Source organism: Petromyzon marinus, unplaced genomic scaffold (assembly GCF_048934315.1).
Source record: "Petromyzon marinus isolate PM22_M1 ecotype Great Lakes invasive population unplaced genomic scaffold, UKy_Petmar_22M1.pri1.0 PM_G_Scaffold_20, whole genome shotgun sequence".
NCBI lineage: Eukaryota > Metazoa > Chordata > Hyperoartia > Petromyzontiformes > Petromyzontidae > Petromyzon > Petromyzon marinus.
In genome coordinates, this window is record NW_027422762.1 from 1,596,238 (window position 1) to 1,668,326 (window position 72,089).

Consider the following 72,089-nt stretch of genomic DNA (forward strand, 5'->3'; position numbering starts at 1 on the left):
CTGACAGCTACCGGCTTAGTGCGGCCTGGAAGCGTATTATTAAATAATACACATTACATTTTGATTTAAAGAATTACTAATCTACAACTCATTACTAATCATAACCAATGACTGATTACTAATCGATTATATAATTACAATACCCCCTCCGCCTCTAATCACTGCACCTGATATGAGTTAAGTGATGACGTCACCCTGCTGCTCTATATAAAACCGGGAGCAAGCGAGGGCTTTACCATTCTGGCGAATTGCCCGATGATGCTGGATCTATTTACCAGCGAAACGTCATACTCAAACTGTAAATGTGGATTCACTTTTCAACACACCGGTGGGCTAAAGTAGTGAATTATTTGTTTTTGTCAACGTGACACTTTTTTTTTGCTGATTGGCCGTGTCGGGTGGTGGAGGGTTACGACACATTTATAAATAAACGCGATCTAACCAAAAAAACGTTATTATGGTTAACAATGTATGCTTTGTATGGAGCTTTGTTCGTGATTGTTAATATATAGCTTGTGCCACATTTGTTAACGAAGTGTTGATTGTATGGGATTTTTCTCGAGATCGCGATGTGTGGACTGTATGTACTGCATAGACTGTCTCTCTGCACTGATACGGGTTGTGACGTACATTGTTGTGATCCTTGGTACGGATCGTTAAATTGTGATGGTGACATATGGTGCCAGTGATTTGGATTGTGCTGCTGGCTGTGGCTAATTTGGGCCAAAGATCCTGACCAGAATGCCCCTGTCATTGTTGCGTGTTGACACGAGTGTGGTCCCGTCATGCTGTGGCTGACGGCTTGACCTGGCGGCCCGGAGATCGAGACACTCCGAGGCGCGTCTGAGACAGTGAGCCAGAGGCTCAGGGAGCTTGTGGTGAGTTGCTCTCTCAGCTTGGTTGGTACAGCTAAATGCTGCAATGCGAGGCTTGGAGAGAGGGGTTGGTGTGTCCTCTCAACCCGGTTGGGACAGCTGATTGCTGCAATGCGAGTCCTGGAGAGAGGTGTTCTTGTGTCTTCTCAGCTCGGTCGCAACAGCTATATGCTGCGATGCGAGTCTTGGAGAGAGACTGGGTTATAATTCCCCCGATACGGCCGACACGTGCGCGTCGGAAAGGCGGGGGGTGCTACCGAGTGGCATGAGATGTCTGGGTTGGCCTTCAAGGGAGGGCTTCTGAGTTGTGCGAGCGCGGAAAACGCGCGTGGGGCCGCCATTTTGTGTGAGCGCGGGAAACCGCAGGGGATGCGGATCGTGCATGCGGCCGCCATTTTGTACGTGCATGGGTATTTGTGTGAACCATTTCTGGGCAAGAGCAGGCATTTTTTTGTCACGTCGATTTAACAATTTTTTACAAAAAATGTAGATACTGAGGCAACGCTGAAGTGCGACTTCTTTGCCCAGTACATGGGTCAACCTGGAAGCATGACTTCCTTGACCCGGGATGTTGTACAACATCCAACGGTTGTACCTTTGGTTGCAGCATACAGGCTCGACCTTGAAGAGTGACTTCCTTGAGCCAGTACATGGGTCGACCCTGAAGTGTGACTTCTTGACCTGGGACTTAGGGAGACGTCCGGAATGTTAAGTGGTGTTTGTAGGTGGGTGTTAGACTTTCGGTCTTCGCCCTATTGCCACCTGTGGGGTGGAACGGTAACAGGGCGGTGTGAGACCCTGCCATCTATGGGGTGGTTGTGTGGTTTTGGTTTGATTTACCGGTGTTGGTTGTGCATCCAACGCGTCGGAATCTATGTATTTTTGTTTTTATTTCTTCCGCCGGGCGGAATACGATCATCTCCACTTCCCTGGGCCGGGTGGCTGTCGTGTCCGATGAGCTGAGGCGTGGGCTTGTGGTGCTGTGCCTCAGGAGGTGGTTTCTTCTTGTCACAGGATTCCTGCACCTGCCGCCCTTGGAGTCGCCGGTTGTGCTGACCGGATGTGGACTTGAAGGGGAGAGTGGAGCGCCCGTAAGTCACTCCTGCTCATCCAGTTGCCCAACTCCTGGGGAGGGGCCGTGCCCTTTTTGGGCCTTTTTCAAGTTCCCCCAGGACCTCCAGGGAGAGCGTGCTCGCCTCCCCTGGAGGCTCGGCCACGCGAATTCGTTTGAAGACTGGCCGCTGTCCATGACTCTCACACCTTGTTGATTGCCTACACCGTTGTCAAGCAGCCACATTCATATGTCGGTGCATGCGTACAAATTCACACGGATGGGCTGTGCTGAGGGATAAGTGGGTTGACCAGTTCTTTTGGTGTACATGTGGTTGTTGTTGGTACCCCTCATTCCATACATTCTTCCCTTCCCCCCCTCTCGGTGTGTGTACATGTTTCTCGGGGTGATTATTGTCGGTCGCCGGTTGTTTGTTGACGTTGTTGTTGGAGGCACACTGTTTTTTCTGTATTGTCACAGCCGAGACAGCTGTTTTTTTTACATGGGGGAGGGTGATGTAGTGATGGTAGCATCACTACTGTGTACACACGCACAAGCGTGACGTCACTATGCGGGGGAGCGTCATGACCTCGCGGGTCTGCACACATGCATGACGTCATCCCGGCTGGAGGCGGGAATGACGTCAGGGCCGGTTCTGGGCTCGGGAGGCCACGAGGGTGGTGTGAGGCTGTGGCACTCTCTGTGACCCCGGCTGGACACGTGACTGGACCCCAGTGAGGGCCGGGGGCCTAGGGGGCACCTCGGAGGGCACGTGGACAACAGGGGGGCTTCGAGAGGGTTCTCGAAGGGAGGCGTGGCTGGGGCGGGGCCCGGGCACGCCGAGGCCCATATAAGCAGCCTCCTCACGAGGTTCGAGGCTGCCCTAATCAAGAACGAAGATGCATCGTGAAGACGCCAAGAAGAGTCAAGCCTCCAGTCAGCGGACCTGGCAGTAGCCCACCTGGCTGGGTCACGCTAGAGTATTTGAGAAGTGTGTGTTAGCTAGAGTAGGTCGGTGGTCACCACCTTATGTGCAGTGTTATATTACTTACCGTTCTAATAAATCAGCATTGCCTCCCAAGGAGTCGTGTGTGCACCTAATTCGAACCCACTACAAATGCAATACTACTGTAGAATTCAGTGGTAAATGCAATACTACTGTAGAATTCAGTGGTAAATGCAATAATACTGTAGAATTCAGTGGTAAATGCAATAATACTGTAGAATTCAGTGGCAAATGCAATACTAATGTAGAATTCAGTGGTAAATGCAATACTACTGTAGAATTCAGTGGTAAATGCAATACTACTGTAGAATTCAGTGGTAAATGCAATACAACTGTAGAATTCAGTGGTAAATGCAATACTACTGTAGAATTCAGTGGTAAATGCAATACAACTGTAGAATTCAGTGGTAAATGCAATACTACTATAGAATTCAGTGGTAAATGCAATACAACTAGAATTCAGTGGTAAATGCAATAATGCTGTAGAATTCAGTGGTAAATGCAATACTACTGTAGAATTCAGCGGTAAATATAATACTACTGTAGAATTCAGTGGTAAATGCAATACTACTGTAGACTTCAGTGTTAAATGCAATACTACTGTATAATTCAGTGGTAAATGCAATACTACTGTAGACTTCAGTGGTAAATGCAATACTACTTTAGAATTCAGTGGTAAATACAATACTACTGTAGAATTCAGCGGTAAATGCAATAAAACCGTAGAATTCAGTGGTAAATGCAATACTACTGTAGAATTCAGTGGTAAATGCAATAAAACTGTAGAATTCAGTGGTAAATATAATACTACTGTAGAATTCAGTGGTAAATGCAATAAAACTGTAGAATTCAGTGGTAAATACAATACTACTGTAGAATTCAGTGGTAAATGCAATAAAACTGTAGAATTCAGTGCTAAATATAATACTACTGTAGAATTCAGTGGTAAATGCAATAAAACTGTAGAATTCAGTGGTAAATACAATACTACTGTAGAATTCAGTGGTAAATGCAATAATACTGTAGAATTCAGTGGTAAATGCAATAAAACTGTAGAATTCAGTGGTAAATGTAATACTACTGTAGAATTCAGTGGTAAATGCAACACTACTGTAGAATTCAGTGGTAAATGTAATACTACTGTAGAATTCAGTGGTAAATGTAATACTACTGTAGAATTCAGTGGTAAATGCAATAATACTGTATAATTCAGTGGTAAATGCAATACTACTGTAGAATTCAGTGGTAAATGCAATACTACTGTAGAATTCAGTGGTAAATGCAATACAACTGTAGAATTCAGTGGTAAATGCAATACTACTGTAGAATTCAGTGGTAAATGCAATACAACTGTAGAATTCAGTGGTAAATGCAATACTACTATAGAATTCAGTGGTAAATGCAATACAACTAGAATTCAGTGGTAAATGCAATAATGCTGTAGAATTCAGTGGTAAATGCAATACTACTGTAGAATTCAGCGGTAAATATAATACTACTGTAGAATTCAGTGGTAAATGCAATACTACTGTAGACTTCAGTGTTAAATGCAATACTACTGTATAATTCAGTGGTAAATGCAATACTACTGTAGACTTCAGTGGTAAATGCAATACTACTTTAGAATTCAGTGGTAAATACAATACTACTGTAGAATTCAGCGGTAAATGCAATAAAACCGTAGAATTCAGTGGTAAATGCAATACTACTGTAGAATTCAGTGGTAAATGCAATAAAACTGTAGAATTCAGTGGTAAATATAATACTACTGTAGAATTCAGTGGTAAATGCAATAAAACTGTAGAATTCAGTGGTAAATACAATACTACTGTAGAATTCAGTGGTAAATGCAATAAAACTGTAGAATTCAGTGGTAAATATAATACTACTGTAGAATTCAGTGGTAAATGCAATAAAACTGTAGAATTCAGTGGTAAATACAATACTACTGTAGAATTCAGTGGTAAATGCAATAATACTGTAGAATTCAGTGGTAAATGCAATAAAACTGTAGAATTCAGTGGTAAATGTAATACTACTGTAGAATTCAGTGGTAAATGCAACACTACTGTAGAATTCAGTGGTAAATGTAATACTACTGTAGAATTCAGTGGTAAATGTAATACTACTGTAGAATTCAGTGGTAAATGCAATAATACTGTATAATTCAGTGGTAAATGCAATAAAACTGTAGAATTCAGTGGTAAATGCAATACTATTGTAGAATTCAGTGCTAAATGTAATACTACTGTAGAATTCAGTGGTAAATGCAATACTACTGTAGAATTCAGTGGTAAATTCAATACAACTAGAATTCAGTGGTAAATGCAATAATGCTGTAGAATTCAGTGGTAAATGCAATACTACTGTAGAATTCAGTGGTAAATGCAATACTACTGTAGAATTCAGTGGTAAATGCAATACTATTGTAGAATTCAGTGGTAAATGCAATAAAACTGTAGAATTCAGTGGTAAATATAATACTGTAGAATTCAGTGGTAAATGCAATAAAACTGTAGAATTCAGTGGTAAATACAATACTACTGTAGAATTCAGTGGTAAATGCAATACTACTGTATAATTCAGTGGAAAATGCAATACAACTAGAATTCAGTGGTAAATGCAATACTATTGTAGAATTCAGTGGTAAATACAATACTACTGTAGAATTCAGTGGTAAATGCAATAAAACTGTAGAATTCAGTGGTAAATATAATACTACTGTAGAATTCAGTGGTAAATGCAATAAAACTGTAGAATTCAGTGGTAAATACAATACTACTGTAGAATTCAGTGGTAAATGCAATAATACTGTAGAATTCAGTGGTAAATGCAATACTGCTGTAGAATTCAGTGGTAAATGTAATACTACTGTAGAATTCAGTGGTAAATGCAACACTACTGTAGAATTCAGTGGTAAATGCAATACTACTGTAGAATTCAGTGGTAAATGCAATACTGTATAATTCAGTGGTAAATGCAATAAAACCGTAGAATTCAGTGGTAAATGCAATACTACTGTAGAATTCAGTGGTAAATGCAATACTACTGTAGAATTCAGTGGTAAATGCAACACTACTGTAGAATTCAGTGGTAAATGTAATACTACTGTAGAATTCAGTGGTAAATGCAACACTACTGTAGAATTCAGTGGTAAATGCAATACTAATATAGAATTGAGTGGTAAATGCAATACTACTGTAGAATTCAGTGGTAAATGCAATACTGTATAATTCAGTGGTAAATGCAATAAAACCGTAGAATTCAGTGGTAAATGCAATACTACTGTAGAATTCAGTGGTAAATGCAATACTACTGTAGAATTCAGTGGTAAATGCAACACTACTGTAGAATTCAGTGGTAAATGTAATACTACTGTAGAATTCAGTGGTAAATGCAACACTACTGTAGAATTCAGTGGTAAATGCAATACTAATATAGAATTGAGTGGTAAATGCAATACAACTGTAGAATTCAGTGGTAAATACAATACTGTAGAATTCAGTGGTAAATGCAACACTACTGTAGAATTCAGTGGTAAATGCAATACTAATGTAGAATTCAGTGGTAAATGCAATACAACCGTAGAATTCAGTGGTAAATGCAATACTACTGTAGAATTCAGTGGTAAATACAATAAACCTGTAGAACTGCTCACGCTCTTGTGTGCCGGTTACCTAACATTTACAAACGGATGCACAGAAAAATAAACATCCCATAATATCTGCATTACCGTATATGTTCAACAGTATGAACATGCAACTCTTTGTCGCTTAATGCAGATACTCTGCAATGGGTATACAGCACAGCGCTCATACGTGCTGGTTTCTGTATGTATGCACCGACACACAGGGCATAAAACGAAACAGGCTGCATCAAGTGTGTATTCGTATATCAACACGAAACGCATCGTTAAACCTCCAAAATGTAAAAAGGGACAAACGCTCCTAACATTTTCTATTGAACACATGAGTACAGTATAACGTAATGGACACGTCTTCCATTTTCTTTGGTTCTTTCGGTAAAGTCACCACCACGTAGAATGAGAATAATAAAATAATAAAATAACACGATAAAATTCTCACGACGTTTCGGCCACAACGCAAGCGGCCGTCTTCAGGTGAAAGGAACAGACCCGTCGGGACTACAGAGCTTCAATGAACGTTGTTAAAATTCGTAGCGACTTTTTAGCTGGTTGGGAGAAGTGAGGCACCTTGACAAAGGGGTTTACATATCAAACAGGAGAATTTAGCATTGATATGTAAACCCCTTTGTCAAGGTGCCTCTCTTCTCTAAACCAGCTTAAAAGACGCCTCGAATCTTAACAACGTTCGTTGAAGCTCTGTCGTCCCGACAGGTCTGTTCCTTTCACCTGAAGAAGGCCACTTGTGTTGTGGCCGAAACGTCGTGAGAATTTCATTGTTATTTTATTTTGTTAATTTATTATTTTATTCTCATTCTACGTGGTGGTGACTTTACCGAAAGAACCAAAGAAGATGAATCCTTGCAGTCACGAAAGCTTTAAATAGAAACATCTTCCATTCTTTCTTAGCTTTCTTTTATATACGCGAGGGATTTGCCTCTCGAACGGTGGGGTTCACGTCGAAAAATATTTGACGCCTGGCACGCCCTAAGCCCCGCGGTGGAAATAGGCTATTCCTTTTTCACGTCCGTCACAATAAACTTTGGTTTTTGCACCACAGGTTTTGACTTCAGCATCGGTCCAAACGGACCGCTGTCTTCACCTGATGGTTTCCTCTGCTCGTGAATGAGACTGGGACTTCCCGGTGCAGTTCCAGTGGTATTTGAAACTGTGGGAGGCTGATGGAAAGGACTTGCGCCCGCGGATTTTGGAGAACTGAGAACGGACTGAATTTGAGACGAGTTAGACGCTGATTTTACATTAAAAGGGTTTCCACTACTTGGTTTAGGACTCACCGGAGGTGGTGACTTGACAGGAAAAACGGCGTTCTTAGTCTCTGAATGACTCGACGCCACACTCACGCTAGATGGCTCGTCATCTTTGAACAAGACGCTTGGGAAACTGACTGGTCTGAATGGTTTCGGCTTCCACTGGTGAACTCGTGGTGGCTCAGTTACAATCACCTTCTTAGGCATGCCAGCACAACTGCCGGATCGGATGGCATCAAGCATGGCCAGACGTGCATCCTCGGGCCTACGCTCTGTACCTGTGGCCCTGTTACCCACAAGGATGACAGGAGGTGGTGGGGCTATGGGGACTGGAGGAGAATGCACAGGTGCAAGCCGTGGCCGCACTGTGGCTGAGTCGCCCGAGTCGGCTTCTCTCAACTGCTGAGACACCAGTTCTTCGTCTTCTGCTGCTGTCGCTGCTGCTGCAGATGGGGTCTATGGAAACCAGAAGACAGTAGAACACAGCAGTCAACGAGACACCAAGACTTGTGCTACCTGGGGTAACAACACTTCAAGTTCAGACAAATCACGCCATTGTTCGATGCCATGCAAACGTACATCCTCAAGCTCAAAGAAAATTATGTTGAAGGACGTTTTTGTTAATGTATTAATGGGAGCAAGACAAATAGGCCCTAATATGCGTGATTCGTGTAATTTGCAACAGCTGTCAGGTTCACAAAAGTTCCATTATCCACGGCCCTATTCTTCCTATTATCCTCGATTATCCCAGACTTTTTCATTAGTCATTGCGGAATGGCTTCCTATAATCTGAGATTTTTTAAGGTAAGTGTCCCACGCGGGCACATACATCCCTATCTTACAGAAACTTTTAATTAAAATCACTTTGGCCAAAGCAAATGAACGGATGGCACTTGCTTTGTTTATACACTGCATGGGAAATAAAAGACACAAAGACGAGACACACACACACGAGACACAAATATCCCCACCCTCCCCCACCCTGTACAGCTGTCACTGACTCTTGGAGCAAGTGATGTTAGCACGTGCTAATGTTTACACACCGCACCGGGTACTCATTTGAGGCCGAGTCACGTAGAAGGGAAACAATAAAATAATAAAAAATAAAACAATAAAATTCTCACGACGTGAAAACCACACCTGATGATGATTGCTTGTGTTGCAGTCGAAACGTCGTGAGAATTTTATTGTTATTATTCATTATTGTTTCCCTTCTACGTGGTGGTGACTTTACCGAAAGAACCACGAATGTGAATCCCTGCAGTCACGAAAGCTTTAAATCAAAATTAAATACACAGCTGTCACTTGCATTCCCACTTACTTTTCTCAGTCGTTTCCCTCCTGCGCCTGATGGAACAGCGGGAGAAATGCGAGCATCTCTCTCTGCCTCACTGTCAACAGCTGCCAGCATTGTCTGCAGATGTTCACCCGAAACCTAGAATATAACGGAACAGCGACCAGAACATTTACGGAAATGTACAACGTTTCACGTTAGCAAGGTAAATGTTTAAGGTAATATTGTTAGCTCTTTCGGTAAAGTCACGTTGAAGGGAAACAATAGAATAATAAAAAAAATATATAAAACAATAAAAATTCTCACGACGTTTCGACCATAACACGACCGTTTGTGTTATGGTCGAAACGTCGTGAGAATTTTATTGTTTCACATATATTTTATTATTTTATTGTTTCCCTTCAACGTGACTTTACCGAAAGAGCTAAGAATATGAATTACTGCAGTCACGAAAGCTTTAAATCAAAATGTTTAAGATAACTTTAATTATACATGTGCAATCATGGTTAACAATGCAGGTTCTACAAATACTTTTTTTTAAATAAACGAATCACATTTAATTTAGGCTAAACACAACATTTTCCATATTTATTACAATATTTTAAATGTGACGATGTAGACAAAGCAGGCTGACCTTTCTCAATGTGCCCACGTTGTCTGTAGACTGAAGCGCTTCCATTAGGGAACCATGTGCATTGTTATCCTTCACAATTGGTGTTTGCACCACAGGTTTTAACTTCAGCATCGGTCCAAACAGACCGCTGTCTTCACCTGATGGCTTTCTCTGCTCGTGAATAAGACTGGGACTTTCCAGTGCAGTTCCAGTGGTATTTGAAACTGTGGGAGGCTGATGGAAAGGACTTGCGTCCGTGGATTTTGGAGAACTGAGAACGGACTGAATTTGAGATGAGTTAGATGCTGATTTTACATTAAAAGGGTTTCCACTACTTGGTTTAGGACTCACCGGAGGTGGTGACTTGACAGGAAAAACGGCGTTCTTAGACTCTGAATGACTCGACGCTACACTCACGCTAGATGGTTTGTCATCTTTGAACATGACGCTTTGGAAACTGACCCGTCTGAATAGTTTTGGCTTCCATTGATGAACTCGTGGTGCCTCGGTTATAATAATCACCTTCCCCGGGTCACCTGGAGCATTTGGAATGTTGGCATTTTCTTCCGTAGAAAACTGTGGTGGTGGTGGAATCGTGAGCTCATCCTGTTCACAATTTACCTGAATTGGTGGCAAAGCATGTACAGGTGTTGTATTTGTTGTGGTTGTGCCACTGTAAGTTTCATTCGGAGCATCAATGGCCTTGTAGGCTGTTCTCTTGGCAATGGCAGATGCCACGTAGATGCTGGAGGCCCTCCTGCCGGGACGGAAAAATGCATCTTGCTTTGAGCTCGATGGTGGTGGTGGTAGTGGTGGTGATGTGGCAGTGCTGGCAAGTGGCTCGGTGGCAGAGTGTTGCTGAGATATTGCCTCCGTAGTACACTGGAGGGAATGGGACCTCTGGAATGGGCGAGCCACAATTGAGAGCCCTGATAAATGAGGAATCATTGGTGGAGGAATCACTGGTGGGGGAATTAATGGTGGAGGAATCACTGGTGGAGGACTTAATTGTGGAGGAATCACTGGTGGGGGAATCAATGGTGGAGGAATCACTGGTGGGGGAATTAATGGTGGAGGAATCACTGGTGGGGGAATTAATGGTGGAGGAATCACTGGTGGGGGAATCAATGGTGGAGGAATCACTGGTGGGGGAATTAATGGTAGAGGAATCACCGGTGACTGATGTGCTGTATGCTGTTGTGGATTGGCTGTAATGTCACCGATCTTCGCTGTTGAGTCGTATTTCAACGTTTCTTTGATTTCTTTTGTAGCATTGGTTGCAGTAGCATTTTCAGTCTTGCCGGGTTCTGTTTTATAAGGTGGTAGAAGGAATGGGACATCAGCTGTTCCAGGTTTTGGTCTTATGACTGGCTTGGAAGGAACAATTCTGTAAGTGGTCAATCCCACTTTAGGAAGGTAATCTCTGGTGATTTCATTTGTGGACCTCCACCGATCTGAAGGCTGCTTACAGACAGGAAAAACTGGAGAAGATGTTTCAGCAGAATTCTTTTGACATTCAACTTCAGGTGCACGTCGCTCTTTTGAAATTGATCGAGTCTTGTGAAAAATTCTGTTTTGCATCGAAGCCCCAGGCTCATTTGACTGGTCCATTACTGGCTGTGAAGTTTCATTTATTTCGGATACTTTTTCACTTTTCGTTAGCCTTGCTTCTGCAATAACCTTGCAAACTTTGTCTGGCTCAACTATTTCTTCTCTAGCGCCGGCAATTTCTTGACGGATTTCCACTGGCTGGATCAATACAGACTCTTCCACGTGCATCTTGTGTTGGCGTGTTACCAGTTGTTCCGTATGCTGTTCGGATGATGCATCCTGTCGCTCCACAGGTATACTCTTTACTTGCTTGTCCACAGATTTGGCATGCACTACGGGGATTTTCTCCACGTGCGCATTTAGAAAGGTTTCGTTTTTAACGGGCATTTTATCCAGGCACTTTAGACTTCCTCCACCACGCCTTCCTGCCCTGCTTAACTCACTATTAGGTTTGGTGGACGTGTCAGGGAAAGCCACGGGTAACCCTTTACGTCCGGGGTCTTGTTCACCCACGACACAACCAGACGCTTCTGCGGTGGCCCCAGTAAAAGACCCACAAAGGGCATGTTTGGATTTACGGTCAAGTTGCTGGGCCAAGGCAGATTCCCGAACCTTGGCAAGGAAGTCGACTTTCGCTTCATTACCATTCTTTGTCTGAGTAACGGGTGGCTCGGCAGAAACCTGCGGCGCGTTTCCAGCCTCGTTTCTATCGGCTGCTTCCCTTCTTTGCACATCATCGCGAGCTTTGAGAAACTGCAAAGGTTTTTCTGAAGGTCCTCTGTTGACATCTGTTGCCACATTGGCATTTGTCTCATCGTTCATGTCGACTTTATCAGTTTTATCGGAGCTGCTGTCCGCAGTGGCTTTCATCACTGTTGAATCTGGAAGGGCTGGCTCTGGCTTTTTAACCGGCTCTACAGTAGAATCAACGTCAGCCTCTGTTTTATTTATTTTTACAGTTTCCACGTTGTGGGGACCACTCTTAGACCTCGAGTCATCATCTGCAAACAAGCCAAAAGCATAATTTTTACATAATGTTTAAATCACAAATGCCACACCCCAATTATTCCACGTACATTTTTTTTTAAATGGTGATATTATCACTCATTTGCTTTTCGCTCATTGCACGCTTTATGAAACAACACTGAATTTTGTCACACGTTAAGTAGTCTTCTTTGGCTCTTTCGGTAAAGTCACCATGTAGAATGAGAATAAAATAATAAAATAAAATGACACAAAAAATTCTCACGACGTTTCGGCCACAACACAAGTGGCCTTCTTCAGGTGAAAGGAACAGGTTTGTTCCTTTCACCTGAACAGGTCTGTTCCTTTCACCTGAAGAAGGCTACTTGTGTTGTGGCCCAAACGTCGTGAGATATTTTATTGTGTTATTTTATTTTATCATTTTATTATTTTATTCTCATTCTACGTGGTGACTTTACCGAAAGACCCAAAGAATATGAATCCTTGCAGTCACGAAAGCTTTAAATCGAAATTGTTAAGTATTGTGCTACGTTATTCTTATTTCCGCGACTAACCGTTTTGTGTGTGAAAGCGCTCACCCGTCGTCAGCCCCATTTCAAGTTCAGCAATTAACTCGTCCAATTCAACCGTTGCTGCGGCACCGGCGTTAGCCTGCGCCAGGTCTGACGGGCCTCCTTGCACAGCGTTATCAGCTACGGCCCTGCGCCGACATTAACAGACAGCACAGACTGACGTGGGGAACGTGTTCTTTTAGCGTGACAGGACACGTGACGTGGCAGCGTTTTCAACGCATCTAAATTAAAATGAAAGCAGTGTGTTGCGTGTAAAAAAAGAGCAAATCTGCCCGAAGAGGAATGGGTTGCGACGCCTTACCCAGCTTGTTGAGATGTGACGCAGAAAGTCTTCTGCGTCTCAGACTTGGCGGTGGGTCCTTGTTCAAGCGTACGGGGCGACGACGCTTCGGGCTGTTGCCTTGTGACATCAGGATCGCCGCCCATTCCAGCACCCTCGTTCAAAGATGTTTCTGCGGCGGTAATCAACGTCCAACGACGTAGATGAACGAGGTCCGTTAAACATTGCGGATATGAACACCGTGATGTACTTCAGAACGTTGAGCAATGTTTTTTATATTCTTGGTTCTTTCGGTAAAGTCACGTTGAAGGGAAACAATAAAATAATAAAGTATATATAAAACAATAAAAAATGTTTATAAATACACTGTTTAAAAATAAATAAATTAATGCGGACCGACACACCTGATGATGACCGTTTGTGTTGTGGTCGAAACGTCGTGAGAATTGTTTTTATTGTTTTATATATATTTTATTATTTTATTGTTTCACTTCAACGTGGTGACTTTACCGAAAGATCTAAGAATATGAATTACTGCAGTCACGAAAGCTTTAAATCAAAATTTAATGTTTTTTTTATTTTTTTCAACGAGTGACGTGAATCCATTTTCTCGGACAAAATCGTTAAAGTTCGCGCAAACTATCACGCTGTGTAAGAGCACTTGGGGGGTGGAAAAAAAATCGGGTTCTTTTCATTTATGTCTTCAACACCACAAAGATGTCTTATTAAAATCCACAAAACGCGAAGTGTAGAGTAATTTTTGAACGCGGACGAATGGCACTCTTTCGCCGTGCTGTTCGGCATCTCCACGAGCAAGCAATTTGCAAACCAATGGATTTTCTCTGACGTGAACGTGTCATCAGTGCGCGGGTTGCTTCGAATAAAGGCAAACAGCGAGGCAGCATTTACATTATGAGACCTCCTTTGCCAGGAACAAGATATAGCAATAGGTTTTACCCTTTTAACTGGCACAAAAAACTGACACCTTTATTCAACGCATCGTGTCTGCAATAACCACAACACAAGCAGTCAAAATGCAAACAAAAAAGACAACTCTGAAAATAATATTGGCACTGTCCTTGAAGTTGATTGGTCCACACCCGAGACGGCTTTCTTTAGAGCCTAGTCTCCACTGGTGTTGTACGCCTTTTGGCGTCTTCTGGTCCAACACCAGTGGAGACTAGGCTCTAAGAAAAGCCGTCTCAGGTGTGGACCAATCAAATTCAAGGACAGTGCCAATATTATTATCAGAGTTGTCTTTTTGTTTGCATTTTGACTGCTTGTGTTGTGGTTATTGTAAACATGATGCCTTGAATAAAGGTGTCAGTTTTTTGTGCCCGTTAAAAGGGTAAAACCTATTTCTATAGCGAGGCAGTATTTATACTGCGAGGCCGTGGGGCTCCATGAATGAGGAGGCATAAAAGGCGTTCCCATCGTGATCTCAGGGCATCTGCTCTGGGGGTTTCGTGTGAAGTTTTTGTTCAACAAAAAGAGCTTTTGGCCAAGTGTGCTGTACAACAACCAGAATAAACACCGTGGCCAATGATGACATCTGGTCACCGTTACATTGCATTTATGGCTTTTATTTTGGTGATTTCGAAAAGTTTTTTTTGGTTTTGGCCATGTTTTTGTTTATTGTAGTACGGAGTTAGACTGATGGCTGTTGTCTTGTGGTTGTTGTTGTTGTTTGACTTGCATCCCACTGGGATTTTTGCACACAGCGTTGGTGGTGTACGGTGCTATTTCAGTAATATTTTGATGTTTTTTTCCTGGATTTTCTGTTTGCAAAGTCACACACAAAGTCACTTTAAGATGTTTTCTTGTTCATGTTTTTGTTTGTTGCGGTTGCACCCGATTCAAGAGCCGGATGGCTCACAGGGCTATACCACATAAATGAAACTATGGAACTAAATGAACTATGGAGAACAGACTTGCTGAAATGTACAAATTGTGCATGAAAAGAGTCAACTTACACGAACGGTAAGCAAAAGTACGAGTCCAACATTGGCAGAAGAAATTGCTTGTGAGTTTTTTTGACGTAATAAACATCAACTTGTATGCGCATTTGAAATTTAAATTTGTGCAAGCTTTCAGAATTTACGTGTATTTTAAATCAATAATGCTTCCATCAAAAGCGCAATTGATTAGCACCTCACATTATCACGTCTGGCTACGTACGGTGCGAAATAATTGCAACATACATACATTAAATATTGTTTGGATTCAAACAGAACGTCACGTTAATGTCAATCACGTATGGCAACGTACGGTGTGAAATAATTTCAACATACATACATTAAATATTGTTTGGATTCAAACAGAACGTCACGTTAATGTCAATCACGTCTGGCTACGTACGGTGTGAAATAATTGCAACATACATACATTAAATATTGTTTGGATTCAAACAGAACATCACGTTAATGTCAATCACGTCTGGCTACGTACGGTGTGAAATAATTTCTACATACATACGTTAAATATTGTTTGGATTCAAACAGAACGTCACGTTAATGTCAAACATACAATGCTTGACCTGTTTGTCCATTGGAAATCCAAATTCCAGTTTTACAAAACATCATCAACAACCAAACAATAAGGTAATGGTGTCGTTTAGAACATAGGTAGCCAATGAAATAAAAAATAGAGCACTTGGTGGAGTATCCAAGAGCTTTCATTTCGAAATCTATAACGTACACTTACACTACCACTTTAAACGAGTTGAATATGTTACGTTACAAGCACCACAACTGCCCTTTAAACAAAGATTCACAGCTCAAACACAGGTTGAAAACATAACATACGTACGTGTTCAACATATGTATGAGCAGTTGTGTAAGATGATATATCTTATGAGATTCCACAAGAGATGTTTGACAGCCAGTTATATGTGCCAGCCAAATAAAAGATTTTAAAAAAATCCAATTGGTTGTCCTTGTTAAAGAGCCGCTGAGCTCAATTGGCTTTGCCAGCTGGAATAAAGTTAGTCTGAAATTGCATGGAACATATGTAAATTAATAATAATATGTAAATCACTAATTCGAATGTTTTTTTTTGTTGGTATTTTGGCAGGCTGTTTGCTCCACAGCCTGTCAACATTTTCGTGGAAAAATGAGGACCGGGAAGGTTAAAGGACTTTCAAAAGATCCTTCAATTAATCCACACACTTTCAAAGGAAATGGTGCCCCTGCTGCAAGGTTATGCAGTTGTTTTACCTTGTAAGCATTGTTCTGCAGTATGAAAGTCAATTTTATATCTGAATTAACATGCCCTAAAAAAACTCTTAATAAATAACATATTTTATCAAAGTAGCGTAATAATTAGCCAATTGTCGGAACACGATTACAATTTTGATCACAAAATATCTAAATGAACAACTATTTAAAGAAACAGTTTATTGGATTAAAATTACTTCTGGCCTCCATACTGCTTATACAGAGCCATCTATTCCAATGAAGCCGTGCATTTTACAATATTTACCTTCTTCATTTTCATCCTTTAACGGTAAGCGCCCAGAACTTTGAGCGGAGGCTGAGAAACACAAAACAACATTTCCATACATGTGAATGCCATTCATTAGCATCAGCACATTTGACTTACCCATAACCGGTCAAGTGAATTCTTTAAGGTTCAAACAGCAGCTGGCTGTTAATATAAAACATGTTCGTCACATACATGCACGCACACACACATACACATAAGTACTCACATACACTCACAATCACATATATACATATACACACTATGTACATGCTCACTGGACCAACTTGCTCACTGATTGGATGACTGTTGGATTGTGATGCCATCTGACTAACAAGAACACAACTGACAGCATGCAACTCCCATCACAACACATTGCACGGTACGATGCCATAGTGCGGCACATTTCTGTGTAATCTATCACAACAAGACAAGATTTCATCCATATAGTAATAGGTTTTACCCTTTTAACTGGCACAAAAAACTGACACCTTTATTCAAGGCATCATGTTTGCAATAACCACAACACAAGCAGTCAAAATGCAAACAAAAAGACAACTCTGATAATAATATCAGAGTTGTATTTTTGTTTGTTGTGGTTATTGCAAACACGATGCCTTGAATAAAGGTTTCAGTTTTTTGTGCCAGTTAAAAGGGTAAAACCTATTACTATATCTTGTTACTGGCAAAGGAGGTCTCATAATGTAAAATATTTCATCCCTTTTACTGGCCATCTGTGAAAATGAGCTTCAGAGTTCATCAGATTTCTCCAGTCTAAATAAAGATTCTGATGGCACCCCAAAATTGCAAAATGTCTCTCTTCACAATAATAAAAAAAATAATTTCGTTTGGTCGATGAACAATTCATCCCGGCCAAATCTCTTAAACATAATTCACTATTGCTTCGCGAGGACATTAAACCCCGGAAACATTACTGGGTTAGGCACTTTAACATTCCACGACTTCAACCCTTCATTAAGCGTAACAATGATGATGCATTCTGTGTTGATGTCCTCAAAAATAAGTCGCCAATTAAATATTTCACCTTGTCATCATATTACAAACGGTGCTTTGACTGACGACAGACATCGTGGGGCTCATACTCTTTGTGTTTCTTCGGTAAAGTCACGACGTAGGTAAAATAAAATAAATAAAACAACTACATTAAATCACGACGTTTCGGGGGCAACACCAAGCTTCCGTCTTCATGGGGAAACCGTCACGGCAAAATTGCTGCATCAACTCGATACATAAATTCAGGTGGAAACCATCACGGCAACATTTCCGCATCAACTTGATACAGAAATTCAGGTGGAAACTATCACGGTAATATTGCTGCATCAACTTGATACAGAAATTCAGGTGGAAACTGTCACGGCAAAATTGCTGCATCAACTCGATACAGAAATTCAGGTGGAAATCGTCACGGCAACATTGCTGCATCAACTCGATACAGAAATTTAGGTGGAAACCGTCACGGTAAAATTGCTGCATCAACTTGATACAGAAATTCAGGTGGAAACCATCACGGTAAAATTTCTGCCTCAACTTCATACAGAAATTCAGGTGGAAATCGTCACGGTAAAATTGCTTGATACAGCTGTGACGGTTTCCACCTGAAGAAGGGAGCTTGGTGTTGCCTCCGAAACGTCGTGATTTAATTTAGTTGTTTTATCATTTATTTGTTTTTTAACTACGTCGTGACTTTGCTGAAAAAAAACACAGAGTGTGGTGAATCCTTGCAGTCACGAAAGCTTCAAATCTGGAAATAGTGGGGCTCACAAGGAAAATGTGTAGCAGCAGAGGTCTTGTTGAAAGAAGACAGTTGAAGCCAAACAAAACCGCATGCACGATTGGAACGTGTTCGCTTACCGTCTCCCCTGTGTAAACATGATGTTGACAAATCGGCTAGGTGATGATACTGTGTAGGAACCTCCTGGTTACTACACCACCAGCCCACAGGAGATTATTATTGTGTCAGTCTGTCGTGCATCCAAACATGGGAGGGGTGGGGCTGGGTGGGGAGGGGAGGGTGGGGAGGGGCTGGTGGGGAGGGGCTGGGTGGGGAGGGTGGGGAGGGGCTGGGTGGGGAGGGGCTGCGTGGGGGGTGGGGCTGGCTGGGGAGGGGCTGGTCACCCCGTGGTGCCCTTATAAAACTCAACGTTTAACCTACTCATGCCGGCTTGTGCCTGCCCTCAAAGTCGGGCATATTTACGGAACACACCACGTGGTGGTGCCGCCGTTGACCCTGGCCATTGACCGAGCAACCCAACAACGTTCCTACCAGCTCCTCCCTCCGCAGGAGAATGTGTTTAAGTTTAGGTATTGTGCCTAAGCAGTTCACTGCACTAAAAGCAATGGAATTTCACTTTTTGCTCCCCGAGATGCTTGCAGGTTGTTACCAAGACGAAACGAACAGAAGCTTTTTTTAGACATACTTTTTCGCTTAAATCAAAACGTTTGCCCGATGGCACAGCTTAAATTCCCGCATTTTGAACAGGGCCAAAAAGCGCCGCTCCGTCGTAAAAAAAAAAAAATCGGCCTTGAATCGATAGAACTATAAAGGGCACTTGATAAAAATAAAAAAAATGGAAAATGTGAGCACGTGAGAGCCCTCTCTCTCTCTCACGTGCGGAGCTGCTCCGCCTTCGACGCTCGTTCTCCACGCCGGGCTGCACAGGAGGAGTGGATCCAGGCTGCGACAACAACAACAACGCCGCCGGCCGCGCCTGTTCTGGGGCAGATCTCGGAGGCGGAGGCGGCGGCGGCTCGGGGCCGGCAGCCTGCGTACCCCGGGCGGTGGTGGATGGGGGGGGAGGAGGAGGAGGAGGTGCATGGGGCTTGGTGCGACGCCGCAGCGTGCCGAGCGGCGACGTGGCTCCAGCGGCCCGGGTCGAAGGCGAGGCCAACGGTGCGGGAGGGGGTGACCGGCTTCTTCCGGTCTTCTGTGCGAGGCGCGGCTGGCCTGGAGGGCTCTGAGCAGGAGACACAAAGTTTACATCGTTAGACCTCCTTTGCCAGTAGCCAAAATGTAATAATAGGGGGTTTTTCAACCTTTTTTCTGGCAACAAAACTGAAACCTTTTACATTATGAGACCTCCTTTGCCAGAAACAAGATATAGGAATAGGTTTTACCCTTTTAGTACGCCTTTTGGCGTCTTCTGGTCCAACACCAGTGGAGACTAGGCTCTAAGAAAAGCCGTCTCGGGTGTGGACCAATCAAATTCAAGGACAGTGCCAATATTATTATTATTTTCAGAGTTGTCTTTTTTGTTTGCATTTTGACTGCTTGTGTTGTGGTTATTGCAAACATGATGCCTTGAATAAAGGTGTCAGTTTTTGTGCCAGTCAAAAGGGTAAAACCTATTACTATATCTTGTTACAAACATGTCTCCGTGTATCTACACATGACACTCCTCTCGACAAGAGAATAACACACCGTTTAATGAAGTCACAAGAGAACACCACGGCAAGAAAAACCACTGCTCAATTTCAAATACGCAGGGGTGCAAGTGTGTCACGTACTGACCTTCTTTATCTTTGGCCGCAAAAAGCTCCAAAGCCCTTTGTGTTTTTTCTCCGGGAGGTCTGCGTTGTCGTTCAGGTCATGGCCCAGCTCTGTAACGCAAAGAGAGCCACTCAATACATCCACAGGGTACTCTTTGGTTCTATTCGCTAAAGTCACGTAACAAGCAAAAAAATTAAAAATTCTCACAACGTTTCGGCCACAACGCAAGCGGCCTTCATCAGGTGAAGGGACCGTGCTGTCACGAGGACAGCGTTGGAGTGAAAACAGCCAAGCCCAGGTCGCGTACTTTAAGCTGTGTGGGAGGCTGTTTTCACTCCAATGCTGTCCTCATGACAGCACGGTCCCTTCACCTGATGAAGGCCACTTGTGTTGTGGCCGAAACGTCGTGAGAATTTTTCAATTTTTATTTTGTTGTTGTTTGTGACGTGACTTTACCGAATAGAACCAAAGAGTATGGATCATTGCAGTCGTGAAAGCTTCAAATCTACAACATCCACAGGTGAAGGTTTCCATTACCTGAGCGTTAATGTGCATATAGCAACAGGGATGACACGCAGCGAATTCGCTTCACAGTGAACGGTCCGTAGTTTTTGCAGATGCAACACAAAGTTAAATTATCATTAGACCTCCTTTGCCAGTTCCAAAATGTAATAATAATAGGGTTTTTCCCATTTTTGATGGCAACAAAACTGAAACCTTTTTACAAGGATTCATGTCTACTGCATTAACCACAATACCTGTGCACCAATCAGTTTCAAGCACAATGCACCATATATTATCATAGTATGTTTTTTGTTTGCATTTTGACTGCAGGTATTGTGGTTAATGCAGTAGGCATGAATCCTTGTTAAAAAGGTTTCAGTTTTGTTGCCAGAAAAAAGGGGAAAACCCAACTATTATTAAAGTTAAATTAATTAAGCCTTTCAATACGTGGTCTATTTTTTTATTAATTGTACGACGCTTGAAACCCAAGAAACTTCAAATTGCAAAAGGTGTACTATTTTCACGCACGTACCAAAATTATCAAGGTGTTTATTAAATGTTGATAAAAAACATGCATATTACACCATACTTGTGTATATATATTTTTTTAGGTACACCTCTACGGAGCGTTCACATTGTTCATTGTAACAATACTTCTCCACTAGATGGCAGGATTGTAAAAAAATTAAAATATTTTACACTTAAATTTCGATTTAAAGCTTTCGTGACTGCAGTGATTCATATTCTTGGCTCTTTCGGTAAAGTCACGTTGAAGGGAAACAATAAAATAATAAAAAATATATATCAAACAATAAAAATTCTCACGTTTTCACAACTGATGATGACCGTTTGTGTTATGGTCGAAACGTTGTGAGAATTTTTATTGTTTTATATATTTTATTATTTTATTGTTTCCCTTCAACGTGACTTTACCGAAAGAGCTAAGCTTATATATTTTACACTTCTTCAATTTCCCACCGGGTGGCGCTGGTGGCACACAAAATGCAGCAAAGCACGCAGCAGAGAACGGCGCTGGTTGTGCCAAGGGGTTGAAACTTGCAGCCCGTCACGGTAACCATGGAGCTGTCCAAGCACGGACATTCTAAGCCTCCCAAGCCATTATTAATGCGGCCAAGAAGTCAGTTCACCCACATGGTGGCCGCACACGGGACGTGTGAACATTCCGTGCTCGATTCCAGCAGCCAGCAAGCCCAAACATGCAGCTCATAAACTCGCACGCACGCACAAACAAATAACACGAACAATCCTCTGCATTAGTAATAGGTTTTACCCTTTTGACTGGCACAAAAACTGACACCTTTATTCAAGGCATCGTGTTTGCAATAACCACAACACAAGCAGTCAAAATGCAAACAAAAAAGACAACTCTGATAATAATATTGGCACTGTCCTTGAATTTGATTGGTCCACACCCGAGACGGCTTTTCTTAGAGCCTAATCTCCACTGGCGTTGGACCAGAAGACGCCAAAAGGCGTGCAACTCAAAAACAGCGCACCATCAGAGTATTGAGGGCTCGGGGTGAGCATTTACATTATGAGACCTCCTTTGCTATGCATGGGTAGCCAAAGGAACGACAGAGAAATCCAATCACGGCGGCTTTAGGTTCGAAGCCAATTCATGCGCTTTGCCTACTGACACAAATTAGCACGAGGCAGAGGCGACTAAATTTCGATTTGAAGCCTTCGTGACTGCAAGGATTCATCTTCTTTGGTTCTTTCGGTAAAGTCACCATCAATAAAATTCTCACGACGTTTCGGCCATTCTACGTGGTGGTGGTGACTTTACCGAAGGAACCAAAGAAGATTAATCCTTGCAGTCACGAAAGCTTTAAATCGAAATTTAACCTCTACGGGGAGGGATTTCACACAACCTTAAGCACCTGAAGACGGCCTCTTGCGTTGTGGCCGAAACGTCGTGAGAATTTTATCGTGTTATTTTATTATCTTATTATTCTCATTCTACATGGTGGTGACTTTACCGAAAGAACCAGAGGCGACTAGACCGAGAGTGAGCAGACTGAGAGAGTTTGCCGGGCGGACTGATTTCAAGCAATGCTCACATCAGCATCTAACTAGAGATATTTGAGCAGGTGCCACGTGCACTATTTACTTTTAAAATGCTAGCAGTTATGAACACTGTCACAAAAGTAGGCACAGCAACTAGAATATACTTGTAAGAGACCTCTACGTGGATAGCAAGGCTATTTATTATAGTGGAGGGGGGGGGGTATCAAAACTGAAAGTCAGATGACCAGGGCATATCTCCAGGACGCTGACAAGTAAAATACCTTGAAACCCAAAAGATATACCGATGTCTGAAAACTTTAGAGGTGAAAAAATGAGTAGAATATCAAAAAATTAAAACTTCAGAAGGTGCACACGGTTTGAACCATCACCACATGGGGGTCCGCGATTCCAAATGAACTGTAATAATGATAAAAGTACGTGAAAGGAAGACAAGTGTCATTGCATTTGGAATCTCAGAAAAAAACCATAAACAGACCATAGACTATTCTTAGCTCTTTCGGTAAAGTCACGTTGAAGGGAAACAATAAGATAATAAAATATATTTTGTTTAAAATATATTTTATTGTTTCCCTTCAACGTGACTTTACCGAAAGAGCTAAGAATATGAATTACTGCAGTCACGAAAGCTTTAAATCAAAATTTAGACAATAGACTGTACATCAGAACGATTGAAATGAGAACAGAATTATTTCCAGGTATATCAGGGTAGTGTGGAAGGCATCAAAATGAAATGTAAAAAAAAATGTATTGCATGATGATATAAGAAACATTTTTACGCGTTATATATAGGCCTGTAATGTACAAAATATAGTCGCACATGAACACATACACACATATATACAGACGTCTAAAACAAATTGTTATCTTAAAAGTCATACCGATAAAATAAACAATTCTAGGTCAAATTTCGATTTAAAGCTTTCGTGACTGCATTCTACGTGGCGGTGACTTTACCAAAAGAACCAAAGAAGGATGAATCCTTGCAGTCACGAAAGCTTCAAATCGAAACTAATTTTTTGTTCTTTTCCATCAGCTCAAAAGTAACGTTAAAACAAAACCTCTGCTCCTGTCGACGGCGTACACCTCCTTGACGCCGAGCTCGGACAGCGAGCACGACGTATCGAGCAGCTCCGTCTCGCTGGCGTCCCCGAACAGCGCCGTGTGGTGGACGTCAAGCTCGCACTCGTTGCAGATGTCGGGCAGCAGCGCTTGCAGGGCCACGCGCGGGCTCGCCAGAACTACGGTCTTCTTACGCGCTCGCGAGTAGTTCACCGTCAGCCGCACCGTTTGCTGAAAAACAAATTAAGTGATGTAATACTCTTTGCTTCTATTCGGTAAAGTCACGTAGGTAAAAAAAATCACGACGTTTCGGCCACAACAACACAAGTGGCCTTCATCAGGTGAAGGGACCGTGCTGTCACGAGGACAGCGTTGGAGTGAAAACAGCCAAGCCCAGGTCGCGTCCTTTAAGCTGTGTGGGAGGAAGCAAAACGCTTTGACAAAGGAATTAGTATAAACATGAGCACGATGTACGTAGGAGGTGCATGGGCCATGACCTGAGCTTGGCTGTTTTCACTCCAACGCTGTCCTCATGACAGCACGGTCCCTTCACCTGATGAAGGCCGCTTGTGTTGTGGCCGAAACGTCGTGATTTTTGTTATTTTATTTTTTACCTACGTGACTTTACCCAATAGAACCAAAGAGTATGGATCCTTGCAGTCACGAAAGCTTCAAATCTAGAATTAAGAGATTTAAGTAGAGGATCGACGAATTGAACGCTGTCGTTAACAAATCCTGTCTTCGTTTACCCTCTTAGGATCCAGCTGTCAACGTTCATCAAATTTCTCCATTTAAAAATGAAATACTGGGCTAGGCTGTGGATTAAGGGGGACTAAAACTGGGTTACACTTGGTCTGAATTACAGTATAAAACCTCATGATGTGCTGTAGTGGAGGTTCAATGGGACAGGAAGCCCACCTCTTCACACAAATAACAATGTTATTGTATTTGTCTCTCAGCCAATGGGGCCTCTGCCTTTGCAGGAAAACTCTGCACCAGTTTCGACCTTGTGGATTGCCCTTTTAAACAAATGCTGTTTCCAGCTGTTGAGAACAGCAGCACCATTAAAGCTATGGTGGATTTAGCAGCAGAAAACAGAAAAACTATACACAAACTCAAGTTTGTGGTGGAGGATCATGGGTAATGAATACATAATACACAGACTGTAAAATTATGTTTTGTCTTTCTGTTCCCCCCCTTGTACTGTGACTCTGTACTGGGCTCATGCTCAGTCCCAACAAAAACCTTTTTGTAATGATGTTTCATCCATTCTGCCTATGGACCTTCCAGACCAATATTTTCCAGCAGTGCAGACAAAGCATGATTTCAGAAAGTAAGCTGGTTTCCAATTTCTGGATCACATCACCAGTATATAACCTGCTTAACAAATGATGCTGTGTAATATTCCATATATCCTGGATGACAGGATGCATGCATTTGTACCCCTGGGGAGAGCCTCTAACTAAGCAAATTCATCGTGTAACTTGTATGATTCACGATAAAGGTTTTTGGGTGAGATCGCGTTATTTATAAATGTGTCGTAAAACCCTCCACCACCCGACATGGCCAAAGCAGTAAACATGTGTCACGTTCACAAAAGACAAAATATTCTAGATTTGAAGCTTTCGTGACTGCAAGGATCCATACTCTTTGGTTCTATTCGGTAAAGTCACGTAGTAGGTAAAAAAATAAAACAACAAAAATCACGACGTTTCGGCCACAACACAAGCAGCCTTCATCAGGTGAAGGGACCAGCCTGTCTAGAGGACAGCGCTGGAGTGAAGTAGTTTCCCCTATAAGGAATTGTAGTTGCAATATATTTAATTTAACAATAAGGGTTACGACACGTTTATAAATAACGCGATCCAACCCAAAAGCCTTTATTATGAATGATATTGGTCGCGAAAGCCTACGTGTTAAACTTGTAAGATGAAAATAAATGCACCAAAGGTTATCGGTCTGTATCCAGCTATATGCCTCTGTGTCTAGTATACAATAAACAACCATCACAAGATAAAATCTAAGACGTTTTGTCATTTGGTAGAATATCAACTAATGTACCATGGCCTCTGGTACAATTGGGCTTTCACAACATTTACATACTCGCTAAACATTCTAAACTAGCCCCTGATCCTGGTGTACAATGCAAAGCCACCACAGGAGAGAAGATCAAGGCCTTGTTCACTGATCCCCAGGATTAAAGCACCTGCAGTTGCTAAGCATGCTTAAATTACATTTCAGACTAAACAATGCAGAGTAGAATTGGAAATACGTAATAGATTTGGATATCATGGAAAACACATGTCTCTAATTACCAATATCTATCCATATCTCTGTTTAAGAGCATTTCATTGTTGTAATTTAATTGTACTTGTGTTGGTGTCAATAAAGTAGGAAATATGGAAACAGTTGCATAAAACTATGACAGTATAGGCTGACCTGGCTATAAATCAAAAGTAAACGCATCTATGCCTCTATGTAAGGAACGAGACAGGAAGACTTCTCCACAAATCTGGATGTCGCCTGATGAAGCTGGTTGTAATTACTGGCAAAACGTCGTACTCAGATTGTAAATGTTGTGGCTTGGCTCCCCAACACACCGGTGTGCTGTACTAGTACACTACACTATACACTACACTATACACTACACTACTATACACTACACTATACACTACTAGACACTACACTATACACTACTATACACTACACTATACACTACACACTACACTACACTATACACTACACTATACACTGCTATACACTACACTATACACTACTATACACTACACTATACACTACTATACACTACACTATACACTACACACGAGTGCTGTACTAGTGACGAATCGTCCACGTTCTGTTTACGCGACAGCCCTTACTAGTTGGCTGTGTCGGGTGGTGGCGGGTTTTCACGACACAACATTTATATATTTATACGCGGTCTAACCCAAAAACCTCTATGATGGATATTGGTCGCGAAAGCCTGCTACGTGTTAAACTGACCAACTCCAACTCTGCCTGACCACCACAGTCCTACTCAAATAGTCACACAAAGTGGCTGCATCTTAGCCCTTCGTATTATTCATAAGACTGCCAGTCTCCTTTTACCAATTGAAATCTTACTCCAACCATTCACATATTTCCAAGAGGAAATTTGACTTCCTCATTACTACCAAGTAACGAGGCATTCAAATTTAAAAGATTTAACAACAAAAAGCATCGTACGCTTTTCGAAGCAGACTTCAACTTTGCACAGAAGAACGGAACGGTCCAACTCTATCTTCTCAATAAAGCCAAGTATGGCGCGTAAATACTTTGATCTAAAAGCAATCCATCCTTTTCACTGAATGCAAGTGATAAATATAATCACAGCCGGTGAAGTGACGAGAGGGAAATATTTTCCTTTAAAATTAATTAGGTTGCAATGTTTATACAAGATGCTTAAAAGTAAAACATTTTTAAAATAAGAATGTTTGCATAGCATATTCCACCCATGGATAAGTATTATCATCATCATCTGCATCATCATTCAGTATAAATTTTCTACTGGATGAATGCTAAGTATAGCCTGGTAAAAACATGATCTGCAGGCGAACTGAGCCAAAGCAAAATGTAGTTACTCTTTGTTTTTTTATCAGTAAAGTCACGTATAAATAATAAATAATAAAATAACATAATAGCGTACGACGTTTCGGTTGCAACACAAGCAGCCATCATCAGGTACAGAAGAGCTAAGTTTACAAGAGAGAGGGGAGACACAACCTCAGATGTATACACAGACACCCAAGTAGGGGGGAACTAACACAGATACAACAGGGGACACAGAGAGAGAAGCATACCAGACAAACAGGGTTTAGCAACATTTGGAAACCATATAAAGCAACACAGTCGGTCGATCAAAACACAATCAACGCGTAGTCCGGTTGATCACGCTATTTCAAAGATTGATAAATTGCAAGTTGTAAACTGGCGGGTCACACCAACCGGTGCATCCAGTGAGGCATGATGTGATAATGGCATTTCATCATGTTTCATTAGTCAAGATACCAAAATCCAACCAAATCCAGTCTCACAAATATTTCCATTCATAAGTAGATTTGACCCGAAGGGGTCAAGGTTTCCCGATGATAACTCATCGCGTGACGGTGTAGTCGGCAGCATGCGTGCAAGGTTCAGAAATGAATCCGGCACATTATCACAAAGGTCAAATCGGAGAGCCATGTATATAACATGGTAATCCACAGATGGACCCTAATACAAAACTGTACAAAATCCTTTTACCTGTAACAACACGTGAGACTTTCTACAAAGTGTCAACAAGCACGACACGGCCGAGGAAATGTGTGAAAGACGCCTAATGCAGAAGCTAACCAATTGAGGCAATGACGTCTAAAATGTACTTAAGGAGAATTTAACTAAAATTGTGTACTGACAATGTACACACATGCTGTGTTAACACACACCCATAGCCACACCTAGCTCAAAGTGTAGTTTCAAACTCTTATAATTCATCTAATAATAGTTATTTGCATGTACGCATGAACCGGGCCACTTTGCTTACACGTCCATTTTTCTAATCAGCTTTGTCACTCCGAGATCTCTACGCAGGTTTCAGCGTGTTTCGACTGTACAAAGTCTTGTCTACGACGAGGCCGCGTCAGCGAATCAACGCTTTACCTCCGGGACAACGGGCTGCATCGGCTTCCTGAGTCGGTCATCAGTGGCGGGCCGAGGCTTTTTAGGAGGAAGCCCGTCACTCCAAGATCTCTACGCAGGTTCCAGCGTGTTTCGACTGTCAAAGTCTTACCTACGACGAGGCCGCGTCAGCGAATCAACGCTTTACCTCCGGGACAACGGGCTGCATCGGCTTCTCCAGTCGGTCATCGCCGGCGGGCCGAGGTTTGAGGAGGGCCGTCCCAGCACCGAGGGCCCCCAGCGGTGTGCTGGGCCCGTACTGTAGAGGCGATGCATCGTCCCTCGATAGCAGCTCCAGGGTGTGGCCGTCAGGGCTCAACCGGTAGGGACCGCAGAGTTCAACCAGGAGGTCCGTCACCGTCCTGCTGCTCACACAGCAACACATGGGCAGCAGCAGCAGCTCCAAGTCAACGTCAAAGTGTGAGTCGTGCGTAAGGACATTTGTTTTTCCCGACTGAGGCCCGACTCGTAATTTAGAAACCAGAAAATTGTTCAAAAGATGCAGCGTGATATTCTTACAGCATGGCTATGAACGCTCGCGGATGCGTTTGTGTCATGTTTACATTCGATGTGTGGAGTGTAATTTAAATTACTGTTTACGGGGCCGTAGCAATGAGTATGGAATGTAAGTAAAAAATTGTACACAATGCATCTTCAAAACACTCACCATCCTAACGTATTACAAGGAGGGGGATCAATCATACGTCTTGTTCACACTCATGGATTTCAAACACGGCTTAACAAGTTAAAACGTGTTGCATGGATACAAAATATACTTTTAATGTTGTATTCAAAATGACCGTAAATGTTTTCCAAGAAATAAAATGGCGTGTTTATTATATCCATAGCGATTATTTGCGCATTTAACAAATCCCAAAAAAAATAACACACCGGCAGATGCAATCTTTGTCTGTTTATCTTTGTGTAAATAATCCAAGTGCACGACAGGCACCTCCCGTCGACTCGGGCCACGTGGTGCGCCCCGCCCGGCAGGATGACGTTGAGCTCCACATTGTCCACTGGGGGGCCGTCGCCACGGTCCGGTGGGTCTAAGCTGGGGGTCCCAGTCTGGGACTGGGACCGCATCAGCGGTGGTACCGGCGCACGGGGCTTCATCTTCCGGGCTGCTGCGGAACGACAACAAAATAAAGAGCAGTGGGACGTTGCGCTGCTAGGCCGTTTTAAGGATTTATATTGTTACATCAACAAGGGGGGTTGGGTGTGCAGTCAGGGTTGATGCAGGTACATTCGTTAGGTCAAGGCGAAGCCACTCATTCTCCAACGTCGGTGGACTGGCGTTTTGTTAGGAACAACGAATGATCGGCCACTTAAGAGATCACAAGGCAATGGGGATCAATGCGTCAACATTCAACCCTGACTTAAAACTGCAATTAATCAAGTGATAGGCGTGTGACCGCCCTTACACACATCACTTTCAGATCTCGCATGGCCACGTGCACCTATATTCACAAATTGAAAGGAAATTAATGCATTCATTTAGTGGTTAGCAGCAGTAATGGATGATCATGATGCTTTAAATAAATAAAACATTTCATAAAAACGAAGCAGATGGAACCATTATATTACAAACACAGTAGCTCCATGTGATGCTTATGTAAAACGCAATATCTACGTAAATGCAATTGCCAGTTCAACGTAACACGTTTGCTACTTTGTTGCATGCAATTTCACGTTCACTTAAAATTGGGCAGTGCTCTTTGAATACATCTTGCACTGACTGTGCAAGCCCTGTACCGCCATGAAATTACTACACAGAGAAGTGATATTAAATCACTCTTGACAACAGGATGTTGATGAGTGATTAGCACGTGATGAGTCATTCATTGATCCGTTCATTTTTTTTAAAATCATCTATCAGTATGGTGGGGGGGGGGGGTGTGGTCACTCCGTCAAGTAACCAGTTAACATTATCAAGACACACCTTAGTACATGACTTAAGTGAGTTTAGGGGTGTGATCAGTACGTACGATATAATTTTTGTTTGGGTGAATAATTATCCCGAATGTTTACGATCTGACCACTTACTGCATTCTTGGCGTAATGTAGTAAGAGTGTGAGTGTGTGTGTGTATGTATGTGTGTGTCCGGCAAAACAACCCCCTACCTCCTCGCGGTGCCGGACGGGCAACTCTGTCGTGGACAGCGCTGTGGGGGGAGATCCAATTTTGATTGGCTCCTCCCCTCATGGCATATGTGTCCACCACAGGGGCTAAACGGGGGCTCTGGACGGGTGCGAGGGGCTGGTAACCCCTCCACCTTCAATTAATTACCACGAAACCACGAATTAAACTGAAATATGTAACAACTAAGCTTGTGCCGGAGGCCCCGGGGGGCCAGGCGTCTATGACGTCTCCTGGCCAAACCCCAATTGGCGGAGCCAGGAGATTGAATACCTACCCTTGGGGCTACTCCAGAAACAACGAAAAGCCACTACGGGTGGCCACGTGGAATGTTCGAACGCTCACTGCAGAGGAGAGGCTGCCACTCCTCTGTCGGGAGCTGGACCGGTACCGCCTGGATCTATGCGGCATTCAGGAGGTCCGGTGGACCGGCTCTGGCTCCTGCCACCATGAGGGGTGGACAGTCCTTTACTCGGGGCAGCAGACTGCCAAACAACAGGGTGTGGGTCTTCTTTTGAACAAAAGAATGAAGGGGGCGTGGGAGCGTGGCGGTGAGGTGTGGGAAGCTGTAAGCCCCAGGCTACTTTGGGCTCGCCTTCCCATCAACCGGAGGTGTGGAATGGTGGTCGTGGTTACTTATGCCCCCACCGAAGATGAACATCCGTGGAGGGATGCAGGCAAAGCCGATGAGTCAGATGCCTTCTATGACCTCCTGTCACAGGTGCTGGCTAAAGTGGCCCCTCGGGATAGAGTCATCATGTTGGGTGACTTCAATGCCCGAGTTGGTCATGATACTGGCACCTGGTCTGGAGTGATTGGAGGGCATGGGCCAGATCAGCTCAATAACAACGGTAGGAGGCTGCTAGATTTTTGTGCAGCCCATGGGCTTGTAATTACCAACACGCTGTTCCGGCATCGGCGCATCCACACAACATCATGGATGCATGCCGGGTCCAAGCAAGAACATCTGCTGGACTACATAGTGACGGACCAGCGAATGCGAGCCCATGTCCTTGACACCAGGACCTACCGTGGAGCTGATCTGCCCTCTGACCATCGACTAGTCATCTGTAAGATGCGCCTGCCATTCTTCCACTCCGGTGGTGGGTGTACACCCAGGACCCCATTCCAACCTAAAGTGGCCTGGTCTCAGTTATCTGATGAAAGTTGCAAGCGAGAATTTCATCATCGCTTGCGGCTGGGATTGGCATCGTCCCCGACTCCTCCTGATGTCGAGGGTAAATGGGCGAGGTTTAGGACTGTGACTCATGCAGCTGCAATGGCTGCTCTGGGTACGTGGTCCAGACCTCCCCAGACACCCTGGATGACAGAGGAGTTGTTCAGGATGGTTGAGAAAAAGCGACAGGCCCACTGTCATCGGCTACAGAATCCCACGTCAGAGAATGAGGAGGCTTACCGCAGCCTTCGCTCGGAGGTTCGGAGAGCCGTGAGGCGCTGCAAGGATGGGTGGTGGTCGCGGGTTGCTGAGGAGATGGAGTCTGCCTCAGTGGCCCGTGATCACAAATCTCTATTTAACTCCATCAAAAAAGTAACCTGCAGCGCCACACCTATTACCATCATTAGGGGAAAAAACGGTGATCCAATTTCCGACCCCCAGGAACAGGTTCGCAGATTTGCTGAGCATTTCTGTGAGGTCCTGGGGGAGGGAAAATCCCTCAGCCAGGAAAACATCGTGGCACAAAGTGAGGATGACCCTGCTGAGGCTGCGGTGCCTCAAATATTGGATGAAGTCACCCCCTGTGAGTGGCTGGCTGAGGTGCCATCTGCTGAGGAAGTATTGAAGGCGATCCGGAGTCTGAGACCAGGAAAGGCAGCGGGCAGAGATGATCTCCCAAGCGAAATGCTGAGGGAGGGTGGCGTTTGTGCACAGACTGCCCTATATGACATCATAACAACAGTCTGGACCACTGGACGGGTTCCGCAGGATTGGAAGGATGCCCTGGTGGTCCCCCTTTTTAAGAAGGGGGACCGCACAGACTGTAACAACTACAGGGGCATCTCACTCCTCAGTGTGCCGGGAAAGGTCCTGGCAAGGATTATTCAGCATCGCCTTGCCAGGCACGCTGAGGAGAGGCTTGCGGAGCCCCAATGCGGTTTCAGGAAAGGGCGGTCCTGCACAGATGCCATATTTTCTGTCCGTCTGCTACAGCAGAGGTGTAGGGAATTCCAACAAGACCTACATCTCTGCTTTATTGACCTGGTCAAGGCCTATGATACCATCAGTAGGCCTGGGCTCTGGGTCGTTCTTCGTGCTTTTGGAGTACCTGACCCTCTGCTCACGATCATTAAGGACCTTCATGATGGTGAGCGGGCCCGGGTAAAACTACGTGGCCGGGAGTCAGAGCCATTCCCTGTACATCTTGGGGTGCGACAGGGATGTCCTCTGGCTCCCACATTATTTAACATCTATTTTGACCACGTAGTTCGTGAAGCCTTCAATAGCTGTACCGGGGGAATCTCCATATGGTACAGATATAATGGGAGGCTAATCGATGCCCGGGTGCGGTCAAGGGATGGCTCCCTATTGCTCAACCACGTTATGTATGCTGATGATTTGGTAATAGCTGCTCAGTCAGAGGAGGAGTTGGAGACGCTGCTGCTGAGACTGGAGCGTGCCACTAAGAGGTGGGGCCTTACCATCAGCCCCACCAAAACTAAGCACCTGCCTGGGTATTTTGTACCATCGGACACTCCACCCCCACAACTCCCAAACGGTGATGGGGCAGTTGTGGAGAGAGTGGAGAGTTTCCCATACCTGGGCAGTGTGCTTATGACTGGCTCCAGTTTAACAGCAGAGGTCTCACTCCGAATCAGTCGAGCGGCAATATCTTTTCATCGGTTGCGTAACGCTGTGTGGAAGCTACCTGGTCTGTCGCTCCGCACTAAGCTTCAGGTCTTCTCGGCCATGGTCATTCCCTCCCTTCTCTACGCTTGCGAGACGTGGACCCCCCTGGTGGAACATCTTCGCCGGTTAGAAACATTTAGGCTGGCCTGCCTACGATCCATCCTGGGTTTAACCAGACTGAATTGTGTGAGGAGCTCACAAATCCTTGAAAGATCTGGGCAGGGTCCCATCGGTGAGCTCCTCCGGCAGGCAAGGCTGCGATGGCTGGGTCATGTAGCCCGCATGCCCAGCCACCGCATGCCGAAACAGCTTTTGTTTGGCCGGATTGAGGGGGCTGGGCGGGCGCGGCACGGGCTAGAGAAGAGATGGAGTGATGTGGTACAGGAGGACGTGGAGCTGAGTGGACTTGCCGATGACTGGTACCAGCGGTGTCAAGATCGGCCTCTGTGGAGGAGGCTCGTGAAGGATGCTACTGGGCAGTTGGAGGCAGTCGCCCTCCAACAACAACGGAGGGCGGAGGAGCGACGCTCACAACAGCGAGCGGAGCGCCGGGTGGCTAAAGCACAGCAGGTTGGCACAGTAGGGGGCACAGGTGGTGCATCAGCCAATCATCTCAGTCAGTCGACCCGTGGCACCTGGGTCTGCCCCGTGACCTCCTGCCAGCGGGCGTTCGACACTTCACGTGGCCTCAGGGTGCACATAGCCTGGCACAAGCGTCGTGGTGACGTCACCGCCACTTAGTGGCGAATGGCGGTTGTTGTTGTTGTATGTCTGTATGTGAGTGTGTATGTGTGTATGTGAGTGTGTATATGAGTGTGTATGTGAGTGTGTATGTGAGTGTGTGTATGTGTGTGAGTATGTATATGAGTGTGTATGTGAGTGTGTGTGTGTATGTGAGTGTGTATGTGAGTGTGTATGTGAGTGTGTATGTGTGTATACAGTCTGTTAAGGTAATATGGGGGATCTTTGTCGTTGTTGTGTATATGAGTGTGTATGTGTATGTATGTGAGTGTGTATGTGTATGTGAGTGTGTGTGTATGTATATGAGTGTGTATATGAGTGTGTATGTGTGTATGTATGTGAGTGTGTATGTGAGCGTGTATGTGTATATGAGTGTGTATATGAGTGTGTATGTGAGTGTGTATGTGAGTGTGTATGTGAGTGTGTATGTGAGTGTGTATATGAGTGTGTATATTAGTGTGTATATGAGTGTGTATGTGTGTATGTATATGTGTGTATGTGAGTGTGTATGTGAGTGTGTATATGAGTGTGTATATGAGTGTGAATGTGAGTGTGTTTGTGAGTGTGTATGTGAGTTTGTGTGTATATGAGTGTGAATGTGAGTGTGTATGTAAGTGTGTATGTGAGTGTGTATGTGTGTGTGTATATGAGTGTGAATGTGAGTGTGTATATGAGTGTGTATATGAGTGTGAATGTGAGTGTGTATGTGAGTGTGTATGTATGTGAGTGTGTATGTGTATGTGAGTGTGTACATGAGTGTGTATGTGTGTGTGTATGTCAGTGTGTATGTGAGTGTGTATATGAGTGTGTATATGAGTGTGTATGAGTGTATGTGAGTGTGTATATAAGTGTGTGAGTGTGTGTGTGTTTGTACAAGGATGTTGCAACCTGCTGTGTACGGTGTACACTGAAGTTCTTCTATGTGTAAGCACCTTGGCAGGAGTTTCAAAGGGGGAGGAACAACAACAACAACCTGCTTGCACACACACGGACACACACGGACACACACACGGACACACACACAGACATACACACACAGACACACACACACGGACACACACACACGGACACACACACGGACACACACACACAGACACAATACAACAATGAGTACACACGTGTCAGCCAGAGTGAGCGGACACTGCTCAGATGGATCAACGTTTTCCATCATTAGACCTCCTTTGCCAGTACCAAAATATAATAATAGTGTTTTTTCCCCTTTTTTCTGGCAACAAAACTGAAACCTTTTATCAAGGATTCATGTTACTGCATTAACCACAATACCTGCAGTCCTTGAAACTGATTGGTCCACACCAAGAAAGCCATCCCTTGGTGTGGACCAATCAGTTTCAAGGACAATGCATCATATATTATCATAGTATGTTTTTTTTATCATAGTATGTGGTTAATGCAGTAACATGAATCCTTGTTAAAAGGTTTCAGTTTTGTTTTGCCGAATCGATTGTTAAAAAGCCACTCGCCATAACAATTACGTCATCCATTGTGATTCACAGCATCTCAATACTACATTGTTCAAGCGTTATGTAACATGCCCGTATTTGTATTCAGCAAGTTATTTAAACATGCGCTTGAGTGTCATAGATTTTACACGTATGTAGAAAATGCAAAGAAATGTGTCAGGCATATTATCACACGTCCTATTAAACCGCTCCCACCGTCTGTACACACACACGGTGGTGGTGGTACTTTATACTGTAAAACACAGCACTTATAATACACCTTTATAAATGACCGCAGTCGTAAATCGGCCACGTGTATTAACCACGTGGAGCTCATTAACACAGCCACGTTAGCCACGAAAAATCAGACACAGTCGTTCACTCGTAACTTAGAACTTGTAAAATCTATACACGTTACTTTTAAACTACGAATAAGAGTACTGTAATTACGGCAAAAATACATTAGAGGTGCTGTATATCAGAACAATAAATCAAACAATAACACAGCCACGTAAACCACAAACGCCAAAGGCCCCGTTCACCACCACCACAACTTGTGCTAAAATATTCTTGGTTCGTTCGGTAAAGTCACCACGTAGAAGGGAAACAATAAAACAATAAAAATATAAAACAATAAAATAATAAAAATATAAAACAATAAAATTATTCTTGGTTCTTTCGGTAAAGTCACATAGAAGGGAAACAATAAAATAATACAAATAATACAATTCTCACGACGTATCGACTGCAACACAAGCAATCATCATCAGGCGTGAAAACCACAACAAAATATTCTTGCTGTGGTTTTCACACCTGATGATGATTGCTTGTGTTGCAGTCGAAACGTCGTGAGAATTTTGTGTTATATTTTTATTATTTTATAGTTTCCCTTCTACGTGGTGACTTTACCAAAAAGAACCAAGAATAAGAATCCCTGCAGTCACGAAAGCATAAAAATCAAAATGTAACTTGTGCCAAGTTATCAGTTACTCATCAATCCGACTTGTTCAACGTATAGCTGCTACGGCTTCAAAGATTATCACAAACAACAATCATTAAACATAAATAAGGGAGCCCAGAACACCCCACCACCAACAACCACAACAACCACGCCATCATCAACGTATAGCTGCTACGGCTTCAAAGATTATCACAAACAACAATCATTAAACATAAATAAGGGAGCCCAGAACACCCCACCACCACCAACAACCACACCACCATCAACGTATAGCTGCTACGGCTTCAAAGATCGTCACAAACAACAATCATTAAACATAAATAAGGGAGCCCAGAACACCCCACCACCAACAACAACCACACCATCATCAACGTATAGCTGCTACGGCTTCAAAGATTGTCACAAACAACAATCATTAAACATAAATAAGGGAGCCCAGAACACCCCACCACCACCACCAACAACCACAACAACCACACCATCATCACGGACGACATAAACTTGTTTACTTCACACCACGCAACAACTTTACAAACTGTTGTTGTTGTTTACGAATGCGACCTCGCAGAACCGCAAGAGTTTGTGACGCTGTGCAAGCAAGCAGCAGCATCACCATCTATTTATAATTAATATCGTGAACAAAACAAGTACAAACTTCTCCGTCTCTCTCCACTTCCACACTTGCAACCAACCCCACTTCCTCCACGTGCTGCTGCTGCTGCTCACACAGACAGCGACAACAGCAGCAGCGTGCGACAAAAGGTAGCCATTACCACGTGCTGGTGATCACGTGCTGGTGGTGGTGGTGCTGGTCACGTGGTTGTTTGTAGTCGTGGATTTTGTCTTAACGGGGTCTCCAGACAAAACCTTGTAACTCCACAGGCTGCTGGCTGCTGCTGCTGGCTGCTTGCCGTCTCTCACTCCTCCCTGGAAGCCAGGAGGCGGGCGGGCGGGGCGGGCGGGAGCGTGAACAGAACTCGACGGCAGTGTGGCCGGGACCTCGGTTACGGTCGGTCTCAGACGGGCCCCGTCACCGCTGCGTAGTCCCGTCGTCGTGTGCGCGAAGGGGCCCACGGAGCGGATGAGCGAGAGAAGGGGAGAGAGAGAGAAGGAGAGAGAGATTATGGGAGCTGTGAGAGAGAGAGCGAAGTGGAGTTGATGAGAGCGGCAGGAGGAGGGGGAGGGGAGGGACGAGGAGGGGGCGGTGCCGTAGTGGGCGGGGTCACACTACGGCACCGCCACCTCCTCGTCCCTAGTGTGACCCCGCCCACTACGGCACCGCCCCCTCCTCGTCCCTAGTGTGACCCCGCCTACTACAGCACCGCCCCCTCCTCGTCCCTAGTGTGACCCCGCCCACTACGGCTGAGACTTGAAGCCAACTCGGTGTGTGGGGGTGGGTGGTTACTAAAACAAACATTCAGATTTATTAGTGCAGCAAAGCGCTTCATAAACTCAAGCCGTGTTTAATTTTACCAGGGTAAGGCTCACTGGGCTCTGTTAGATCTGCTTTAATTTATTTGTCTTTCCAGAAGAGATCTGCATATCGTCGCAAATGATGGGTCAACCAAATTGGCTTATCGTGGGTAAATTTGTAAGACGCTAATGCAGGGTGGTTTAAAAAAATGTGGACCCAATTTCAAAGCGGTATATTTCACGATGGCAACAACACGTTACAATTACACAACAAGTTACAAACGTAACAGTAGGGGTCTTCCCCCTTTTTTCTGACAACAAAACTGAAACCTTTTTAACAAGGATTCATGTCTACTGCATTAACCACAATACCTGCGGTCAAAATGCAAACAAAAAACATACTATGATCATATATGATGCATTGTCATTGGTGTGGACCAATCAGTTTCAAGGACAATGCCACATATATTATCATAGTATGTTTTTGTTTGCATTTTGACTGTAGGTATTGTGGTTATGCAGTAGACATGAATCCTTGTTAAAAAGGTTTCAGTTTTGTTGCCAGAAAAAAGGGGGAAAACCCCTATTGTTACATTTTGGTACTGGCAAAGGAGGTCTAATGAAGTTACAAACGCTTTAATGAGTTATCAAGATTTACTAACCATTTTATAAATTCTCTATGTGCCCTCCACCAACATCGAGACGATAGTTGAATTCGTCCCAAACGCCTCTCAAAGCGAAGTCTTCTCTTCCACTGAAGTCACCGCTTGCCGTGATTCTGTTTTTGAGGTCATCCAGATGAGTCGCTGATGGTAGCACCAAAATCACTCTACGGGTCTTTGACGTATCACCACAAGGACAAGTCGCAGGGTGTGGCCGGTGAATGACTGAGGCTAGGGGATGTTTGTGCGCTGGCAGAAGCATCTAGCGGTTATCATTTTAAACTCTATGCCCCGCCGTTTCAAGTGGTATTGCCCGATGACGTTGGATGTAATTACCAGCGTAACGTCACAGTACTAATCAAACTGTAAATGTTGTGGATTCACTCTTCAACCACCACCGGTGTGGGGCTAAAGTAGTGAACTAATTGTCTTTTTTCAACGTGACGCTTTTTTTTGCTGATTGGCCGTGTCGGGTGGTGGAGGGTTACGACACAGTTATAAATAACACCATCTAACCCAGAAAACCTTTATTGTGGATTATTATGAAGAGTTCGTGGTTTGCAGAGATGTAGCGATTTCAAATCGGGTCAATGTATTTGAAACACCCTGCTCTAAAATCCTGACCCGAACCTTAATAACAATACGATTATATTAAAACATTATAGCAATGCATTGATACAAATTACATATTTACAGTGGTGGTAAATATTCAACATGCAAAAATAATGTGCGGTGCTTCGAAAAGTATTACATTTGCATCTTCCGGCATAATTATGAAGACAACCTAGACTGGATCAGCCCATCATCTGTCGGGGGTAGATACAATAGGTAACACACTGTGGAGGAGAAGTCAACAGTGGTTGCCTTTATGTGTTTACTTGCCCCCGCCATAGTAACGTCGAATTTCCACCACGTGGCTCAGAGCTCTTAAACGGGAGATGAGCACCGCCTAAATGCTCACTTTGTAAAAAAAATATTTTTGAGATCAGAACGCATCAGTACAAATACAATATTACAGTAGAGTTCACATTGCAGCCGTACACAGACAAGTCACAATCATTCATTGTTATTATTTTATCCAGGCGAGATTGCAGGATTCAATCCATGCAACCTATCTTGGCCACGGATCAGTAACGAAGGGATGGGGAACCTTACGACTTCGGCTGATTGTTGATCCTTCAACAACAGCCTTGTGCCATTGTAATGTTTTTTATTTAACGTAAAGGCATTTATGTTTTTTAACTTTATATTTTGAAAAGTAATGTCCGTTTGTGTTGACCCTGCAACCACAGCCTTCCGATTAATTATTAGACGGTTGGCTATTTTATCATTCGTTATTTTACAATAATTAACTTTACTTCTGAACAATCACTTCGCTGTCTCCTGTAAATCGTTCATTGAATGTTTTTGATCTTTTTATTCTGAATCTGCTCGTGTAAAATCGATGTTTTCATTTTATTAAAAAATTTGAGCGATGCATCAATGCGTTTGTTTTTGTCAATTTCCCCGTGTCTAATCGGCACCAGTGATTCTGTCAAATTCGCTTCAGAACGATGGACCCACAAATCAACTTTGGTTACAGCCTGCTTTGTCGAGTCTTAGAAGATGTGCAGTTTGTGGATTAACGCTCCACGATTAATTGGTGATGTACAGTGGGATGATGTATGAAGAAATATTTCATACTGTGGGAATTGCAGGTTAAACTTCACAGACTGTACCCAGTCTTTGGGGGGTAGGGGAGGGAAAATGTCCTTCCTTGTTATAGTAATAGGTTTTACCCTTTTAATTGGCACAAAAACTGACACCTTTATTCAAGGCATCATGTTTGCAATAACCACAACACAAGCAGTCAAAATGCAAACAAAAGCGACAACTCTGATAATAATATGCACTGTCCTTGAATTTGATTGGGTAAAACCTATTACTATATCTTGTTACTGGCAAAGGAGGTCTCATAATGTAAATCTTTCCATGTTGTTAAACTCCAACCCTCGCTGTGACCCTGTTGAAGCAACGCTGGATGGCGCCCTATTCCCATTGTAGATCCTGAACTCGCGCTGTGCAGAGTGGTCCTGATGTCTTGTGACTCCCAAAATTAATTGACCCCTAACATATTTGTCATTTGCATGTTAAATGTTGGGTTTTAAATAAAGCCTCCCATTACAATATTAAGCTTTAGAGAATTCAATTAAGAACGCGAGACATTTGGACCACCCTGTATCTGTAGCCTGGAATTCCACGTTGCTGATGGTGGCCAGTTTACATTGGTTGGCTTCTCACAAAGTGATGCTCAATATACACAATAAATATGAAAATAATGGAAGATAAAAACATCTCGCATTCTGAAGGATTTCAGCTCAAAGTTCAGCTTTAAATGTGACCTGTTTTGTTGCCAGAAAAAAATGGGAAAACCTATTCTCATATAAATCAGCTAATGAACTGTCATTCCACTGAATTTGTATCTGAGATATAGACAGGGTTTTCATAATAAATTGATGGTGGATAAAACCAGCAAGTGGCAAATTCCGCAACAGGTTACTTTATAAATTTCTATAAATCTCGGAATGAAATGTGCGTGTGTGTTGCGGTTTTTCTGTTTAATTTTTGTTAAAAAAAAGTTACTTATTAACTTTGTACCCAGTGGTGTTGACAAGAATCAATGATCAAAGTTAATGACACACCCACAAATGAAAAGACGGCTGATAAGTTAAAGAGCCAAGCTCCATACTCTTTGGTTCTATTGGGTAAAGTCACGTAGGTAAAAAAATAAAATAACATGCCAAGCTCCATTGGAAGTCGACAGTGACCAGTCATTTTATTGTCGAGATACGTTACACAAGTGCGCTACTTGGCGGGCTGCAGGCCAACAGTGGCCGTTGAAGATGAGATCAGATTGCTTCATTGATGTTTTGTTTCATCATTAGACCTCCTTTGCCAGTACCAAAATATAATAACAGGGGTTTTCCTCCTTTTTTTCTGGCAACAAAACTGAAACGTTTTTAACAAGGATTCATGTTACTGCATTAACCACACACAATACCTGCAGTCAAAATGCAAACAAAAAAACATACTCTGATAATATATATGTGGCATTGAAGCCTCGACCCAATTGGTGCTCGACCAGATGACGCCAAAAGGCTCAAAAGAAAGCCGTCCCTTGGTGTGGACCAATCAGTTTCAAGGACAATGCATCATCATATATTATCATAGTATGTTTTATTTTTGCATTGAGACTGCAGGTATTGTGGTTAATGCAGTAACATGAATCCTTGCAAAAAGGTTTCAGTTTTGTTGCCAGAAAAAAGGGGGAAAACCCCAATTATTATTATTATAGTTGTTTTGTTATTACTGGATTGGAGTCTCTCTCGGAGCCATGCCAGCATCACCACAGTTTAAACACTCGCACACAGATCATACATTCGAGATTTTGCCTCTACGGTGCAGTGTTCTTTAGATGGAAGCTTTCAATTTACGTGTGTACAGAATGTGAAAATTCCAGTAGCTAAATATATATTTGTGTGTGTGTGTAAAGAAGGATGACCATTGTGTGGGTGGAAGGCACCTAGCCCTGAAAGACACTGGTAACTGTCAGTCGATAAGGTATGTTACAATATACAGGAGTACTATCTGTATACTTGATGTATACTGCACGTACAAAACCCCTTTTGGCAATGTGCTGTTTGGATGAGGGCCCTCTCCACGCTGTCTGGGTCATGGACACGATTTTGCAGGATGGTAAAGGCAGGGAGTCATAGACGTGGCAGTTTTAGAAGTGCAGCACAATTTATTTTACTTCGCTGTCATCTGCTGCCCACAAAACTCGTCTTTAATAAGTGTCGTTTGTTTTTTATTAACATAAAATAGTCACGTTCCACAAGGTGCTCCAGATGTCTTGTGACCCCCCCCCCACACACTTAATTATCTTCATACGGTATATATTTTATGTAAGGTTTATTTAGAAAAAGAAATTAATACGCAAATGAAACACATTTTCCGGGGTCAGTTAATTGGGGGTTATAAGACATCTGGACCGTCCTGTATAGTACACAACAGAGAGTCTGCTGTATTGTCACGTGGCTAAACTCTTAGTACTGGTCCTGATTTAAGATGGTATATACAGCATGGGGCAGTAAAGACACATTTGAGAAAAGCATACTGTATACAGTAGTGTATTGTTAAAGTTAATTAAAATAACATACAGTATATCTCCATATATATAAAAGGCAAAGTTGTGATTGTGTCAGTTTAACACGTAGCAAGCTTTCGCGACCAATATTATTCATAATAAAGGTTTTTTTTTAGTTAGATCGCGTTATTTATGAATGTGTCGTAACCCTCCACCACCCGACACGGCCAATCAGCAAATAAATTAGTGAACTAATTGTCTTTTGTCAACGTGACACTTATTTTTTGCTGATTGGCCGTGTCGGGTGGTGGAGGGTTACGACACAGTTATAAATAACGCGATCTAACCCAGAAAACCTTTATTGTGGATTATTATGAAGAGTTCGTGGTTTGCAGAGATGTAGCGATTTCAAATCTGGTCGACCTATTTGAAACACACTGCTCTAAAATCCTGACCCGAACCTTAATAACAATACGATTGATTAAAACATTATAGCAATGCATTGATTAAAATTACATATTTACAGTGGCGGTAAATATTCAACATGCAAAAATAATGTGCGGTGCTTCGAAAAGTATTGTATTTGCATCTTCTGGCATAATTATGAAGACAACCTAGACTGGATCAGCCCATCATCTGTCGGGGGTAGATACAATGAGTAACACACTGTGGAGAAGTCAACAGTGGGGTTACTTGCCCCCGCCATAGTAACGTCGAATTTCCACCACGTGGCTCAGAGCTCTTAAACTGGAGATGAGCACCGTCTAAATGCTCACTTTGGAAAATTTTTATTTTCGAGATCAGAACGCATCAGTACAAATACAATATTACAGTAGAGCTCACATTACAGCAGTACACAGACAAGTCACAATCATTCATTATTATTATTTTATCCAGGCGAGATTACAGGATTTAATCCATGCAACCTATCTTGGCCACGGATCAGTAACTAAGGGATGGGGAACCTTACGATTTCGGCTGATTGTTGATCCTTCTACAACAGCCTTGTGCCATTGTGATGTTTTTTTTAATGTAAAGGCATTTATAATGTTTTTTAACTATATATTTTTAAAAGTAATGTCCGTTTGTATTGACCCTGCAACCACATCCTTCCGATTAATTATTAGACGGTTGGCTATTTTATCATTCGTTATTTACGATAATTAACTTTACTTCTGAACAATCACTTTGCTGTCTCCTGTAAATCGTTCATTGAATGTTTTTGATCTTTTTATTCTGAATCTGTTCGTGTAAAATCGATGTTTTCATTTCATTAAAAAATTTGAGCGATGCATCAATGCGTTTGTTCTTGTCAATGTCCCCGTGTCTAATCGGCACCAGTGATTCTGTCAAATTCGCTTCAGTACGATGGACCCACAAATCAATTTTGGTTACAGCCTGCTTTGTCGAGTCTTAGAAGATGTGCAGTTTGTGGATTAACGCTCCACGATTAATTGACGATGTACAGTGGAATGATGTATGAAGAAATATTTCATACTGTAGGAATTGCAGGTTTAACTTCACAGACTGTACCCAGTCTTTGGGGGGTAGGGGAGGGCAAATGTCTTTCCTTGTTATAGTAATAGGTTTTACCCTTTTAACTGGCACAAAAACTGACACCTTTATTCAAGGCATCATGTTTGCAATAACCACAACATAAGCAGTCAAAATGCAAACAAAAGCGACAACTCTCATACAAATATGCACTGTCCTTGAATTTGATTGGGTAAAACCTATTACTATATCTTGTTACTGACAAAGGAGGTCTCATAATGTAAATCTTTCCTTCTTGTTAAACTCCAACCCTCGCTGCGACCGTATTGAAGCAACGCTGGGTGGCACCCTATTCCCATTGTAGATCCTGAACTCGTGCTGTGCAGAGTGGTCCTGATGTCTTGTGACTCCCAAAATTAATTGACCCCGAACATATTTGCATATTAAATGTTGCGTTTTAAATAAAGCCTCCTATTACAATATTAAGCTTTAGAGGAGACATGAGACATTTGGACCACCCTGTATCTGTAGCCTGGAATTTCACGTTGCTGATGGTGGCCAGTTTACATTTTTTGGCTTCTCACAAAGTGATGCTCAATATACACAATAAGTATGAAAATAATGGAAGATAAAAACATCTCACATTCTGAAGGATTTCAGCTCAAAGTTCAGCTTTAAATGTGACCTGTTTTGTTGCCAGAAAAAAAATGGGAAAACCTATTTTCATATCAATCAGCCAATGAACTGTCATTACACTGAATTTGTATCTGAGATATAGACAGGGTTCTCATAATAAATTGATGGTGGATAAAACCAGCAAGTGGCAAATTCTGCAACAGGTTACTTTATACATTTCTATAGATCTCGGAATGAAATGTGCGTGTGTGTGTGTGTGTTGCGGTTTTTTCTGTTTAATTTTTGTTTAAAAAAATTGTTACTTATTAACTTTGTACCCAGTGGTGTTGACAAGAATCAATTATCAAAGTTAATGACACACCCACAAATGAAAAGACGGCTGATAAGTTAAAAAGCCAAGCTCCATTGGAAGTGGACAGTGACCAGTCATTTTATTGTCGAGATACGTTACACAAGTGCGTTACTTGGCGGGCTGCAGGCCAACAGTAGCCGTTCAAGATGAGATCAGATTGCTTCATTGATGTTTTGTTCATCATTAGACCTCCTTTGCCAGTACCAAAATATAATAATAGGGTTTTTCCTCTTTTTTTCTGGCAACAAAACTGAAGCCTTTTTAGCAAGGATTCATGTCTGCATTAACCACAATACCTGCAGTCAAAATGCAAACGAAAAAACATACTATGATAATAAATATGTGGCATTGAAGCCTCGACCCAATTGGTGCTCGACCAGATGACGCCAAAAGGCTCAAAAGAAAGCCGTCCCTTGGTGTGGACCAATCAGTTTCAAGGACAATGCATCATCATATATTATCATAGTATGTTTTATTTTTGCATTTTGACTGCAGGTATTGTGGTTAATGCAGTAGACATAAATCCTTGTTCTATGGGAGCCTTTAACATTGAAGTCTATGGGAGCCTTTAGCATTGAAGTCTATGGGAGCCTTTAACATTGAAGTCTATGGGAGCCTTTAATATTGAGGTCTATGGGAGCCTTTAACATTGAAGTCTATGGGAGCCTTTAACAGTGAAGTCTATGGGAGCCTTTAACATTGAAGTCTATGGGTGCCTTTAACATTGAAGTCTGTGGGAGCCTTTAACATTGAAGTCTGTGGGAGCCTTTAACATTGAAGTCTATGGGAGCCTTTAACATTGAAGTCTATGGAAGCCTGTAACATTGACGTCTATGGGAACTTTTAACATTGAAGTCTATGGGAGCCTTTAATATTGAAGTCTATTTGAGCCTGTAACATTGAAGTCTGTGGGAGCCTTTAACACTGAAGTCTATGGGAGCCTTTAACATTGAAGTCTATTGGAGTCTTTAACATTGAAGTCTATGGGAGTCTTCAACATTGAAGTCTATGGGAGCCTTTAATATTGAAGACTATGGGAGCCTTTAACATTGAAGTCTATGGGAGCCTTTAACATTGAAGTCTATGGGAGCCTTTAACATTGAAGTCTATGGGAGCCTTTAACATTGAAGTCTATGGGAGTGTTCTATGTTGAACTTCTTTCGCTCCGTACGTGGCCAGCCATGCAAACCCACTGGCGGCATTCACAAAACAGACCCAGCACCCGTACCTCTGATTAGCACGGTTGGCCACGTAGGGTGCGAAAGAAGTTCAGGGCACGTACAGCCCTCGCGACAGGGAGCTTCGAGGCGCGTCGTCAGGGCCGTCGTTTGCGACATGGCCGGATAGCTTCTGAAAAACAGCTGCACGGCTCGGTGGGCATCAGGCGGTGAAATAAACAAAAAGAGTCTCCAGCGAGCGGAGAGCGAGAGGAGAGGCGGAGAGGGACGGACGCTCAGGCGCGGCGTTCGGTCTCACCACAGGATGGTGGCGGGCGGCCACACCAACACCGAGCACTCCATGTACACCGCCTCTCCCTCTCTCGCTCTGTACATCCTGTCTGGCTCCGACAGCATCTGCGGGGCGCTGGCTGTGTGAGCCTGTCGTCGGGGGGCTGCCGCGTCCCCCCCTACGAGTCGTGGAGGGGGGGGGGGTCATAGAAGGCGATTCGCACAAAGTGGGTTTTTTAAAAATATAAAAAAATCGATTTTCAGAACCCTCTCTCTCTCCCTCTCGCCTGCAAGGTTCTGCGGCTCGGAGTGGTTGTTTCTCGCGTTGGCCTCTCGTCACCGTGGCGGTCGCGTGGATTTCTCCCTCCGGGTCCTTCCGGGCGTCTCTCCCCCCGCGCCGCACTCAGAATCGACGTCGCGCGTTTCAAAGCGTTTGGGCCGCAAAACAAAAAAATGTCCGCGCCCGCTGACGACGGCGACGGCCCGGTCGCCGGTGAAAAAGCGCCACGTAGCTCGGTGGGGCCCTTACCTGCCGGTCAAACACAAAAACAAAGTTTTTCGCAGTTTTAGTTTTCCTAACGAGGGGACGCCGGCCCGGCCCCCGGGGGTCGACGTGGGGGGGGTCACGCTGGGGTCGCGGGTCGTGAGCGACAACTCCGTTGTTGTCCGCCCGGCGGTGGGAGTGAGCTCACCGCGGTGCTTCCCGTCTAGGCGGGTGGCACGTGGTGGGGTGAAGTGTGGGACACTTCAAGAGGTTTGGCTGGCGTGGCGGAGGAGTGGGGTCCAACGTGCCCTGCCTAGAGGGGAGCTCCCTACAGCGCTCTGTGCAGTGAAGGACCTCCTCCTTATCCTCCTCCCCCTCCTCCTCCTCGTCCTCCTCATCCTCCTCCTCATCCTCCCCCTCATCCTCCTCCCCCTCCTCCTCCTCCTCCCCCTCCTCCCCCTCCTCCTCATCCTCCTCCCCCTCCTCCCCCTCCTCCTCATCCTCCTCCTCCTCATCCTCCTCCCCCTCCTCCTCCTCATCCTCCTCCCCCTCCTCCTCCTCCTCCTCCTCCCCTTCCTCCTCCCCCTCCTCATCCTCCTCCTCCCTCCTCCTCCTATTCCTCCTTCCGCCAACAGGGGCACGAGCAAGTACTTGCAGTGCTGCACCTTAACAAACTGCGTACTCAACTGGGCCCTGTATATGTGTATGTGTGTGTGTGATGTCGCAACCGTGCACCTTTCCGTCGTGTGTCCGGAGGTTGCTGCTTTGCTGCATACACCTGATGTGAGCTTCTTTGGTACCGTACGTGGCCAGAGATGATAACCGCAGCTGTGGGCGAAAATACAGCAGAGTGTTAGTAGGGTCTCTGTGTGAGTAGTGTGTGGGTCTCTGTGTGAGTAGTGTGTGGGTCTCTGTGTGAGTAGTGTGTGTGTCTCTCTGTGAGTAGTGTGTGGGTCTCTGTGTGAGTAGTGTGTGGGTCTCTGTGTGAGTAGTGTGTGTGTCTCTCTGTGAGTAGTGTGTGGGTCTCTGTGTGAGTAGTCTGTGGGTCTCTGTGTGAGTAGTGTGTGGGTCTCTGTGTGAGTAGTCTGTGGGTCTCTGTGTGTGAGTAGTGTGTGGGTCTCTGAGTGAGTAGTGTGTGGGTCTCTGTGTGAGAAGTCTGTGGGTCTCTGTGTGTGAGTAGTGTGTGTAGTGTGTGTGTCACACAGATACCTACAAGTGTTTCGAGTACTCGGCCCCGCTTGAACGTCGAAGTGCTTCGTTGAAGCCATCATTTGCAAGAGCCGGAGCGCTTCTGAAAAAAAAAAGCGCCACGAAGCTCAGTGGGCATTGCCTGGTGAAGTCAAAAGAGTCGAGTTTAGTCGATGGCCTTTAGTGGGAGTAGCGTTGAGAGGGGGCATCGTCTCAAGTGTGGTAGCGGCGCTGTTTGCTACTCACGGTCAAGGGGCAGGGCGAAGGGGTTGTGACGACGGTCGCCCAGCACAACGACCAGCAAGGCCACTAAACGGGTGGTGGTGGAGAAAGTCTCCATTGGGGGGAGGTGGCAGATGGTCGGCCTGGCGGCTTCCTTCACTTGGCTAGGAGGGGTGAAGGGGAGGGAGTAGGAGGAGCAGTGGGAATGATATTTATTTAGACTGCAAGAGGAGGAATCCAAAGCGCTACGAAGCTCTTTTTGTCACAGATGTCCAGCTGTGGCACTGGGTCAGAACATGACAACAAACACAAAACAAAAACACGGCGTGAGTGCAGAGTTACAGGAAGAGTAAAACAAATCACTTTAAAAATATATATACTAATAAAACTAACCAATGTTTAATGTTGCCACGGGAAGCACACCACCGTGCTACATAGCTCTTTTTTAAGAAGAGAACTTGGCCCATAAATGGTGGGCTGATATCAAGTGGACATTCAGGGCAAAATACTCTAAACGCGTGGCGTTTCGGAATGCGGAGGGGGAAAAACCGGAGGACTCTGGGAGAAAAATCCACGCGGCCGCGGGGAGCGAGAAACGTCAACCCCAAAGAAAGAGCAGGGAGTGTCAGGGTCGGTATCAAACCCCACGACCTCCTGTACACCAGGTGACAACCATGCCGGGTTAAAGACCTCCTCCTTCACAAGGGACAATTGGATGCATGCCTAAGGCTCCCTCACTGATGGACACGTTCCTCCTGTGTTGAGCAAAATGTTTAGGTTCTCATCGTTTCGCAGAGGCTGCATTTTTTGCCACCGCAGAAAACGAACGTTGGGGGAAACGCCTCCTCGCATCGGACTCTTTCTTTTTTTGCTAAAGTCACGTAGGTAAAAAAAATCTATAAAATAAATAAATGAAAAAAACAACTCAATTAAAATCACGTTTCGGAGGCAGCAGCACAAGCTTCCGTCTTGAGGTGGAAACCGTCACGGCAAAATTGCTGCATCAGGTGAAGAGAACTCTAAGACACCCGAGATTGTATACAGGTTAAGGGGGGGGGGAGAGACAAGAAGGGCCGTGGGGGGGGGGGGCTAAGTTAAGCCACCTTCTGTTATGCTGCAGGGGGTTGGGGACGGAGAGATGGCCGTGTGCAGGTTGAAGAGCGTTACACACGTGAACCAGAGGCAGAAGGCAGTAGTTAAGCTGGCAAACTGGTTGCCTTGCGGAGCATACTGCTGTAAACTATAAGGCTGCTAAAGTTTAACTTGGGTTTAACTTTATTTTTTTTACCAGCGCGACTTTACCGAAAAAAAGCTAAAGACTATGAATCCTTGCACATCACGAAAGCTTCAAATCTAGCGCCTCACATCGTGTTAGTTTGGCACCGATGTTCGTGCTGATGTTTTAAACTAGATCAATAAAACAACATTGATTACAGCCCCAGCTCAGGTTATTTTCCCATCAATGAAACAGCCCCTGGAGTGAGAGCACCTTCCAGGATATAAACCAACACTGCCGCACGTCTGTCCAAGAGCTGTGTAAAAAAACAATTGAGTTGAAAAAAATGTCAAGCCGACAGGGAAAGGGGCTCCTGGCAAGTGTGACCACCAGCCAGGTCGATGTATTGGTAATGAGAATGTGCAATTGTTTTTGTCCTTGGAAACACGAACTATGAATAAAACGAGATATTCTTAGCTCTTTCGGTAAAGTCACGTTGAAGGGAAACAATAAAATAATAAAATATATATAAAACAATAAAATTTCTCACGACGTTTCGACCATAACACAAACGGTCGTCATCAGGTCGAAACGTCGTGAGAATTTTAATTATTTTATATATTTTTTATTATTTTATTGTTTCCCTTCAACGTGACTTTACCGAAAGAGCTAAGAATATGAATTACTGCAGTCACGAAAGCTTCAAATCAAAATTTAAAACGAGATACTCACAGAGTTTACGCTTCTGAATGTGCCCTTGTTCAAGCGCTTCACTCAGCCTAAGAGGCAGACGCACGGTAAATTATTGGGCGGCACTTTGTAAGCTGCTAAGGTAGACAAAGTGAGCTTGAACACGACGCGCTCGAGTGAAGTCTTTGAGCGACGCATCACCACGTTGACACGCGTGCATCGCAAACAATTAAAGTTTAAAACACGCAGCAAAGATTCGTTACAAAAAGCCGAGCGGCAGCCTTCACGCATCCTTTGGAAGCTTGCTAACCCACAACATAACCTAGAGACCATCTTCCAGGTCTCCATGGAGACCATCGCATGACAGCGGCATCTGTAGCCGGCCAAAGTGCCGCCTCGGCCGGCTGGGCAATCTAGCCGAGACCGGTGACACTCCCGGAATAGGCCTCAACGCGGCACTCACCAGCGCAACGCTGCGTAGGTGCTGGGGAGGGGGTCTTGAGCTATATCCTCCTTCGTGGTGAGGTTACAAACAAAACAATGTCCTCGTGTGGTCGTGGTGGAGGAGGAGATTCGACGTTCCGTGCCTCGAATCACGGGCAGGCGACTCGGCGGGGCTGTTATCACGTGAGGCCTTAGCAGGGCGCTTTTATAAATCGTAGTGTGGATAGGCGAACACGCAGTGCGAGCGAGGCTCAGATTCTGTAGAATTGATAAACACTGCCCATAGACTCAGCACTGCCCATAGACTCAACACTGCCCATAGACTCAGCACTGCCCATAGACTCAGCACTGCCCATAGACTCAACACTGCCCATAGACTCAACACTGCCCATAGACTCAACACTGCACCATATACTCAACACTGCACCATAGACTCAACACTGCCCATAGACTCAACACTGCCCATAGACTCAGCACTGCCCATAGACTCAACACTCCCCATAGACTCAACACTGCACCATAGACTCAACACTGCACCATAGACTCAGCACTGCCCGTAGAGTCAACACTGCCCGTAGACTCAACACTGCCCGTAGACTCAACACTGCCCATATACTCAACACTGCCCATAGACTCAACACTGCCCCATAGACTCACCACTGTGATCTCTACATTGGGTCAAACTTAACATATCTTAATGTTCGACGGCTTGTGCACCAGATCTTATTTATTCACGATGTACTTACAAAAAATTCCGCAGACTACCTACTGGATCTCCTCTCTGTTTCAAAGAACAAATTTGACCTCAGGTCTTCGCTCATTTACCAGCTTCACATTCCCTATTGCCGTACAAAAACAGGAGGAAGGGCCTTTGCTATTGATGCCCCCAGGGTCTGGAATGCTATTGCCAATAAACTGCAACTTGAATCACTACCTATGAGATCTTCACTCAAAACTGCTCTAGAGGAGTTGTACACCCCTAGCTGCCACTGCTATTCAGTGGCCTAAAATATGGCTCTAGATTTTGGTGTTATAATTTATTTATGTAGTTTATTGTTAAAAATTCGGTCACAGTCCCTATGATCACTGTTACATTGCATTTATGGCTTTTATTTTGGTGATTTCGAAAAGTTTTTATTTTATTTTTGGCCATGTTTTTGTTTATTGTAGTACGGAGTTAGACTGATGGCCTTAATCTTAGTTGTCTTGTGGTTGTTGTTGTTGTTTGACTTGCATCCCACTGGGATTTTTTGCACACAGCGTTGGTGTACGGTGCTATTTCAGGAATATTTTTGATGTTTTTTTTTTCCTGTATTTTCTGTTTGCACAGTCACACATAATCACTTTAAGATGTTTTCATGTTCATGTTTTTTTGTTTGTTGAGGTTGCACCCGATTCAAGAGCCGAATGGCTCACAGGGCTATACCAAATAAATTAAACTATGAACTACGACCTCCTGTAGACCAGGCGAGGTTTTAAAAATTTCCCGCGCTTTTTGTGACTCCGGGTCACGTGGCCCCGGCTGCCTCCACCCCCCCTCGCGCCCTCGGCAGCGCCTCTCAGTCCCTGAAGGCCACCGCGAGGTTGTTTTGTTAACAAAGTAAATAATGTCCTCATCGTGTACATGTACACACGTGTGTGTGTGTGTGTATAGAGAGAGAGTGAGTCACGAGTGATAGATAATTAATAATTAAGCTGAAGTTAGCCGTCCAAGTGGGAACGTGAAGAGTTTGCGGCGTTGGTTTTGGTGACGGTTTGTTTTTGGCGGGAAAAGTGAAAACGGCTGCGCTGGGGGCTCGCGTGAGGTAAACTTTTAATTAAACACAACTCTTAAATTACTCGCCTAATGTTTATTTTATCATCGTAATATACACGGCGTTTAATATTTGCGCAGGTTGACCAGCGTGGTGAAGTATGGTCAGGTCACATTGACCAGGGTGGTGAAGTATGGTCAGTACACATTGACCAGCATGGTGAAGTATGGTCAGGTCACATTGACCAGCGTGGTGAAGTATGGTCAGGTCACATTGACCAGGGTGGTGAAGTATGGTCAGTACACATTGACCAGGGTGGTGAAGTATGGTCAGGTCACATTGACCAGGGTGATGAAGTATGGTCAGGTCACATTGACCAGAGTGGTGAAGTATGGTCAGGTCACATTGACCAGAGTGGTGAAGTATGGTCAGGTCACATTGACCAGCGTGGTGAAGTATGGTCAGTCCACATTGACCAGCGTGGTGAAGTATGGTCAGTACACATTGACCAGGGTGGTGAAGTATGGTCAGGTCACATTGACCAGCGTGGTGAAGTATGGTCAGTACACATTGACCAGGGTGGTGAAGTATGGTCAGTACACATTGACCAGCGTGGTGAAGTATGGTCAGTACACATTGACCAGGGTGGTGAAGTATGGTCAGTACACATTGACCAGAGTGGTGAAGTATGGTCAGGTCACATTGACCAGGGTGGTGAAGTATGGTCAGTACACATTGACCAGCGTGGTGAAGTATGGTCAGTACACATTGACCAGGGTGGTGAAGTATGGTCAGTACACATTGACCAGGGTGGTGAAGTATGGTCAGGTCACATTGACCAGCGTGGTGAAGTATGGTCAGTCCACATTGACCAGCGTGGTGAAGTATGGTCAGTACACATTGACCAGGGTGGTGAAGTATGGTCAGGTCACATTGACCAGCGTGGTGAAGTATGGTCAGTACACATTGACCAGGGTGGTGAAGTATGGTCAGTACACATTGACCAGCGTGGTGAAGTATGGTCAGTACACATTGACCAGGGTGGTGAAGTATGGTCAGTACACATTGACCAGAGTGGTGAAGTATGGTCAGGTCACATTGACCAGGGTGGTGAAGTATGGTCAGTACACATTGACCAGCGTGGTGAAGTATGGTCAGTACACATTGACCAGGGTGGTGAAGTATGGTCAGTACACATTGACCAGGGTGGTGAAGTATGGTCAGTACACATTGACCAGAGTGGTGAAGTATGGTCAGGTCACATTGACCAGGGTGGTGAAGTATGGTCAGTACACATTGACCAGCGTGGTGAAGTATGGTCAGTACACATTGACCAGGGTGGTGAAGTATGGTCAGTACACATTGACCAGGTTGGTGAAGTATGGTCAGTACACATTGACCAGGGTGGTGAAGTATGGTCAGTACACATTGACCAGCGTGGTGAAGTATGGTCAGTACACATTGACAAGCGTGGTGAAGTATGGTCAGTACACATTGACCAGTGGTGAAGTATGGTCAGTACACATTGACCAGCGTGGTGAAGTATGGTCAGTACACATTGACCAGCGTGGTGAAGTATGGTCAGGTCACATTGACCAGAGTGGTGAAGTATGGTCAGTACACATTGACCAGCGTGGTGAAGTATGGTCAGTACACATTGACCAGCGTGGTGAAGTATGGTCAGTACACATTGACCAGCGTGGTGAAGTATGGTCAGGTCACATTGACCAGCGTGGTGAAGTATGGTCAGTACACATTGACCAGCGTGGTGAAGTATGGTCAGTACACATTGACCAGCGTGGTGTAGTATGGTCAGGTCACATTGACCAGCGTGGTGAAGTATGGTCAGGTCACATTGACCAGAGTGGTGAAGTATGGTCAGTACACATTGACCAGCGTGGTGAAGTATGGTCAGTACACATTGACCAGCGTGGTGAAGTATGGTCAGTACACATTGACCAGCGTGGTGAAGTATGGTCAGGTCACATTGACCATCGTGGTGAAGTATGGTCAGTACACATTGACCAGCGTGGTGAAGTATGGTCAGTCCACATTGACCAGCGTGAAGTATGGTCAGTACACATTAACCAGAGTGGTGAAGTATGGTCAGTCCACATTAACCAGAGTGGTGAAGTATGGTCAGGTCACATTGACCAGCGTGGTGAAGTATGGTCAGTCCACATTGACCAGCGTGGTGAAGTATGGTCAGTACACATTGACCAGCGTGGTGCAGTATGGTCAGTCCACATTGACCAGAGTGGTGAAGTATGGTCAGGTCACATTGACCAGCGTGGTGAAGTATGGTCAGGTCACATTGACCAGGGTGGTGAAGTATGGTCAGTACACATTGACCAGAGTGGTGAAGTATGGTCAGGTCACATTGACCAGGGTGGTGAAGTATGGTCAGTACACATTGACCAGCGTGGTGAAGTATGGTCAGTACACATTGACCAGGGTGGTGAAATATGGTCAGTACACATTGACCAGGGTGGTGAAGTATGGTCAGTACACATTGACCAGGGTGGTGAAGTATGGTCAGTACACATTGACCAGGGTGGTAAAGTATGGTCAGTACACATTGACCAGCGTGGTGAAGTATGGTCAGTCCACATTGACCAGAGTGGTGAAGTATGCTCAGGTCACATTGACCAGCGTGGTGAAGAATGGTCAGGTCACATTGACCAGGGTGGTGAAGTATGGTCAGTACACATTGACCAGAGTGGTGAAGTATGGTCAGGTCACATTGACCAGGGTGGTGAAGTATGGTCAGTACACATTGACCAGCGTGGTGAAGTATGGTCAGTACACATTGACCAGCGTGGTGAAGTATGGTCAGTACACATTGACCAGCGTGGTGAAGTATGGTCAGGTCACATTGACCAGCGTGGTGAAGTATGGTCAGTACACATTGACCAGCGTGGTGAAGTATGGTCAGTACACATTGACCAGCGTGGTGAAGTATGGTCAGTACACATTGACCAGCGTGGTGAAGTATGGTCAGGTCACATTGACCAGCGTGGTGAAGTATGGTCAGGTCACATTGACCATCGTGGTGAAGTATGGTCAGTACACATTGACCAGGGTGGTGAAGTATGGTCAGTCCACATTGACCAGCGTGAAGTATGGTCAGTACACATTAACCAGAGTGGTGAAGTATGGTCCACATTAACCAGAGTGGTGAAGTATGGTCAGGTCACATTGACCAGCGTGGTGAAGTATGGTCAGTTCACATTGACCAGCGTGGTGAAGTATGGTCAGTACACATTGACCAGCGTGGTGAAGTATGGTCAGTCCACATTGACCAGAGTGGTGAAGTATGGTCAAGTCACATTGACCAGCGTGGTGAAGTATGGTCAGGTCACATTGACCAGGGTGGTGAAGTATGGTCAGTACACATTGACCAGAGTGGTGAAGTATGGTCAGGTCACATTGACCAGGGTGGTGAAGTATGGTCAGTACACATTGACCAGGGTGGTGAAGTATGGTCAGTACACATTGACCAGGGTGGTGAAGTATGGTCAGTACACATTGACCAGGGTGGTGAAGTATGGTCAGTACACATTGACCAGGGTGGTAAAGTATGGTCAGTACACATTGACCAGCGTGGTGAAGTATGGTCAGTCCACATTGACCAGAGTGGTGAAGTATGGTCAGGTCACATTGACCAGCGTGGTGAAGTATGGTGAGGTCACATTGACCAGGGTGGTGAAGTATGGTCAGTACACATTGACCAGCGTGGTGAAGTATGGTCAGTACACATTGACCAGGGTGGTGAAGTATGGTCAGGTCACATTGACCAGCGTGGTGAAGTATGGTCAGTACACATTGACCAGGGTGGTGAAGTATGGTCAGTACACATTGACCAGCGTGGTGAAGTATGGTCAGTACACATTGACCAGGGTGGTGAAGTATGGTCAGTACACATTGACCAGAGTGGTGAAGTATGGTCAGGTCACATTGACCAGGGTGGTGAAGTATGGTCAGTACACATTGACCAGCGTGGTGAAGTATGGTCAGTACACATTGACCAGGGTGGTGAAGTATGGTCAGTACACATTGACCAGGGTGGTGAAGTATGGTCAGTACACATTGACCAGAGTGGTGAAGTATGGTCAGGTCACATTGACCAGGGTGGTGGAGTATGGTCAGTACACATTGACCAGCGTGGTGAAGTATGGTCAGTACACATTGACCAGGGTGGTGAAGTATGGTCAGTACACATTGACCAGGTTGGTGAAGTATGGTCAGTACACATTGACCAGGGTGGTGAAGTATGGTCAGTACACATTGACCAGCGTGGTGAAGTATGGTCAGTACACATTGACAAGCGTGGTGAAGTATGGTCAGTACACATTGACCAGTGGTGAAGTATGGTCAGTACACATTGACCAGCGTGGTGAAGTATGGTCAGTACACATTGACCAGCGTGGTGAAGTATGGTCAGGTCACATTGACCAGAGTGGTGAAGTATGGTCAGTACACATTGACCAGCGTGGTGAAGTATGGTCAGTACACATTGACCAGCGTGGTGAAGTATGGTCAGTACACATTGACCAGCGTGGTGAAGTATGGTCAGGTCACATTGACCAGCGTGGTGAAGTATGGTCAGTACACATTGACCAGCGTGGTGAAGTATGGTCAGTACACATTGACCAGCGTGGTGAAGTATGGTCAGGTCACATTGACCAGCGTGGTGAAGTATGGTCAGGTCACATTGACCAGAGTGGTGAAGTATGGTCAGTACACATTGACCAGCGTGGTGAAGTATGGTCAGTACACATTGACCAGCGTGGTGAAGTATGGTCAGTACACATTGACCAGCGTGGTGAAGTATGGTCAGGTCACATTGACCATCGTGGTGAAGTATGGTCAGTACACATTGACCAGCGTGGTGAAGTATGGTCAGTCCACATTGACCAGCGTGAAGTATGGTCAGTACACATTAACCAGAGTGGTGAAGTATGGTCAGTCCACATTAACCAGAGTGGTGAAGTATGGTCAGGTCACATTGACCAGCGTGGTGAAGTGTGGTCAGTCCACATTGACCAGCGTGGTGAAGTATGGTCAGTACACATTGACCAGCGTGGTGAAGTATGGTCAGTCCACATTGACCAGAGTGGTGAAGTATGGTCAGGTCACATTGACCAGCGTGGTGAAGTATGGTCAGGTCACATTGACCAGGGTGGTGAAGTATGGTCAGTACACATTGACCAGAGTGGTGAAGTATGGTCAGGTCACATTGACCAGGGTGGTGAAGTATGGTCAGTACACATTGACCAGCGTGGTGAAGTATGGTCAGTACACATTGACCAGGGTGGTGAAATATGGTCAGTACACATTGACCAGGGTGGTGAAGTATGGTCAGTACACATTGACCAGGGTGGTGAAGTATGGTCAGTACACATTGACCAGGGTGGTAAAGTATGGTCAGTACACATTGACCAGCGTGGTGAAGTATGGTCAGTCCACATTGACCAGAGTGGTGAAGTATGGTCAGGTCACATTGACCAGCGTGGTGAAGAATGGTCAGGTCACATTGACCAGGGTGGTGAAGTATGGTCAGTACACATTGACCAGAGTGGTGAAGTATGGTCAGGTCACATTGACCAGGGTGGTGAAGTATGGTCAGTACACATTGACCAGCGTGGTGAAGTATGGTCAGTACACATTGACCAGCGTGGTGAAGTATGGTCAGTACACATTGACCAGCGTGGTGAAGTATGGTCAGGTCACATTGACCAGCGTGGTGAAGTATGGTCAGTACACATTGACCAGCGTGGTGAAGTATGGTCAGTACACATTGACCAGCGTGGTGAAGTATGGTCAGTACACATTGACCAGCGTGGTGAAGTATGGTCAGGTCACATTGACCAGCGTGGTGAAGTATGGTCAGGTCACATTGACCATCGTGGTGAAGTATGGTCAGTACACATTGACCAGGGTGGTGAAGTATGGTCAGTCCACATTGACCAGCGTGAAGTATGGTCAGTACACATTAACCAGAGTGGTGAAGTATGGTCCACATTAACCAGAGTGGTGAAGTATGGTCAGGTCACATTGACCAGCGTGGTGAAGTATGGTCAGTTCACATTGACCAGCGTGGTGAAGTATGGTCAGTACACATTGACCAGCGTGGTGAAGTATGGTCAGTCCACATTGACCAGAGTGGTGAAGTATGGTCAAGTCACATTGACCAGCGTGGTGAAGTATGGTCAGGTCACATTGACCAGGGTGGTGAAGTATGGTCAGTACACATTGACCAGAGTGGTGAAGTATGGTCAGGTCACATTGACCAGGGTGGTGAAGTATGGTCAGTACACATTGACCAGGGTGGTGAAGTATGGTCAGTACACATTGACCAGGGTGGTGAAGTATGGTCAGTACACATTGACCAGGGTGGTGAAGTATGGTCAGTACACATTGACCAGGGTGGTAAAGTATGGTCAGTACACATTGACCAGCGTGGTGAAGTATGGTCAGTCCACATTGACCAGAGTGGTGAAGTATGGTCAGGTCACATTGACCAGCGTGGTGAAGTATGGTGAGGTCACATTGACCAGGGTGGTGAAGTATGGTCAGTACACATTGACCAGCGTGGTGAAGTATGGTCAGTACACATTGACCAGGGTGGTGAAGTATGGTCAGGTCACATTGACCAGCGTGGTGAAGTATGGTCAGTACACATTGACCAGGGTGGTGAAGTATGGTCAGTACACATTGACCAGCGTGGTGAAGTATGGTCAGTACACATTGACCAGGGTGGTGAAGTATGGTCAGTACACATTGACCAGAGTGGTGAAGTATGGTCAGGTCACATTGACCAGGGTGGTGAAGTATGGTCAGTACACATTGACCAGCGTGGTGAAGTATGGTCAGTACACATTGACCAGGGTGGTGAAGTATGGTCAGTACACATTGACCAGGGTGGTGAAGTATGGTCAGTACACATTGACCAGAGTGGTGAAGTATGGTCAGGTCACATTGACCAGGGTGGTGGAGTATGGTCAGTACACATTGACCAGCGTGGTGAAGTATGGTCAGTACACATTGACCAGGGTGGTGAAGTATGGTCAGTACACATTGACCAGGTTGGTGAAGTATGGTCAGTACACATTGACCAGGGTGGTGAAGTATGGTCAGTACACATTGACCAGCGTGGTGAAGTATGGTCAGTACACATTGACAAGCGTGGTGAAGTATGGTCAGTACACATTGACCAGTGGTGAAGTATGGTCAGTACACATTGACCAGCGTGGTGAAGTATGGTCAGTACACATTGACCAGCGTGGTGAAGTATGGTCAGGTCACATTGACCAGAGTGGTGAAGTATGGTCAGTACACATTGACCAGCGTGGTGAAGTATGGTCAGTACACATTGACCAGCGTGGTGAAGTATGGTCAGTACACATTGACCAGCGTGGTGAAGTATGGTCAGGTCACATTGACCAGCGTGGTGAAGTATGGTCAGTACACATTGACCAGCGTGGTGAAGTATGGTCAGTACACATTGACCAGCGTGGTGAAGTATGGTCAGGTCACATTGACCAGCGTGGTGAAGTATGGTCAGGTCACATTGACCAGAGTGGTGAAGTATGGTCAGTACACATTGACCAGCGTGGTGAAGTATGGTCAGTACACATTGACCAGCGTGGTGAAGTATGGTCAGTACACATTGACCAGCGTGGTGAAGTATGGTCAGGTCACATTGACCATCGTGGTGAAGTATGGTCAGTACACATTGACCAGCGTGGTGAAGTATGGTCAGTCCACATTGACCAGCGTGAAGTATGGTCAGTACACATTAACCAGAGTGGTGAAGTATGGTCAGTCCACATTAACCAGAGTGGTGAAGTATGGTCAGGTCACATTGACCAGCGTGGTGAAGTGTGGTCAGTCCACATTGACCAGCGTGGTGAAGTATGGTCAGTACACATTGACCAGCGTGGTGAAGTATGGTCAGTCCACATTGACCAGAGTGGTGAAGTATGGTCAGGTCACATTGACCAGCGTGGTGAAGTATGGTCAGGTCACATTGACCAGGGTGGTGAAGTATGGTCAGTACACATTGACCAGAGTGGTGAAGTATGGTCAGGTCACATTGACCAGGGTGGTGAAGTATGGTCAGTACACATTGACCAGCGTGGTGAAGTATGGTCAGTACACATTGACCAGGGTGGTGAAATATGGTCAGTACACATTGACCAGGGTGGTGAAGTATGGTCAGTACACATTGACCAGGGTGGTGAAGTATGGTCAGTACACATTGACCAGGGTGGTAAAGTATGGTCAGTACACATTGACCAGCGTGGTGAAGTATGGTCAGTCCACATTGACCAGAGTGGTGAAGTATGGTCAGGTCACATTGACCAGCGTGGTGAAGAATGGTCAGGTCACATTGACCAGGGTGGTGAAGTATGGTCAGTACACATTGACCAGAGTGGTGAAGTATGGTCAGGTCACATTGACCAGGGTGGTGAAGTATGGTCAGTACACATTGACCAGCGTGGTGAAGTATGGTCAGTACACATTGACCAGCGTGGTGAAGTATGGTCAGTACACATTGACCAGCGTGGTGAAGTATGGTCAGGTCACATTGACCAGCATGGTGAAGTATGGTCAGTACACATTGACCAGCGTGGTGAAGTATGGTCAGTACACATTGACCAGCGTGGTGAAGTATGGTCAGTACACATTGACCAGCGTGGTGAAGTATGGTCAGGTCACATTGACCAGCGTGGTGAAGTATGGTCAGGTCACATTGACCATCGTGGTGAAGTATGGTCAGTACACATTGACCAGGGTGGTGAAGTATGGTCAGTCCACATTGACCAGCGTGAAGTATGGTCAGTACACATTAACCAGAGTGGTGAAGTATGGTCCACATTAACCAGAGTGGTGAAGTATGGTCAGGTCACATTGACCAGCGTGGTGAAGTATGGTCAGTTCACATTGACCAGCGTGGTGAAGTATGGTCAGTACACATTGACCAGCGTGGTGAAGTATGGTCAGTCCACATTGACCAGAGTGGTGAAGTATGGTCAGGTCACATTGACCAGCGTGGTGAAGTATGGTCAGGTCACATTGACCAGGGTGGTGAAGTATGGTCAGTACACATTGACCAGAGTGGTGAAGTATGGTCAGGTCACATTGACCAGGGTGGTGAAGTATGGTCAGTACACATTGACCAGGGTGGTGAAGTATGGTCAGTACACATTGACCAGAGTGGTGAAGTATGGTCAGTACACATTGACCAGCGTGGTGAAGTATGGTCAGTACACATTGACCAGGGTGGTGAAGTATGGTCAGTACACATTGACCAGGGTGGTGAAGTATGGTCAGTACACATTGACCAGGGTGGTGAAGTATGGTCAGTACACATTGACCAGGGTGGTAAAGTATGGTCAGTACACATTGACCAGCGTGGTGAAGTATGGTCAGTCCACATTGACCAGAGTGGTGAAGTATGGTCAGGTCACATTGACCAGCGTGGTGAAGTATGGTGAGGTCACATTGACCAGGGTGGTGAAGTATGGTCAGTACACATTGACCAGAGTGGTGAAGTATGGTCAGGTCACATTGACCAGGGTGGTGAAGTATGGTCAGTACACATTGACCAGCGTTGTGAAGTATGGTCAGTACACATTGACCAGGGTGGTGAAGTATGGTCAGTACACATTGACCAGGGTGGTGAAGTATGGTCAGTACACATTGACCAGGGTGGTGAAGAATGGTCAGTACACATTGACCAGGGTGGTGAAGTATGGTCAGTACACATTGACCAGGGTGGTGAAGTATGGTCAGTACACATTGACCAGGGTGGTGAAGTATGGTCAGTACACATTGACCAGAGTGGTGAAGTATGGTCAGGTCACATTGACCAGGGTGGTGAAGTATGGTCAGTACACATTGACCAGCGTGGTGAAGAATGGTCAGTACACATTGACCAGGGTGGTGAAATATGGTCAGTACACATTGACCAGGGTGGTGAAGTATGGTCAGTACACATTGACCAGGGTGGTGAAGTATGGTCAGTACGCATTGACCAGGGTGGTAAAGTATGGTCAGTACACATTGACCAGCGTGGTGAAGTATGGTCAGTCCACATTGACCAGAGTGGTGAAGTATGGTCAGGTCACATTGACCAGCGTGGTGAAGAATGGTCAGGTCACATTGACCAGGGTGGTGAAGTATGGTCAGTACACATTGACCAGAGTGGTGAAGTATGGTCAGGTCACATTGACCAGGGTGGTGAAGTATGGTCAGTACACATTGACCAGCGTGGTGAAGTATGGTCAGTACACATTGACCAGCGTGGTGAAGTATGGTCAGTACACATTGACCAGCGTGGTGAAGTATGGTCAGGTCACATTGACCAGCGTGGTGAAGTATGGTCAGTACACATTGACCAGCGTGGTGAAGTATGGTCAGTACACATTGACCAGCGTGGTGAAGTATGGTCAGGTCACATTGACCAGCGTGGTGAAGTATGGTCAGGTCACATTGACCAGATTGGTGAAGTATGGTCAGTACACATTGACCAGCGTGGTGAAGTATGGTCAGTACACATTGACCAGCGTGGTGAAGTATGGTCAGTACACATTGACCAGCGTGGTGAAGTATGGTCAGGTCACATTGACCATCGTGGTGAAGTATGGTCAGTACACATTGACCAGGGTGGTGAAGTATGGTCAGTCCACATTGACCAGCGTGAAGTATGGTCAGTACACATTAACCAGAGTGGTGAAGTATGGTCCACATTAACCAGAGTGGTGAAGTATGGTCAGGTCACATTGACCAACGTGGTGAAGTATGGTCAGTCCACATTGACCAGCGTGGTGAAGTATGGTCAGTACACATTGACCAGCGTGGTGAAGTATGGTCAGTCCACATTGACCAGAGTGGTGAAGTATGGTCAGGTCACATTGACCAGCGTGGTGAAGTATGGTCAGGTAACATTGACCAGGGTGGTGAAGTATGGTCAGTACACATTGACCAGAGTGGTGAAGTATGGTCAGGTCACATTGACCAGCGTGGTGAAGTATGGTCAGTACACATTGACCAGAGTGGTGAAGTATGGTCAGGTCACATTGACCAGGGTGGTGAAGTATGGTCAGTACACATTGACCAGCATGGTGAAGTATGGTCAGTACACATTGACCAGGGTGGTGAAGTATGGTCAGTACACATTGACCAGGGTGGTGAAGTATGGTCAGTACACATTGACCAGGGTGGTGAAGTATGGTCAGTACACATTGACCAGCGTGGTGAAGTATGGTCAGTACACATTGACCAGCGTGGTGAAGTATGGTCAGTACACATTGACCAGCGTGGTGAAGTATGGTCAGTACACATTTACCAGCGTGGTGAAGTATGGTCAGGTCACATTGACCAGCGTGGTGAAGTATGGTCAGTACACATTGACCAGCGTGGTGAAGTATGGTCAGGTCACATTGACCAGAGTGGTGAAGTATGGTCAGTACACATTGACCAGCGTGGTGAAGTATGGTCAGTACACATTGACCAGCGTGGTGAAGTATGGTCAGTACACATTGACCAGGGTGGTGAAGTATGGTCAGTACACATTGACCAGGGTGGTGAAGTATGGTCAGTACACATTGACCAGAGTGGTGAAGTATGGTCAGGTCACATTGACCAGGGTGGTGGAGTATGGTCAGTACACATTGACCAGCGTGGTGAAGTATGGTCAGTACACATTGACCAGGGTGGTGAAGTATGGTCAGTACACATTGACCAGGTTGGTGAAGTATGGTCAGTACACATTGACCAGGGTGGTGAAGTATGGTCAGTACACATTGACCAGCGTGGTGAAGTATGGTCAGTACACATTGACAAGCGTGGTGAAGTATGGTCAGTACACATTGACCAGTGGTGAAGTATGGTCAGTACACATTGACCAGCGTGGTGAAGTATGGTCAGTACACATTGACCAGCGTGGTGAAGTATGGTCAGGTCACATTGACCAGAGTGGTGAAGTATGGTCAGTACACATTGACCAGCGTGGTGAAGTATGGTCAGTACACATTGACCAGCGTGGTGAAGTATGGTCAGTACACATTGACCAGCGTGGTGAAGTATGGTCAGGTCACATTGACCAGCGTGGTGAAGTATGGTCAGTACACATTGACCAGCGTGGTGAAGTATGGTCAGTACACATTGACCAGCGTGGTGAAGTATGGTCAGGTCACATTGACCAGCGTGGTGAAGTATGGTCAGGTCACATTGACCAGAGTGGTGAAGTATGGTCAGTACACATTGACCAGCGTGGTGAAGTATGGTCAGTACACATTGACCAGCGTGGTGAAGTATGGTCAGTACACATTGACCAGCGTGGTGAAGTATGGTCAGGTCACATTGACCATCGTGGTGAAGTATGGTCAGTACACATTGACCAGCGTGGTGAAGTATGGTCAGTCCACATTGACCAGCGTGAAGTATGGTCAGTACACATTAACCAGAGTGGTGAAGTATGGTCAGTCCACATTAACCAGAGTGGTGAAGTATGGTCAGGTCACATTGACCAGCGTGGTGAAGTATGGTCAGTCCACATTGACCAGCGTGGTGAAGTATGGTCAGTACACATTGACCAGCGTGGTGAAGTATGGTCAGTCCACATTGACCAGAGTGGTGAAGTATGGTCAGGTCACATTGACCAGCGTGGTGAAGTATGGTCAGGTCACATTGACCAGGGTGGTGAAGTATGGTCAGTACACATTGACCAGAGTGGTGAAGTATGGTCAGGTCACATTGACCAGGGTGGTGAAGTATGGTCAGTACACATTGACCAGCGTGGTGAAGTATGGTCAGTACACATTGACCAGGGTGGTGAAATATGGTCAGTACACATTGACCAGGGTGGTGAAGTATGGTCAGTACACATTGACCAGGGTGGTGAAGTATGGTCAGTACACATTGACCAGGGTGGTAAAGTATGGTCAGTACACATTGACCAGCGTGGTGAAGTATGGTCAGTCCACATTGACCAGAGTGGTGAAGTATGGTCAGGTCACATTGACCAGCGTGGTGAAGAATGGTCAGGTCACATTGACCAGGGTGGTGAAGTATGGTCAGTACACATTGACCAGAGTGGTGAAGTATGGTCAGGTCACATTGACCAGGGTGGTGAAGTATGGTCAGTACACATTGACCAGCGTGGTGAAGTATGGTCAGTACACATTGACCAGCGTGGTGAAGTATGGTCAGTACACATTGACCAGCGTGGTGAAGTATGGTCAGGTCACATTGACCAGCATGGTGAAGTATGGTCAGTACACATTGACCAGCGTGGTGAAGTATGGTCAGTACACATTGACCAGCGTGGTGAAGTATGGTCAGTACACATTGACCAGCGTGGTGAAGTATGGTCAGGTCACATTGACCAGCGTGGTGAAGTATGGTCAGGTCACATTGACCATCGTGGTGAAGTATGGTCAGTACACATTGACCAGGGTGGTGAAGTATGGTCAGTCCACATTGACCAGCGTGAAGTATGGTCAGTACACATTAACCAGAGTGGTGAAGTATGGTCCACATTAACCAGAGTGGTGAAGTATGGTCAGGTCACATTGACCAGCGTGGTGAAGTATGGTCAGTTCACATTGACCAGCGTGGTGAAGTATGGTCAGTACACATTGACCAGCGTGGTGAAGTATGGTCAGTCCACATTGACCAGAGTGGTGAAGTATGGTCAGGTCACATTGACCAGCGTGGTGAAGTATGGTCAGGTCACATTGACCAGGGTGGTGAAGTATGGTCAGTACACATTGACCAGAGTGGTGAAGTATGGTCAGGTCACATTGACCAGGGTGGTGAAGTATGGTCAGTACACATTGACCAGCGTGGTGAAGTATGGTCAGTACACATTGACCAGGGTGGTGAAGTATGGTCAGTACACATTGACCAGGGTGGTGAAGTATGGTCAGTACACATTGACCAGGGTGGTGAAGTATGGTCAGTACACATTGACCAGGGTGGTAAAGTATGGTCAGTACACATTGACCAGCGTGGTGAAGTATGGTCAGTCCACATTGACCAGAGTGGTGAAGTATGGTCAGGTCACATTGACCAGCGTGGTGAAGTATGGTGAGGTCACATTGACCAGGGTGGTGAAGTATGGTCAGTACACATTGACCAGAGTGGTGAAGTATGGTCAGGTCACATTGACCAGGGTGGTGAAGTATGGTCAGTACACATTGACCAGCGTTGTGAAGTATGGTCAGTACACATTGACCAGGGTGGTGAAGTATGGTCAGTACACATTGACCAGGGTGGTGAAGTATGGTCAGTACACATTGACCAGGGTGGTGAAGAATGGTCAGTACACATTGACCAGGGTGGTGAAGTATGGTCAGTACACATTGACCAGGGTGGTGAAGTATGGTCAGTACACATTGACCAGGGTGGTGAAGTATGGTCAGTACACATTGACCAGGGTGGTGAAGTATGGTCAGTACACATTGACCAGAGTGGTGAAGTATGGTCAGGTCACATTGACCAGGGTGGTGAAGTATGGTCAGTACACATTGACCAGCGTGGTGAAGAATGGTCAGTACACATTGACCAGGGTGGTGAAATATGGTCAGTACACATTGACCAGGGTGGTGAAGTATGGTCAGTACACATTGACCAGGGTGGTGAAGTATGGTCAGTACGCATTGACCAGGGTGGTAAAGTATGGTCAGTACACATTGACCAGCGTGGTGAAGTATGGTCAGTCCACATTGACCAGAGTGGTGAAGTATGGTCAGGTCACATTGACCAGCGTGGTGAAGAATGGTCAGGTCACATTGACCAGGGTGGTGAAGTATGGTCAGTACACATTGACCAGAGTGGTGAAGTATGGTCAGGTCACATTGACCAGGGTGGTGAAGTATGGTCAGTACACATTGACCAGCGTGGTGAAGTATGGTCAGTACACATTGACCAGCGTGGTGAAGTATGGTCAGTACACATTGACCAGCGTGGTGAAGTATGGTCAGGTCACATTGACCAGCGTGGTGAAGTATGGTCAGTACACATTGACCAGCGTGGTGAAGTATGGTCAGTACACATTGACCAGCGTGGTGAAGTATGGTCAGGTCACATTGACCAGCGTGGTGAAGTATGGTCAGGTCACATTGACCAGATTGGTGAAGTATGGTCAGTACACATTGACCAGCGTGGTGAAGTATGGTCAGTACACATTGACCAGCGTGGTGAAGTATGGTCAGTACACATTGACCAGCGTGGTGAAGTATGGTCAGGTCACATTGACCATCGTGGTGAAGTATGGTCAGTACACATTGACCAGGGTGGTGAAGTATGGTCAGTCCACATTGACCAGCGTGAAGTATGGTCAGTACACATTAACCAGAGTGGTGAAGTATGGTCCACATTAACCAGAGTGGTGAAGTATGGTCAGGTCACATTGACCAACGTGGTGAAGTATGGTCAGTCCACATTGACCAGCGTGGTGAAGTATGGTCAGTACACATTGACCAGCGTGGTGAAGTATGGTCAGTCCACATTGACCAGAGTGGTGAAGTATGGTCAGGTCACATTGACCAGCGTGGTGAAGTATGGTCAGGTAACATTGACCAGGGTGGTGAAGTATGGTCAGTACACATTGACCAGAGTGGTGAAGTATGGTCAGGTCACATTGACCAGCGTGGTGAAGTATGGTCAGTACACATTGACCAGAGTGGTGAAGTATGGTCAGGTCACATTGACCAGGGTGGTGAAGTATGGTCAGTACACATTGACCAGCATGGTGAAGTATGGTCAGTACACATTGACCAGGGTGGTGAAGTATGGTCAGTACACATTGACCAGGGTGGTGAAGTATGGTCAGTACACATTGACCAGGGTGGTGAAGTATGGTCAGTACACATTGACCAGCGTGGTGAAGTATGGTCAGTACACATTGACCAGCGTGGTGAAGTATGGTCAGTACACATTGACCAGCGTGGTGAAGTATGGTCAGTACACATTTACCAGCGTGGTGAAGTATGGTCAGGTCACATTGACCAGCGTGGTGAAGTATGGTCAGTACACATTGACCAGCTTGGTGAAGTATGGTCAGTACACATTGACCAGCGTGGTGAAGTATGGTCAGTACACATTGACCAGCGTGGTGAAGTATAGTCAGGTCACATTGACCAGCGTGGTGAAGTATGGTCAGGTCACATTGACCAGAGTGGTGAAGTATGGTCAGTACACATTGACCAGCGTGGTGAAGTATGGTCAGTACACATTGACCAGAGTGGTGAAGTATGGTCAGGTCACATTGACCATCGTGGTGAAGTATGGTCAGTACACATTGACCAGGGTGGTGAAGTATGGTCAGTCCACATTGACCAGCGTGAAGTATGGTCAGTACACATTAACCAGAGTGGTGAAGTATGGTCCACATTGACCAGAGTGGTGAAGTATGGTCAGGTCACATTGACCAGCGTGGTGAAGTATGGTCAGGTCACATTGACCAGGGTGGTGAAGTATGGTCAGTACACATTGACCAGAGTGGTGAAGTATGGTCAGGTCACATTGACCAGGGTGGTGAAGTATGGTCAGTACACATTGACCAGCGTGGTGAAGTATGGTCAGTACACATTGACCAGGGTGGTGAAGTATGGTCAGTACACATTGACCAGGGTGGTGAAGTATGGTCAGTACACATTGACCAGGGTGATGAAGTATGGTCAGTACACATTGACCAGCGTGGTGAAGTATGGTCAGTCCACATTGACCAGCGTGGTGAAGTATGGTCAGTACACATTGACCAGAGTGGTGAAGTATGGTCAGTACACATTGACCAGCGTGGTGAAGTATGGTCAGTACACATTGACCAGCGTGGTGAAGTATGGTCAGTACACATTGACCAGCGTGGTGAAGTATGGTCAGGTCACATTGACCAGCGTGGTGAAGTATGGTCAGTACACATTGACCAGCTTGGTGAAGTATGGTCAGTACACATTGACCAGCGTGGTGAAGTATGGTCAGTACACATTGACCAGCGTGGTGAAGTATGGTCAGGTCACATTGACCAGCGTGGTGAAGTATGGTCAGGTCACATTGACCAGAGTGGTGAAGTATGGTCAGTACACATTGACCAGCGTGGTGAAGTATGGTCAGTACACATTGACCAGCGTGGTGAATAATGGTCAGTACACATTGACCAGCGTGGTGAAGTATGGTCAGGTCACATTGACCAGCGTGGTGAAGTATGGTCAGTACACATTGACCAGAGTGGTGAAGTATGGTCAGGTCACATTGACCAGCGTGGTGAAGTATGGTCAGGTCACATTGACCAGGGTGGTAAAGTATGGTCAGTACACATTGACCAGAGTGGTGAAGTATGGTCAGGTCACATTGACCAGGGTGGTGAAGTATGGTCAGTACACATTGACCAGCATGGTGAAGTATGGTCAGTACACATTGACCAGGGTGGTGAAGTATGGTCAGTACACATTGACCAGGGTGGTGAAGTATGGTCAGTACACATTGACCAGGGTGGTGAAGTATGGTCAGTACACATTGACCAGCGTGGTGAAGTATGGTCAGTACACATTGACCAGCGTGGTGAAGTATGGTCAGTACACATTGACCAGCGTGGTGAAGTATGGTCAGTACACATTTACCAGCGTGGTGAAGTATGGTCAGGTCACATTGACCAGCGTGGTGAAGTATGGTCAGTACACATTGACCAGCTTGGTGAAGTATGGTCAGTACACATTGACCAGCGTGGTGAAGTATGGTCAGTACACATTGACCAGCGTGGTGAAGTATAGTCAGGTCACATTGACCAGCGTGGTGAAGTATGGTCAGGTCACATTGACCAGAGTGGTGAAGTATGGTCAGTACACATTGACCAGCGTGGTGAAGTATGGTCAGTACACATTGACCAGAGTGGTGAAGTATGGTCAGGTCACATTGACCATCGTGGTGAAGTATGGTCAGTACACATTGACCAGGGTGGTGAAGTATGGTCAGTCCACATTGACCAGCGTGAAGTATGGTCAGTACACATTAACCAGAGTGGTGAAGTATGGTCCACATTAACCAGAGTGGTGAAGTATGGTCAGGTCACATTGACCAGCGTGGTGAAGTATGGTCAGTTCACATTGACCAGCGTGGTGAAGTATGGTCAGTACACATTGACCAGCGTGGTGAAGTATGGTCAGTCCACATTGACCAGAGTGGTGAAGTATGGTAAAGTCACATTGACCAGCGTGGTGAAGTATGGTCAGGTCACATTGACCAGGGTGGTGAAGTATGGTCAGTACACATTGACCAGAGTGGTGAAGTATGGTCAGGTCACATTGACCAGGGTGGTGAAGTATGGTCAGTACACATTGACCAGGGTGGTGAAGTATGGTCAGTACACATTGACCAGGGTGGTGAAGTATGGTCAGTACACATTGACCAGGGTGGTGAAGTATGGTCAGTACACATTGACCAGGGTGGTAAAGTATGGTCAGTACACATTGACCAGCGTGGTGAAGTATGGTCAGTACACATTGACCAGGGTGGTGAAGTATGGTCAGTACACATTGACCAGCGTGGTGAAGTATGGTCAGTACACATTGACCAGGGTGGTGAAGTATGGTCAGTACACATTGACCAGAGTGGTGAAGTATGGTCAGGTCACATTGACCAGGGTGGTGAAGTATGGTCAGTACACATTGACCAGCGTGGTGAAGTATGGTCAGTACACATTGACCAGGGTGGTGAAGTATGGTCAGTACACATTGACCAGGGTGGTGAAGTATGGTCAGTACACATTGACCAGAGTGGTGAAGTATGGTCAGGTCACATTGACCAGGGTGGTGAAGTATGGTCAGTACACATTGACCAGCGTGGTGAAGTATGGTCAGTACACATTGACCAGGGTGGTGAAGTATGGTCAGTACACATTGACCAGGTTGGTGAAGTATGGTCAGTACACATTGACCAGGGTGGTGAAGTATGGTCAGTACACATTGACCAGCGTGGTGAAGTATGGTCAGTACACATTGACAAGCGTGGTGAAGTATGGTCAGTACACATTGACCAGTGGTGAAGTATGGTCAGTACACATTGACCAGCGTGGTGAAGTATGGTCAGTACACATTGACCAGCGTGGTGAAGTATGGTCAGGTCACATTGACCAGAGTGGTGAAGTATGGTCAGTACACATTGACCAGCGTGGTGAAGTATGGTCAGTACACATTGACCAGCGTGGTGAAGTATGGTCAGTACACATTGACCAGCGTGGTGAAGTATGGTCAGGTCACATTGACCAGCGTGGTGAAGTATGGTCAGTACACATTGACCAGCGTGGTGAAGTATGGTCAGTACACATTGACCAGCGTGGTGAAGTATGGTC

At 45.1% G+C, this 72,089-nt stretch overlaps 2 protein-coding genes and 1 long non-coding RNA gene across 4 annotated transcripts; all 3 read right to left on the minus strand.

Moving 5' to 3' along the window:
* Positions 1-6,798: 6,798 nt before the first annotated feature.
* On the minus strand, positions 6,799-16,733 carry LOC142912404 (uncharacterized). The gene is made up of 6 exons (XM_076060579.1): positions 16,618-16,733; positions 13,159-13,309; positions 12,864-12,985; positions 9,772-12,302; positions 9,165-9,278; positions 6,799-8,299 (listed from the first exon to the last, which is right to left on the minus strand). The coding sequence occupies exons 1-6, from the start codon at positions 16,718-16,720 to the stop codon at positions 7,586-7,588; spliced, it is 3,735 nt and encodes a 1,244-aa protein (XP_075916694.1). The 5' UTR covers positions 16,721-16,733; the 3' UTR covers positions 6,799-7,585.
* Positions 16,734-20,092: 3,359 nt separating this feature from the next.
* On the minus strand, positions 20,093-37,773 carry LOC116937469 (cordon-bleu protein-like 1). The gene is made up of 6 exons (XM_076060580.1): positions 37,374-37,773; positions 35,112-35,152; positions 29,385-29,559; positions 28,581-28,797; positions 23,737-23,968; positions 20,093-20,235 (listed from the first exon to the last, which is right to left on the minus strand). Exons 3-6 carry the CDS (start codon positions 29,546-29,548, stop codon positions 20,135-20,137), a joined length of 714 nt encoding a protein of 237 aa, XP_075916695.1. The 5' UTR covers positions 29,549-29,559; positions 35,112-35,152; positions 37,374-37,773; the 3' UTR covers positions 20,093-20,134.
* An 8,423-nt stretch (positions 37,774-46,196) lies between these two features.
* Positions 46,197-51,208, minus strand: LOC142912405 (uncharacterized). Of its 2 annotated transcripts, none has more exons than XR_012934058.1 (5): positions 50,995-51,208; positions 48,650-48,789; positions 48,429-48,506; positions 47,951-48,043; positions 46,197-47,260 (listed from the first exon to the last, which is right to left on the minus strand). It is a non-coding gene; the product is annotated as an uncharacterized LOC142912405 (long non-coding RNA). The 2 variants fall into 2 exon arrangements; XR_012934059.1 differs by lacking the exon at positions 50,995-51,208 and adding an exon at positions 50,574-50,608.
* Positions 51,209-72,089: the final 20,881 nt, after the last annotated feature.

Coding starts and splice junctions, on each gene's coding strand:
- LOC142912404 (XM_076060579.1), bottom strand. CDS start 16,720: ATGCTAATGAATGGCATTCACATGTATGGAAATGTTGTTTTGTGTTTC. Junction 12,986..13,158: donor GTCACATCTCAACAAGCTGG/GTAAGGCGTCGC, acceptor ATGTCGGCGCAG/GGCCGTAGCTGATAACGCTG. Junction 9,279..9,771: donor ACGTGGGCACATTGAGAAAG/GTCAGCCTGCTT, acceptor GTTATATTCTAG/GTTTCGGGTGAACATCTGCA.
- LOC116937469 (XM_076060580.1), bottom strand. CDS start 29,548: ATGAAGCCCCGTGCGCCGGTACCACCGCTGATGCGGTCCCAGTCCCAG. Junction 23,969..28,580: donor TGCAGCCCGTTGTCCCGGAG/GTAAAGCGTTGA, acceptor TTTGTTTTTCAG/CAAACGGTGCGGCTGACGGT. Junction 20,236..23,736: donor CGCCGTCGACAGGAGCAGAG/GTTTTGTTTTAA, acceptor TTTGCGTTACAG/AGCTGGGCCATGACCTGAAC.